The sequence below is a fragment of the Coenobita brevimanus genome, chromosome 24, assembly GCF_032717465.1.
Source record: "Coenobita brevimanus isolate Jiangsu-jjx chromosome 24, ASM3271746v2, whole genome shotgun sequence".
Classification (NCBI taxonomy): Eukaryota; Metazoa; Arthropoda; class Malacostraca; order Decapoda; family Coenobitidae; genus Coenobita; species Coenobita brevimanus.
The window spans coordinates 63,061-124,008 of NC_136977.1; the positions used below are offsets into that span (position 1 = coordinate 63,061).

At 41.8% G+C, this 60,948-nt stretch overlaps 1 protein-coding gene and 1 long non-coding RNA gene across 3 annotated transcripts; one reads left to right on the forward strand and one right to left on the reverse strand.

Annotated features, from left to right (window-relative positions):
* Positions 1–24,602: 24,602 nt before the first annotated feature.
* On the reverse strand, positions 24,603–28,732 carry LOC145393396 (uncharacterized). Of its 2 annotated transcripts, none has more exons than XR_013896187.1 (3): positions 28,709–28,732; positions 26,402–26,494; positions 24,603–25,724 (listed from the first exon to the last, which is right to left on the reverse strand). It is a non-coding gene; the product is annotated as an uncharacterized LOC145393396 (long non-coding RNA). The 2 variants fall into 2 exon arrangements; XR_013896188.1 differs by lacking the exon at positions 28,709–28,732 and adding an exon at positions 28,187–28,236.
* Positions 28,733–28,997: 265 nt separating this feature from the next.
* On the forward strand, positions 28,998–58,225 carry LOC145393397 (zinc finger protein 830). Its single transcript, XM_080267491.1, has 8 exons — positions 28,998–29,221; positions 32,865–32,997; positions 35,886–36,012; positions 37,748–37,873; positions 46,018–46,184; positions 49,954–50,123; positions 52,059–52,232; positions 56,454–58,225. The coding sequence occupies exons 1-7, from the start codon at positions 29,106–29,108 to the stop codon at positions 52,195–52,197; spliced, it is 978 nt and encodes a 325-aa protein (XP_080123617.1). The 5' UTR covers positions 28,998–29,105; the 3' UTR covers positions 52,198–52,232; positions 56,454–58,225.
* The last annotated feature ends 2,723 nt before the right edge of the window (positions 58,226–60,948 follow it).

Here is a 60,948-nt window from a genome sequence, read left to right on the forward strand (position 1 = left end):
AGTGGCAAAAAAGGCAAAATCAGAGCAGGAATTTCCTGTCTAAAAATTTTGGTATAAACCCTCAAAAACCGACAGCCATTAATCATATAAAACAGCAAATTCCTTTACCAAACTTTTACCTTATTTACCTCCACCAACTTATTTAACATTAATAAATAGAATAAATTGTGTAAACAGCATGAGATGAGGAAAACACATTATCTCAGAGTATTTGCTATGGCAACGTTCTTTGGTATCTGGTCTCACAATATAACCACTTATCAACCTAATTTCCAAAAATGCCTTAGTATACTTATATCCCAGTTCTCTCCATTAACTTTTCTAACATTAATAAGTATAATTAATGTAAGTAAATTATTCACAAGTGGTCAAAAATTATCAGAATACAAAAATTACCAAGGCAACCATCTTCTGTGTACCTCTCACAATAAATCGTCACATAATACACCAAGATTATCTTCACACATATCCTACTAATCTCCATTCACTTCTCAAACATTAGTAAGCATATTAATGTGGGGAAAATACCTATAAGTAGAAGCAAAAGAACAAAGACAGAGTAACTAACAGGACAAAATCTGACACGACTTAAAAACAATCAATAACCAATCATCTAAATATCCTACCCAAACTCACCTCTTTCTTACCTCTATTAACTCATCTAACACTAATAAGTGGTTAAACAAGCTGTACCGGTAAGTAAAAGGTGGAATTACAGATGGGGACTTAACAACTTTCTTAGCCTTCACCTCACAATAGCACCAATCATATCCTCAAACAATCCTAATCTCCATTTACTTATATATTACTAGTAAACAGAAAAATGTTCATAAAATAGCTGCAACTAGAAAAAACTTGAAACGGAAACATCAAAATGAAATAAAAAGACCTAAAAGCTGTCAATAATTTATCACAAAACATCAGATTCTTTACCGTACTCACGTCCTCCTTATCCCTATTAATTTATTTAACATTAATAAATAGTGGTAGGTGGTGGTGACCATCATCCACTCACTTGATGTAGTGCTGCCTACTTCTTCCTTAGCCTTTATCATTCTTTTTCTGTGCCTGCCCTCCTCTCTTCCTATTTCTCCAATCTTTCCTGTCACTTCGTATTGCTTTTCTTTCCTTTACAGGTGGCTTTACATTGAGTGACAAGCCAAATGGTTTCCTGTACGCCAAGTAACCATTTACAACCCTGGATGATTAACATATAACCAAATCATACGTGCTCCCTACGTGTTAACAAGTGGGTTGGTGGAGGGTTAGTGCCCCTCCCCCTAAAACAAATAACTCAAAGTCAAATGGCCACCCCTAACGGGATTATGGCGTCTGGCAATAGATAAATAGAAAAATCTGAATAAAGAGGCTGTTAATTAGGTAAAAAATGGAGTTAGATCAGGATATCAAGGCAACTTTCATCACCTCACAATAACACAATTTCATCTTAAAAATTCCCTTGACATTTATATCCTACTTATCTCCGTTTGCTTATCTAACACTAGCAGGCATATTACTGTAAAGAAATTACCAGCAAGAAGTCAATACATATAGAATCAGGGATGGATAATTATCTAAACTTTCTTACATTGTTCTCACAAAAATACTAAGATTTCCTTAACTGAAATCTAAGACAATAGTTCCCAAACTTTAACATCTGCCGGAACCCTTTCTCAATCGCTGTTGCTTCTCGGCGCACACACAATGATGTGAATCAACTGAAAATCACCGCAGAACTTCATCATTCTGACAGTTTTCAGTGTGATGCATGGGCTTGCTTTTGGTCACAAAGATTTTTCAATATCAGAAACGATGCTTGTTTGCTGCAGACGCTTACCAGGTTCTGCATCCAACTTGTGTCTGCTAACTGATTTTTGTGGATATGTAGTGTGAGAAACCAGCTTCACACCTATATGGTGTTGCAAATGGCATCAGATGTTTCACTGCTCGTTTTGTAATATCAGGATACTCGTGCAAGAGCTTTGCCCAAAAGGTGAGCTGTGTCTTTATCAATTGTTGTTCTGAGCGTTTGTTCTGTTGAAATTTCAATCAGCTGCTAATTTTCCTTCATAGACAGGGTATGTCCTATTACAGAACCTGAACCCATAAATGGACAGAGAGTCTGCCTGCCTGGGAAATTATTCCCTCAAAATACGACTTAATTGCTTTAAATGATGAACAATGCATTCTCCTGAACTTCCATCCAACTGCAAGGAATTTTTAGTCAGGAACTGATGAAGAGTTGGAAAACATTCACTTTGTTTTGCCTTTGCACAATCAACCTAAAAGTTTACTTTGAGAAGATTCAATTTTGTCCTGAACCTTCAGTATGTTGACATCTGAGCCTTGCAAAGACAAGTTCTGATCATTTAATTTTTTAAAAACATCTGTAAGATAGCCGTTTCATTAACCTGTCTTCGTCACTGAACCTATTTGACAGAGAAAAGCTGTTTCCTGTGAGAAAGATTCTAATCTCATCTTTCATATCACACACACGTAAAAGAATTTTGCCGCGGGCTAACCAGAGCACCTCCGTGTGCAGTAACTGGGCAGTATAATTGGATCCCACGTCCTTCCAGAGCCGAAAATAATTGCGAATTTACTGGTCTAGCTCTGATGAAATTTACCACCTTGAATATCTCATCGAGCATAACTTTAAGTTCGCATGGCATCTTCTTAGTAGCAAGTGCTCGTCTATGATGGCAACAGCGTCTGCCTTCGACTGATGGAGCAACGTTTCTAATAAGAGCCAAAACACCTTTTACTGGGCCTGTCATTGCTTTTGCACATCAGTGCAAACAGCTGTACGAATAGGCTACTAATATTTGCTAATGAAGTTCCGTCAGGTATGTTGTATAGTTACAATATACCAATGACTTCGAATTTAAAATTCAAACATTCTACAATTTCTACCCGTCACTACAATGTACCTGTCAGTAATCAGATAATTCAGACACGTATTGGATGCGTGCTTTGACACACGGAACCCTTGGTAACCTATCACGGAATCGCGTAACACACTTTGGGAACCACTGATATTCTACAATATTTACATTAACTTATCTAATTATACTATGTACATAAACGTACGTAAATTACCTGTATCCTGTACTGTATATGGGCAGGACGGGAACTGGTGGAGCATCCTTACCGGGAAGAAATATGGGGACAATCTTTCTGAAAAGCAATCAATTTTCAGCATAAAACAATAAAAATTACCTGGCCATTCTAACGACTAATCTCTATTAACTTGCCTATATTTAACAAGTGCAATAATATAGCTCACTTCATTACAAACGGTAATAAGTTTTGAATCAATGTTAGGTACTTGTGACGCCGGCCTCTTGGGTGTCTGTCCACTCTATCACCATTTACCGTGTCAAAACACCAATAACCCATACGATACCTAATTCAAAGTTATCTCTACTACCTTTTCTAAAACCCGTAACAAGAATAAAGTGGGCAAAATATATGTAAGTAGTCAGAATTTTGAATTAGGACAGATACTTACGAAGCCAACATTCTTCGGTGTCGCCTGCCCCATTCCCATAAATAATCTAAAAGGATCACCATCTTCCTACCATACCCACCTCCAAGTGATCACAATTAGCCTATCTAAAATTAGTAAATAAAATAATGCTTGTAAATAAACTGACTAATTAATAAAAAACGAATTAAAGTCGGATACTTCCCATGCCGTCCTCTCTACTTCCAAAATGGCGCTGGGATACAACTTCCTGTCCGATCTGCCCGGTATTCAAAAAACATCTTCAAAAATTTTTGGGATTATCTGGCGTCCATTAGCAATTTACTATTAACCGAAAAAGACTTGCTTGGTCAAATTTTTTCCAGTTTAATATTTCCCTACCTTGGTTGCAGTGAGAAAAAGCTGAAAAAAAAATAAATAAATAAACATTCTTATCCATGCGCACCTGCTGAAACCGTTTAAAATTTTGGAACCTGCTCACCGATTTCAAAAGTTCAAAATTTGTTTTACTCATTTCACCAAAAACTGCCATCTATATATCTTAACCGATGAGTTACTGCAAGAAATCAATAACAAAATATGAAGCTACTCATGAAACGGTGTAGAAATAATGTAAAGCTGCACACTTTCCCTCTGCCAGTGCTATTTAGTTAGGGATAGTGATTAATCCCCGAGCTAGACCTCATCAGATCATATAGCCCTGCTAGGATTACAGGAGAGCGCTACCCCTCCCAGCACAGCAGCCACCGGGCGGGGCGCGAATTCGCAACCTCACGATTACGAGCCCGACACCCTACCACCGAGCCACCGCGCTCCCCGTGCCATTTAGTTACGGGACGAGCAACAAAAATTTGAGCCAAGGAGCTCGTAGTGTTGTATTATGATCAACTGCCGTGTAAAAGATTTCTATGCTAAATAAGCTATTTGCATGAATTCTAAGATACTGCAGGATAATTTAACAGGTTGACGAAAAGACGAAACCATGACTAATAACTGCGATTTAAAAAAAAAAAAAAATCATCTCCCTATGTCTTAAGGGTTTAGTGTTTTTATTCTATCTTGACCTAAAGCTAATATATTTAATGCTGAGTTAACTACAGATAAACAGTTGAATACGAGGCTAGTCACGAAAGTCCTATGGAAAGGATGCATAGCCATATCATCACAATAAAAAACTATTCACGAAGTGCAATAGAAAGGATGCAGAGCCATAACATTAACACTTGAATACTAGGCTAATCACAAGGAAGTTCAATGACAAGGATGCAGCCATTACATGAACAAATACGGGGCTAGTCACGAAGCAGTGCTAGGGAAAGGAAGCAACCGTAACATTAGAATACGAGGCTAGTCACGAAGTAGTGCTCTCGAAACGAAGTAGTCATAGCACTGTCTTTCTGCCACAGTTACATGAAAAAATGGGAGAAATGGAGTTCCCCCGAGCTAAGCCCTGTATTGGACTATATAGCCCCGCTAGGGTTACAGGACCGAGCTACCACTCCCGGCACGGCAGCCCGGGCGAGGCTCGAACTCGCAATCCCCCGATTACGAGTCCAGCGCGCTACCACTGTGCTACCGCGCCCCCCAATTACATGAAATAAGCTGCAAACTGACGAAAATCTGGACCAAGTTCTAGAATGAATGGTGAGAAAAACTAACACCAAGCCTTGAGAGGCTATGTGGCACTAAAGCAGCAAAGAATGGAGGACAATTAAATCAGATGCAAAATACGCAGAGCAGAAACAAAAACAATAATATTAGAAGCAGAAAAAATTGGAGAATCACCAAGGAAATCAGTAATGAACGAGGGGCGGTGTAATAATGAGAGGAAGGGAAGCGCAGAAGACGGTCGCAAAGTATGAACGGGCATTCGAGAAAAGAGTGTCTGATAGTCAAGAGGCAGCTACAGCGTGAACAGGGTGGCGGGGGTAACCACTCATTAAGTGACCATGAGTGAGGCGGGTGTGACCCAAGTGAAGACGGTCAAGGACAGTCTCCCATCGACGATTAGGATGAGTAGAAACAGACCAAGGAAGAACAGAAGGTTTAACAAGATGAAGTTTATTGGTGACCTGCGAGTCTCAGGAAGTTTGCCATAAGTCATGGAAGAGGCGAGTAAGAAGAGCAGGAATGGGCCGAGGAGAAGACGTGAGAGACAGCAGCAGGAAGAGTCCGTGAATCTGCCCGTTCATTTCCGCCACTGTAAACACGACCAGGGACCCAGCCACCCAGCAAAATTGAGTCGACTTCTTAAGCACAGAAAAACGGAAGAGCCACTCTTGAATCTGGGTGACCAAGGGATGAAAAAAAGCTCGTAGAGAAGAAAGTGCACTATGGGAATCGGAAAGGATAACAAAGGAGGAGGAAGAGGAACGAAACAGAGACCAGAGCGAAAAGAATGGCATAAAGTTCCGCCGTGAGAACTCATGCAACAGAAGGAAGGGAACTGAAAAAGAAGACACAGGGAAGACAACAGCAAAACCAACACCGCGAAGAGATTTTGAACCATCGGTAAAGACAGGAGCAACAGAAGAAAAAGACGTGCTCAAGAAAATGAGAGCGGAAAACGACAGGATAGAGAAGAGAGCGAGAACAAGGGAGAAAAGAACTGACCACTGGAGGGGGTAAAAGCCAAGGGGGAAAAGAAACAGGACGAAAGGGAGGAATGGGTGGAAAGGTGAAACAACAGACTGAAGAAGAACAGGGACACGGAAGGAGAAAGAAGATGAGATGCAGTCTGAAAAAAAAAAAAAAAAAAAAAAAAAAAAAAAAAAAAGGCGAAGAGAGGGAGGAGGGCGGAATAACTCATTAGAAGGAAACTGAAGTAGACGCGCATAAAACTTAACTGAACAGGTAAATTATTGGCGCATGCATAGTCAGGTAGCGAGATTTGAGACTCAAAATTCTAGCTGTGACAAAACGCTTCGTAGCTTCAGTTCCTAATCTTATGTTCTCTCGTCTTAATAAACATGGTGTTCAACGGAGTCGCCTTCACGTGCTGGCACAGACATAAAGGGCTGGTTCTACTGCCCAGTAATATACACGTCCCTCAACTCCCTCCTTATCCCCCAAAAGAAGGATGGTGGATGTACAACTGTACAAAAAAAATGTATCGTTACGTTATGCTAAACAATATGACAAAGACGATGGTTTAGGAAAAACAAGCAGGGGGCTAGGAAACTGTTGGTACCCCTGCATATCCAACAATGTTGGTTTTGCATGGGATACAAGAAGCATTTCCTGTGTTTGAGGTAATAAATGCGTCGATATGGATGTATCAACCCTTCGGAAACAGCAGCCATCGTAGTGTTCGTTACGTATCTATCGGACCCCTGAGTAACGATACTTTTTTGTAGTTGTACAAGGACAACTTCAAACTTACATTCCATTGCGTTCACGTTTCAGACCTCATTTACCTGGGGAAACAGCGACCCCTTCCCCTTTGTCAGCCCCCTACTATTATAAACACTGATGGGGGGGGTAAGGGTCAGTGGTGCACTTGTATATTTAACTAAAGGAAAAATTTGGAGCCTTAGTTTTGAGGTATGATCTCCTTGGTTACTAGTCGGTCTGCTCTTATCTGAGTACTGGACCACTCCCACAACTATATTATCAAGTAATGCTGGCATGATATTCGTTGAGACTTAGGAAGTAGGAATGAGTCTCCTTCGTCAGTAGTCAGATCACCCCCCCCCCTTCCCCAGGTCTGACAACACTTGGCCATCAACTGAACTGAAAGGTGTTGGGGATGTCTGGTTAACTGAAACGCAGTATGATTAAAACTATTTATAAATATGGCCCTGTTGAGTGACCAAAGGTGACATTGGCCCCAAGTGAAATGTGTCTGCATGGCAACCTCGAATATCCGGGGAATACCTTCAGATCCCTCAAAGCTGGCCAATTTGTGCCATCGCACAGTTTGACCACCCCATTCTTAAGCTTGGCCACTCCATAATTATGCCTGGCCACCTCATAATTATGCTTGGCCCACTCCATATTTAAGTTTGGTCACATTTGTTTGGCCACCTCGTAATTAAACTTGGCCAACTCATAATTAAGCTTGGCCACCTTATTAAGTTTGGCCATTTCATAATCAAGCCTGGCTACCCCACAGTAAGCTTTGCCATCCCATTGTAAGCTTGATCACCTCATTTACAAATCCTGACTACGCCCCAACCCTGGCTGTGTTTCAAATTCCTACCAGAGACTTTAAAAATCACTTTCATTTGATCAGTTTTTGAATCCTGGTGCGGACAGCTGGCATCACTTGACTCGGGTGTCCATTCAGTCCTTATGGATTGGTAAGTAAAATTAGAACCTGGAGTAACAAGTACGGGAAGTTAACTGCAGTGACCAACCCACACATATCATCCGAGGTAAGAGACAGTTCCCTATAGACCCAGACTACGCACCTTTCACTTACAACCAGACAAAGCACATCACTGGCAACCTTAAGCACTCATCTGCTTGTGGACCAGACAACATAAGCAACATTCACCTTAAACACCTTGGACCACAAGGCATACAAGCACACACCAACACATCAAACTACAGCTATTCACAACATAATACCCAACATCTGGAAACATGGCATTATCATCACTACGTCGGGCACGTAGCACCCGTCAGGTAGCAAACTCTCATCCCTTTTCTGTCCAGCTCTCTAGTGCAAGAGTTGACCGTTACTCCCAGTCCTTCATTTATACAACGGGTCAACTCTGGACTGCCTCCCTCTGTCTGTATTTTCTGCTTCCTGTGGTCTCCAGTCTTTCGGGCGTGGTGTGTCCAGGCATCTCGAAATGATCGGATCTTGAATTTGGCTCTCTCTTGTATTTTGTTCTTCTCTAGGAAGGAACAGTTTTTGCGGGCTCATGGCCTTTAGTTCCTTCTTCCTGGCATAAAAAAAAAAAAAAAAAACTATCCCTAAACCCAACAAAGATCTTGGAAGGAACAGTTTCTGCAGGCTCGTGGCCTTTGGTTCCTACTTCCTAGCATAAATAAATAAAAAAAAAAAACTATCCCTAAACCCAACAAAGACCCAATGTTACCTTCCTCACACCGCTCCATCACACTCCTCTGCACCCAATCTAAAGTCACTGAATGTCTGGTACTACAACTAGTTACACCTCACACCCCCTACCCCCATCACAACATGGCCTTAGGCCACTACCCTCCACAAATACTCTTCTTATAGACCTCACACAGTGAGTTTTTGATGGCATGAGCTCAGCTAGGCCACTACACAGAACACTCCAAAGTCACACTAGACATTAGCAGAGCCTTCGATGCCATCCCCCGCCACAACCTCACAAACAAAATATTCAACACAAACATGCACAATAACACAAAAAGATGGCTGGCAAACTACTTAGCAGGCAGATGTGCACATGTAACATTGCCGGTCAGTCTTTGAACATCAGAAACTTCACAAATGGCGTCCCCCAAGGATCTGTTCTGTCTCCTACACTCTTTAACCTATACATGCACGACATACCCACACCCCACACACCACAGATACACATAGCTTCCTATACAGATGACATTACACACCAAAATGCAAACACAGCTGCACACATCCTCCAACCTTATCTCAACACACTGCACAAATGGTTCACCTCAAACGGTCTCAAACTAGCCCCAACCAAATCTACAGTGACCCTTCTCACAAACTGGACAGCAGAACACAGTCACATTCCACACCTCACCATAAACAACACTCCCCTATCACACACACATACACACACAAAATTCTTGGTGTAAAATACAATATATCAATGTCATTTAAACAACACATCACAAACATTAAAAATAAAATAACACCAAGACTCAATGCTTTGAAGTCACTTGCCCATACAACATTTGGACACAACAAAGAAACCACCACCACAGTATACAAACAATATATACGTTCAGTGATGAATTATGCAAGCCCTGCTTGGGCTCCTAACCTCACTAAATCACACTAAAACACTCTACAGATCATACAGACCAAGGCCCTAAAAATAATCACAGGCTGCACAGCTACTACACCCAAGGACCACCTACATCAAGAAACCAAAGTCCTCAAAGTCAAGGATCACCTAGGCATGAGAGGCACCCAAATTCTCACTGCTGCCTCCACAAACCCACAATATCCACTACAATACATGGCAGCACATCCACACACACCAAGGAACATCAAAACAACACCCAGCACACGATATCATACACAAATACTGTCATCTCTCCCCCCTCGCCCACCTCAGACCAGCTTCCAGAAGCACATCCATACTCAGATCACTCACTGCTCCATTCAGTCACTGAAAGACAACACACAGCTGCATGCACAGCCTCCTGATATCCACCTTTTTTAATCCTATCTCCCTCATGAGGACAGGGTCCACTTGGCCAGGCTGAGATGTGGGCATCATCCAGCCCTCTCAAGTTACCAGAAGAGGCTGGATGACACAGTCGCTGATGCCTGTCCAGAGTGTAACACAGCACCCCATACTATTAAGCACATTATGGAAGACTGCATTGCACACAATCACCTATGCCAACAACACAACATACACTCTTTGAGAGCTCTGTAGGAAAGCCCAGTCTCAGCCATGGCTTTCCTTAGGTAATCGGGGCTGTTTGGCCTGACTGCCTAGGGAACAACTACTACTACTACCCACCACAGACACAGTCTTAAGGAGATGAGCACCGTGGCTAAACGTCTCATGGCATTAGATACCACCTTTACTTTAGTCATTACAAAAGTGCTCAAGAGGGATGCCTTAATGTGGTGGAACTGACATAACTGGGTGGTTCAAATGACCAATTAAACAAACATCCCCTGACTACTGCTATATCCCTCCAAAGGAGAGGTGAATGTTACACTGCAGCAGAGATGAAAATTCAGCATACAGTCCACTGGATTCACACTCAGATGAACCTGGGACTACAACTAACTACAATATCAAGAAAATGTACTCAAGATCTTTTGGATAAACACTCAGTCAATTTGGAAAAAATATTCTCAGCCATTACACAAGTTATTCATTGTTGTTGTGGCCCCAGGCCCATCAGAATGTGAACCCAGTGGCCTGCAGGCTTATGCTGTACTTTTCATATAGTCTACAATCCTTTTAGGGGATGTTGAAGGAGCCATGGGACATTTTTATAACTAGGCAGCTTTTAATACCATCAAAGAGTGTTAAGAAATGGACAACCACACACAGTAGTACTGTATCCACTTACCTACCATTCCATCCTTTATTGTTCCACTAGGAATGTATGAACCCAGGGCTAGACTATTCAGTTCAGATGTTTACCATGAATAACCAGTCGAATTCCCCACGTAGTACATTATGGGGGTATTTGCGGCTATGGGATCGACGTGAGGTTTGGCTTTTATTCTCGTAGCCCTCTACCTTGAGTCCACATGTGCAGCCACAACGGTTCATCGATAAACCTGGGTCAACATTGTGTTCTGCATGAAGAGAGAAACATGAACTTTACACAGGAAAAATTATCCAATATATTACCAATATGACTTAATGTAAGTGCTTGGGATAGATTAAAAGCATCTACTTGCTTGGATGCTAGGGGGTTATCTCAGCCTCTTTAGGCCCACAGTGGGGGCAGAGGGACATTGGTTGCAAGATTGTGACAATGTGAGATAACTTTTACCTGGTCGTAGCATAATGGATTGTTGCCTGGCTCTCAACTGTGAGTCCCGGGTTGATTCCTGGCATATTGGTAATATATTGGAGGATTGTGTTCTCCCTTCCATATCTCATTTCTCACCCCAAAACTGATGTTATCCTTCCTTCACATACTCTTTGGTGTGCTTTATCCTCCTTCACACACATCTGTAAGCTTTGTATTCCTTGACATACTCTATTTTGTGCTTCATGCTCTTTTACTTATCCTTTTGCTGTCTACTTTATTCTGCTGAATCTAAAAGTACCTCATGTAACATCTCTCACTGCCATAAACAGCAGAAAAATATCAATGAACTTTTGCTCATAGCCACACACCATTCATGAAAAGTAGGTCACCACTTATTGCACTAAGAACTTTGAAATGTGGCCAGAGTGTTGTGATAATCCACCCTGTGATGGCAGAGGAAATACTGTATATCCTTGCTATACAGTCTGATATTGCTATATGAATGTTTGTTACGTGACAAAGTACTAGAAAGATAATTCAAAAGATATACCCTTTTTAAAACAAGGTTTAAAAATTGGTCATGATTTCATTAGTACAATATTTTCGATGGCTGCCTCCAGGCATCTCCTGTTTGCCTTTCACTCTATTTTGTGCATGAAAGGCCACTGAAACACCAATGCTATCCCTAATAACAGTGCAAGTATTTCACAAATACTGTAGTGCGTGTGTAGTGAAGTGATACCAGCACTGGACAAACTTCACGTGGACGGCAGGGTTTTTAGGGGGCATTTTCGGTTTTGGAGTCGGTCAATCCCCGCAGCTCCAATGAACCCATATCAACCCCACTAAGTGATAAGTCTTCATATTACGAGACTGGACTGTAATGGACTAACTAGGGGAAAGCCAGGTCCATTAAAGCCAATGATCCATTTAAATCCAAGGGTCCCTCAAGGTGGGTCTTCAAGGGCATGTTGGTAAAATTGCATATTCTAGTACTAAAAATGAAAACTATACCCATTTTACACTAATGGCCCATAATTTCATCCTTTTGCAGCTTATTTCACATCCTTGTCATAGCACTTCTTCAAGACTAGTACAGTTTTACAACAGGCTGTTATTACAACTCAGCAATCGCAATGGGGAGAGGACAACTTCAGGCCAGGTTGGAGTAAAAAGGGAAGGAAACATGTGTTATAACCCAGTTTCACAGACATTGTTCATTTTAGCAGACGTAAGTTTGGTGGACTTCGTGGTGTCTGTTATATCCAGTATCTCCTATGTTGGGGTTCATAATAGTGAGGGTGTACTGTATTATCCTTGGAATTTCTTATACAGTACCCTAAAAAACATAAAATGGCGGGGTAAACAATGCTATGTACTCTGAAGTACCAATGTAATAGGTCCAACCGTGAGGGATTTGCCATCAAACCTCTGTAGCACCATACTTTCTCTCTCTTTCTCTCTCTCTAAGGAACGTACACTGCATCAGGTATATGGTTATAGTGACTTAGTGAGCTAACAAGCACTATACCTTGCCCAATGGTGACCCAGGACTATGCAGGGCAGGGGCATCAACCTTCCCTTAGTGAGAGACATGCTCGTATTCTTTCTATTTCTGCAATTTCTTTTACATACTACACTTTAACCCAGGGAGCAGATTTCTGTTCTTTTTACCACTTTTGCTTTAAGTGCTGAGTTCAATTTACCCAGGATGATCATTCTTACTTTTTTTTTTTTTCCAACGTAATTCTCAAGATGATAATTCTTGCATTTTTCATAACTCTAATGTAACAACCCATGCCAATCTAACGTAACTTAACCTACGCTAATCTAACAACATAACCTATGCTAAACTAATGTAACAACCTATTCTAATCTAACCTAACACATTAACCTTACTAACAAATTAAGTTACTTTATCCTATGAGGGCAAACCTAACCTATCCTAGGTTTTCCTAGATAAGAGACAATGCAAAAATGGTACACAGAACGGAAATAATCCGCAAGGAATGTCTTTTTAAGTTTTCTTGCCATCCCTGAAAGATTTCATTCAGCTTATGGCAGACTTTTTGGACTGGCTGGGTTGGATATAGCCTTAACAAACCCTTTCAATACAAAAGGCCTTTCCTAAGCTGAATACAACTGTCAGGCAGCAGCAAGAGTACACTAAAAAGAACATCAGATGGATTCAAGGCATTACTGTACCAGTCCCTCATTACGTTACATTATTTATACTGTTTTTACATTAACATAATTTGCATCAATAATATACAAAAAGGATATTATTACTGCCAATTAAGAAGTGCTATCAGGTTTCCACTACCACCTAGAGTATGGCACATGCTCCAGCCAGATACACAAACCTTCAACACATCCATCTCACTCACATGCACTCTCCTGGTCAGTTTTGCATTCACCATTCTCGACATGGCCAAACCTTCTCATGATGAATGAAATGGTCAACAGCTAGCAATATTAAAACAACGTCATCAGATTCACAAGTTGAATGAAATAGTCAGCATCTGGCAATATTAAACTCAAACAATGTCATCAGACTGAAGGACTTAAAACTTTAAAGTATAGTGTAAAATGGCTGTGATTGTACTGTTGTACAAAAATAAAGATGAGTGAAGTGAGTGCAAGAATTATCATGGGATAAGTTTACTGAGTGTGGCAGGGAAGGTATATGGAAGAATTATTATAAAGTAAGAGAGATATCAGAAATCCTGGTGAGTGAAGAACAGGGTGGCTTTAGGAGTGGCAGAGGATATGTGGATCAAATATTTGCAGTGAGACAGATAGTGGAGAAGGCATGTGAGAAGGACTATAAGGTGTCTATGGCATATATGAATCTGGAAAAGTTATACGACAAAGTAGAGAAGGATTGTGGCAGGTTTTGCCCATGTAGGTGTAGATGGTAAGCTGCTAGGTGCTGTTATGAGTTTTTGTGAAGGTAGTGAGGCAAGTGTAAGGGTAAACGGGCATCTAAGTGATTGTTTCATGATCAGTTTGGGCATGCGGCAAGACTGTGTGATGTCCTCATGGTTGTTCAATACATATATGGATGGGGTGATGAGAAAAGGAAAAACACAAGTAATGGAGAGGGGGATGGTGTTGGTAATGACTGGTGATGGATGGAATATCTCAAATCTGTTGTATGCTGATGATGCAGTGCTACTTGCAAATACTGGATAACAACTTGGTAGAGTAGTGCAGAGTTTTGCTGATGTCTGTACGCATCGTGCCTTGAGAGTAAATGTACAAAAGAGTAAATTGATGGTTACTGAGAGAGAAGGTGACTCCCAGTATGATGTTACAGCGGATGAAGAGAGACTGGAATTGGTGAGAGAGTTCAAATACCTGGGTACAGTGATAGAAAAGAGAGGAAAATGTGCAAAAGAAGTGGCAAACAGAATGACACAAGGAAGGAAAGTAGCTGATGCAATGAAGGCCTCAATATGAAACAGAGGCTTGAGTGTTGCAGCTGCACGAGGCTTACATGCAGGAGTGCTAGGGCCAACTTTGACATATGGAAGTGAGACTATATTGTGGCATTAAAATCAAAAGTCAAGAAAGACAGCAGAGGAGATGGGATTGCTGAGGAATGTATGTGGGGTACAGAGAGTGGATAGGATACGAAATAATATGATTCGTGAAAGATATGGAGTGAGGAAGTCTGTGGACACCAGAATTGAAAACAGTGTACGGAGATGGTTCAGTCATGTGGAGAGAATGGATAACAACAGAGTGGTGAAAAGGATATATATGAGAGAATTTGAAGGAGGGAGGAGGCGAGGTAGGCCAAGGAGAAGACAGAGGGATATGGTGGATGAATGTGGATGAGGAAGAGAGGTTTGGAAGTCAGTGAGGCTAGGGGACTGACAAGAGATATTGCTAGCCGGATGAATATTGTGAGGAAAAGCGCATTATCAGGGATTTGGCACCCCTTTTTAACGTGACAGTGTCCAGACTGACTCCATTGGATACGTTTATGTGAAGCTACAGAATGGTGGTGAATGTTTTTGGCATATCAGATAAAGCCACGATTCCGGGGGTTTGAATGGTGAACGAAAGGAAGCGTGGCCCATTGGATTAGGCAAATTTGGGCTTTCTGGACATTGCTACTCCTCAACCCCACCCTAAGGTAGGAAAGGAGGTCCAGATGATGATGATGATGATGATGATGATGATGATGATGAATAAATAATCTAACCAGTAATGAGATAACACACACATACATACTGTATATACACACAGACATACAGGTATATACCAGTAATGATATTACACACACATACATATATATACACATAGACATACAGGTATATACAAAAAGACAGGTACAGATACAGTATATGTATACATGGCATTGATTATATTGTTACTTTCAGCTGCAATGTATATATACCTGTGGGTTTTGAGTCAGGCCATCCTATTGCTGCTGTTGCTGTTGAACCCAGTGGACTGCAGGCTAAAACTACCCTTGTCACAGCAACCTACTAATCTTTTTTGGAGGATAGGGAGGGACCTGAGGCACCAGCATAACCAGACTAAGCAGAAGCACCCTGGTTACATTGGTGTTGCCATATAAGGGCATCCCTCCCTCTCCAGCATCTTGTTCATCCTACTCATGTAATTCATTCTGGACACTGCTTGGGATCTTTATTCAGCTCAAGGAATTCATGAACCTGAAAGTAATTTTGTTTTAACAGCTTTGTTAAGAAGTGAGATTAACATCTATAATAGTAATATATTCACCACAATGCAGAGGAGAGAGTGAAGTAGTTTCTTAATCAATCTAATGACACAATGCTTCTTAAGGAATCCCCAGATTGGGACAGGGCATGGTACAAGTGATGTTTTCTATGAACTAAAAGCTAAACACAGTGTTAAAACCAGCTACTTACTTCCAGGCAATAGCTGGGAGTTGTTATTTAAAAAGGAATCTGGAATGTATGATTATATATGTAACAATACAGCATTAGTCTCAGCCCAGACTTTGGCTACTTGGTAAATGTGGTTGAGTTCCCCGCCTGGGACTGTTGAGCAAGGCCAGCTGCCACGTCACTCTCATGGTAGTACCTCCTGGGACAATCCACCCACCTACTACCTTTTTGATGGACTAATGGGTGCTACACTTTGCCCAAGGGTGACCCGGGACTATGCAGGGCAGGGGTGTTCATCTTCCCTGAGCCAGGAACATGATCTGGCCACATACCCCAGCTCCTGGGATTATTAAGGAATCAAAGAAATATGTACAATAACAATTTTATAATGTTTATGTACAGGGAAACATCAAATATTCACTTAAAATAAAACTGCTGGCATCAATTACCTTCTTGGAGTGAAGTATTCATGTAAATAAAAGTTTAGCACCTCAATTGCACTGCCATACTTTTATATTTTATTCTTACAGTTACCAGATGATTGTATTCAGTTTAGGGAAAAATGTCCTGCATTAATGCTCTATTTTCGATTTTATCCTTGCTACCTTCAGACTATTACCGTACATTCATTTATCTATCTATCACCACGCACCTTAATCTCTCAAGTTGTGGCCACAAACAAATCCCTCCACACTACCATCCTCTACCATTTGGTTTCCCTCCCTCCAACTCACGTCCACTCTCTCATATATCTCTTCATCCCTCCATCTCATCCTTGGTCTCTCCCTCCTCCTGTCCCCTTCCAATTAACACACATACACTCTCCTAGTCTGTGTCTCCTTCTCAATCACCTCCACATGACTAAAATCTCCAAGTATTTCTCTTAACACTTTCACTCACATCCACATCAACACTATCCTTTATTTCAGCTCAAAGAAAGAAATCAGGCAGTGAAGGAGGGAATGGAGACAATATTATAACCTGCCCAGTTTGAAATGTCTCATTCAGATATCCAAACGTAGGCTACCCAGTATAGCATATTAAGTTTAGGACATTTCTGCAAGGCCAGCAACTGCAAAGTGTAATGTCTAGAATAGATGTCGTCGTTCCCCTATAAGCGGACGTGGCTGGAGGATGGTGTTCTGGTCAGGTACAAGGAGTACAAGGAAGGAAGGAAGGAATAATGAAGAGTTAGCACTGAACCATAATATAGCTATATGGCACTGCAGGGGCAGTAGGGGCAGAGGGAAAATAAAGGACCGATGAAACAGGGACATACCAAGGAGAGATTGGATAAAGGGGATTAATCCCCGAGCTAGACCTCATCAGATCATATAGCCGTGCTAGGGTCACAGGAGAGTGCTACCCCTCCCAGCACAGCAGCCACCGGGCGGGGTGCGAACTCGTAACCTCACGATTACAAGGCTGACACCCTACCACCGAGCTACCGTGCTCCCCAAGAGAGAGAGAGAGAGATTGGACGGATGAGTAGGAGACAAAAAGGCCCTTTTTAGTTGCCCCTTGCGACAAGCAGGGATCTGGGGAAGTGTTCTTGTCCCCCCCACTCCCCAGGGGGATAAGAGTACAAAGGAAGGTAAACAGCAAAAGACATGTTGGTCTTTTTGTGGCTATTTGATATGGGGAAGGTTACAACTAACAAAACTGTTCTATCAGCTAAAGATAATAACAGCAAACCATGAAGGCTTCCTCCCCATCCATCAAACCCTCCAACCAAGGCTGGCAGGAAATAGTGAGAAGGACCACTATGCAGCATAGAAATGTTGTCATGGAAATTTTAAGGGAAAGAGGGAAAGGAAATCTTATTTGTATGACACTGAAAACAAAGAAAAACTTGCAGACAGTCCACAATACCATCATTGCAGTGCACCTATCCCCACAACACACAATCCATAATACCCTCACTGTAGTGCACTTATCCCCACACAATACACAATCCACAATACCCTCACTGTAGTGCACTTATCCCCACACCACACACAATCCACAATACCCTCACTGTAGTGCACTTATCCCCACACAACACACAATCCACAATACCCTCAATGTAATGCACTTATCCCCATACAACTCGCAATCCACAATATCCTCACTGTAGTCACCTATACCTACTCTGTAGTGCACCTATAAATAAACAACTCATAATCTCAATACCCTCACCATAGTGCACCTGCCCACAGACAATTCACTTTGAGTAACTCTACAAATTCTTTAAGCTATGTATAGTCACCATACTCCCTTTATATGGTGCTGATGAGGGATCTACATGGGGGTGATGCTGTGTATCCTAGGAGAAGCAAAGCAGCAGCAGCATCCACCCAGAAACTAAACATATTTCCCTGCAACTTGCTATAGGAAGGACCCTGGTGAGGCACTGTCTATCACATAGGGATGCCAGTTGCCCACACGGTGTATGTACTACACTGTACCAGTAGCACAGCCCCACAGAAGCAGTTACCTGGGGTTAACAGGTCTTCCTTCAGACCAGTACTGTACACTTCATAACCAAATCAATTAATAATGAAGCAAAGAAAACAAAAAAAATCATCCTCATCCTGACCTCTTCTCCCACCTCAGGATACAGTGACACAGAGTTTACAAAAAAAAAAAAAATGAAAGAAAGAATGAAGAAAGAAAAAGAAAACAGCAGCAGCAGCATGCCAGTAAAATTGGTCACACTTTCCTTCCCTCAGTCTGTAATAATAGTTAATTGTTCTACTGTTCTGAAGAATAATTTTTCCTGTAACTGGTTGGACTATGAATACAAACCTTACCTCAAGCAACAAATCCTTCATTACAAGCCCTACAAAAGGTCTCTGGGAGCTCCTGGTTGAAGAAGCCAGTTTCCTGTAGTCCATTGTGTTCATATCCACATGGGCCTGAGTTAACAACAACAGCAACAAATTCATTATCATTATCATCATCATCACCTCCTAAGGATGGATGGGGTAGGTAGGGTCCAGGGGAAAGAAAAAAAAAAAAAAGTAATCCCCTTAAGACCCAGACGCCCAAGTCACAGACATTTTGGGCTCGGGTCCTTGGACACACACACACGCACACGCACACACACACACACACACACACACACACACACACAAAGATGTGATCATCCCTACTTTAAATTTGCCACGCGGTGATGAACAGCTGTGTTTTGGTGCGTAGTTCCTCCGACTTCCGCTACAGCACCCTTGCATCCTCCCTAGTTCCCGCCTACCTACCATCGTGACTGCACGCTCATTGCCATGGCTGCCCACGTGCTTGTTTTTGTGAATAAACATGGAATAAACTGCAATACCTCGCCACTAGACCACATGGGAATTTATAGGGTTAGGCAGTGTTAAGAAATTAGAATTCACATTGCAAAGGATTAAGTGCACAGTGCAACACTGGCATGCTGCAACTGGTGTGGCGCAAACAAGAACAGAATGTACAGTGTTAAACAGTTATGATTCGCAGTGCAAAGGATTAAATGCAGTACAACAATGGATTACTGTACGTGCTTCAAGTGTACCTTCACCATTCTCAGAGCCATAAGGGAGGCAGGTTAATCTTCGTGACGGCCAAAGACATGTCGTAAGTACCCTGTACACTGCTAAATATTTTCCATTCTCACTTCTAATTTCTCATTCTTTTGTTCATTTTCATTTATTTCATGGTTTTTGTCCCTTACTTGTGTGCACAGGGTCTTAAATAGGTGCTATGCATGTCAGGAACGGAGATATTTAGGTAGCTTTCAAAGTTAGGTTGGGTTGGGGTCTGCAAGTACCTGTCCAGGGGCATTTTTCCCAAGTCACGGACAAAACTAAGTCCTAGACATGCCTTTGGCTCTATTTCGTTGGATCTTGGAGGGATTACTGTACTATGGTAACCTTATGGCAAGTTAAACAAATTTCAAACTTTGCCATATTTATTATAATGATTTTATGGCTTTATAAAAAATACCAGTTTATTTCCTAAATTATATATACTGTATACACAGTGATTTAGTTCAATGTGATGGTGGAGGAGTAGTGCCCCTCCCTGTAAAACAATTAACTCTAAGCCCTAGGCCACCCCGTTTGGGATACATGGCGTCTGGCAATGAATTAATGAAAAAAATGATACCCCACACACTTTAGACACAGATACTCCTCACTTATATGTGTTACTTAGTCTCTTCATGTGGTGGCACCAGTATGACCAGATGATGGGGCTGCCTGATTATATGAAAGTCCCTCAATTGCCCCCACCCCCATCCCATTAACAGAGGATGGTGGACTGTGGAAAAAAGGGCAACTTCAGCCAGCAATCCACCAACTTCACATCTGAGCTAGCAACTCTTACTACACATTCAATCCCTTCAATCGATCCAATGGGGGAGGCGGAGACAGAATCAGAAGACAGGCAGCATGCAGTCCTAATGGACCCAAGTTCAAATCCCACCAGAGGCAGGGAACAGTTTAACCCACGGATTGCGAGCCACAGCTCAGGTTGTGTTGGCCGTGCATCACCACTAACTACTCCAACCCTACGCAAACTTATGCATGATGGTATGCAAAGATGGAGAAAGAGAAAGATTTTTTTTCTCTTCACCAGATGATGCCCTAGATGTATATCTTCAAGTTTATAATAAACCATCCATCCATCCATCACACAATCCTACGTTGCCCCATAAGGAGCGTTAGAACCCGGGACTAGGCAAGTTGGTCCTGACATTTAAGATGAGAGTGACCTGCCTCACTCATCCCTGAGTGGCATTACATAAGCAATAAACCCCAACCACTCCCTGGATATAAACCTTCATCGGCTCAATCCGATTGGAATGCCGTAATTACCCACAAAACCACCAGGCGCCAAAATTTGGTTGTAAGGTTACCACCCAGTGTAGTACATGGTTTCCTGGTGTAGTCTACAGGAAACCACTTGGCTTGTCACTCAGTGCAGAGTCACCCACAGGCAGAAATAAGAGGAAAGAATGAAGGAAAGAAAGACAGAAGAAGGAGTGTAAAGTCATCCGTAAGCAGATGGACAAGAAAAGAATGAAGGAAAGATAAACAAAAACAAAAACAAAATTTTTGTTTTTTCATTTTTTCACTACTCCCCTACATAAAATTGCGCACAGCCCTATGCAAAGATGGAGAGAGAGAGATTATTTTTTCTTTTTCACCAGATGATCCCCTGGATGTTTATCTTCAAGTTTATAATAAACAAAAGCTAAAAAAAAAATTCTTTTCTTCATTTTTTTGCACATCACAGGGTGGGAAAAAAAGGTAATTGCACAATCCACGGGTTAAGGATTTGAATTTCATAAAAAGAAGACTTTACTAATCTACCAGACGACCTGCCCACATGTTATAAAAGTACAGGCAAGTCCTGGTTAATAAGCAATCGCTTAATGAGAATTCACTATTACGAAGTCTTGGAATTTGCACCACCACCTGTTGAACGAGGTAAACCCCCCCAAAATCGCAACTTATGAGAATCGTGACGAGGGTATTTGTATTTCATGTGTATTAACCCTTTACTCCTGCTTAAAACTGTCTGTCACAGGTGTTGGTTGTCGGTGTAAGTTTCTTGGCTGGGTGTTCACTACATCCCTATTTTACGAATAATTTTATATTATTCTGCTTATATTAATGCTGTTTTTATACTTCAGGTGTATTACCCTCTTGTATTAACCCCTAATTCCAGCTTAAAATGATCAGAAAGTCAGTTTTGGTGGTTTGGGGGGAGGTTGCTCGGAGGCCTTGCTCTCTAACCCTATTTTTCCCATAAGTTCTTCACTTTGTTCAACGAGAATTCGGCTAACGGGCAAAATCTGAACTCCCAATTAGCTCGTTAGATCGGGACTCACTTGTACACCCGCTAACACCAATACACCAGTCCTGTATGAGACAGCCCTACCATGTATTCAATATGGATGCTGGGTGTTAGCGCCAAAGTGGTGACACGTGAAGATGGAGGACTACTGGGATTTGGGGATAGGCCCTGAAGCCTTTGCCTAGAGTTGGAGAAGTTAAAAGCCCTGGAGCCTTTGCCCACAGTCGGAGACGTAAAAAAAATAAATAAAAAATAAAAATCTCTCTTTCAAAAATCATACCATACTTCATTCACTTTAGCCAGGCAGAGATTTTCCTCTCTTTCCAGATTAGATGATGGATGGATGATGGACCTCTCAGTGTTCAATGGCAGAATACAATACCATGGCTGTACCTCCTTTCCACAGCACTTGCTCATGACTTGCAACATACAGTATTTTAATGTTAATCTCTTCCAAAGCTCACCATCCACAATGGGAGAAATGGCAACTTTCACCTAAAGTGATCTGAGAATACGTGCTGAAGAGACACCACTGCCAGGCCATACAAATGTCCCAAAACTCCCTCCCTATCCTCTGAAAAGGACATGGTGGTGGAATGCAGACAAAGGGCAACTTCAGCCTGCAGTCCATCGAGTTCACATTCAGACGAGTCCGTGGTCACAACAACATCCAGGGCACTGAGGGGGTTATTCTCATGCTCTCAGGAAGCTCACAAACACCTTTTTCTCACCAGCTCATTTCTAATTCTGCTCCATTGCTATATTCTTGTGTGTTATTCATCAGCTTTACTAACAATAAAAGGATGTAAGAAGTAAACAGAGAATATTAATGGGTAGTTTAGACAATATCGTTAAGGAAGAGGTGCTGAGGAGCCTTTTTGCCTGACAAGAATATAGGCCAAGTAAGGGGTGTCTGCATCATAAGAAAACCAACTTATATACAGTACATTATAATACCTTTTGCAAAATAAACATCATCATGGTAACCCCATTTCCTCAATGAAATGGGATGGTTAACAATAACTACATATAGAAAAGAAAAAAAGAAATCCTCTGTTACTTTTTTCACTTTAACTCCTAAAACGCAGGGCGTCGCGTTTGCGACGCTCGCCGAAAAGGACATAACGGCGGATCGTCGCGTTTGCGATTCGAGTTAATTTTGAATAAACGTGGGCAAGGATGTTCCAGCTGGTATTGTCTATCAGTACCACCACCCTTTAGCTACAATTAGCATACTTTACCTTTGTACTACTGACCTCCGTTGTTGCCAAGTATTGCGTTTTTCCCTCCTTCCCCCCCCCACCATGGACCGGCCAGCCTGGCTGTGATACATGGCAGCGCTCTAACTGCTCAGAACTGTAAATCTGCGCTCTCCTCTCACAAGCAGTTTATGCCAATAGGAAACGCTTGTTTCCCCAGTTGTCACACTAGCTTTTTTTCGCACGGTTTGCCCCTGTTTAGCGTCAGTTTACCGCAGGCTTTCAAAGTGACATTATGGTGAGTTCTAGCTCTTCCGAGTCAGTGCGAGCGGCCGACAGGAACGAGAATAAAGTGACGGGCGTAAGGCAGAATAAAAAGTGCGCTGCGGTGATCTTTTGGGGAGTAATATGATTGAAAATAATGTAGTATACGTGTTTTTAGCTGTGAAAATGGAAATGTTTGTTGAGTGACGGAAAGACCGCTGCCGCACTGCATGTCGGCCGTACGCTTCGTTGATTTTAGCCTTATTTTCAGTGCTTATTGTACAAATACGGATTCCAAACTGCCTGTACATTGTAGTATAAAGTTTACTGTGACAGAATGAGGCTGTGGTAGAGGGGAAACCGGGTTGCTGGAGGTGTGAAAGTGAAGATTTTGTTACCCAACTTTGCAAGTCTCCACAAGTCCTTGGGTAGTCCATGAAGGCTCAACACCTGTCTCTGGAGAAAGCTGAATGTAAGTACTATTGGCCATACCAAGTATAATGTTCTAGGGTTAATCTCTGATTTTTGGCTAATATTTTCCTACAGGTACTCAAACCGCGATTGAACGCCGCCACCCAGGGGGGGTCGTCTGTCCATTGGCCGCGCATTAGGGGTTAATGCTTTACTTTCTGATGCTTTAATCATCTGATTTTACTTCAATATTCTGCAATGTTACTTTCACTTATGTCAGTGGTAATAATTTTTCCCTTCAAATGACCAAGGTTCACTCTGTCTCAAGTTGTGATTGGATGAAATTAGACAAGCCTTGGATATGTAGCTGACATGAGTCACCTTGGTTACTGGTCAAATTTATCCTCCAACCTGACTGCACCTAGTCATCCACTGTGGTAGAGAGAGTTAGGGATCTTTGCCAAAAGAAAATAAACAGACTATACAATCATTAATTTGTATTCTTTCAACAATTGGGGCAAGTTTGATTTAACTTTTATATAACAGCCAATATCACTCAATAAACTTCACTTTCACCTGATAAAGGTCCACAGTTCCTTTCAGTTTAGTTGATGGCCAAATGTAGTCAGACTGGAGGGCTGATTTGACCAGTAGCCAAGAAGATTCAGTCCAACCTAACTCAGTCTGATCTCATTACTAAGGTTCATTGTATTCCATGTAACCATGACATAGTTGATGAGTTGTAGGAGTGACCTAGTTCCATCAGATGAAAAAAAACAACTACTGTATCTATCTATCCACAGCCAGGCGCCTTAATCCCAAAAGGAATGGCCACAAACGAATTGCCTCCTTGTCACCCTGTCCCCTGTCATTTTGCTGCCCTCCTCCCAAATTACACCCCCCTTACTTACTTACTTACACCCAACTTACACTACTGTATAACTCTTTTGATATTAGATGACTGATAAACCTCCATTCACCTCCTGAGGATTGGACATATGGAAGGCTGTCTCTCTGGTACCGATGCTCTAACCTCTCTGCCAACCACCACTACAGTGATTTCTGACTTAACATGTATTCACCTAACCTTTGTTTTTTGTTTTTTCCATAAACCTGTTCATCAACAAAGAACAGTTTTCACTTTAAATGCTACTGTTCACTTTTACGCAGTCAAGATGTGCAGTAAAGGCTGACAAATGATATAACCTACACTAGCACTGATCTCGCAATATAATCATTTCTTTAACTAGTTTATGAAATTTAATGTTCAAAACACTCTGATTATTCTACAACCCAGTCACAGTAAATACTGTAAACCATAGTCATAATTATTTGGAGCCTTGAATATAGTTCTTCATTACAGTATCGCTCTTACTTGCTAGAATACAACCCTAACATAAGACAGTTTTCACCTAACATAGCAGTTGTAAGAAACACAATGTGTTATGTGAGGAATTACTGTACTTCGGCAGACCGAAAAAGACCTGCGACGAGGTTATGAGGGTGTGACCTCAGGGATAAGGTACTTAAAAAGGAGGCTGCAAGAGATCGAGCAGCATGGAGAGCCACCATTAGGTGAACATGGCCGACACATTCAGAAGTCTTTACAAACAATACAATGCACCGAGGCACCTTCACAGGAAAAGTAAAATGTCTGGTGTTGGCAAGAATATAATCAGAAATTACATCATTGTATCAATGGTGTTACTCTATCTACTTTCCACTACATTCCAATCCCATTACAAAAGTCATCTACATTTCATTCACCTTGACTGGGTTGAGTTTTTCATCCATTTGCAGCCAAAATCCCGTAGCTCAGTGGCAGAATAAGACAATAACGAAGCCCTAAATCCCTTCCATGGCACTTCTTTCGGACTGGCTAATCTCTTGTTATAACTCAGCATTCACAAGGGAAGGATGGTAATTTTATGCCACTGAAGGAAGCATAGCCTATGTGGAGTAAGTTTCACCTGATGGATCTTGTCTTGGTTGTACACTTAATTGCAGAAATGTCACCTAAATCTGGAGAGAAAAGAAAAGGAGGGGAGGATGAGCATGAATATTCATTATCATCATCACACTCAATTGCAGTAATGTTACCTAAACCTGAAAAAAGGGGGCTTAGCTCAAACCATCATCATCATCATCATCATCACCATCATCAATGAACTGCAAAAGTGCTACCCAAACTGGGAAAAAAAGAATGTGATTGGCAGGACCAACTGCCTAGCCCCGGGCTCCTACGCTCCTCATGGGGCAATGTAGGATTGGATGATGGATGGATGGATTTACCATTTTATTATTGCAGTGAAGGTATAACACAGCACAGTACTGCAATGGCAGTGAAAAAAGTTTGAAAACTGTTGGTATGATTTGGACTAATGTCTGATAAATCAGAAAAAGTCCAGGATAGCAGGGGGAAATCCAGATATCGCCTTTATCAGAATTTTGCTTTTTCGGAATGGTTTGGGCCCCAATTAGTCCATTACAGTGAGGTCTTACTGTAATTTCATGTTATGGTCTATATAGTACTTCTAGTGATTTTATGAAACTGGTTGGTATGGTACCTAACCTTTCATCATCCTAACCATATGTAATCTAACTCCTGTGATTAAAGGTGTACTGATATATTACAATAGTTATCCAAATCTAATCATAATAAGAAATGGAACAAATAAAGTGAAAATCTACCCTCTTACCTTCTTGAGAACCAACTCCTGGCTAATCTCCTGCTCAAAACACCTGGTACTGTCTGGCTCTCTCTCTACATGGCCCTGCTGTGCCACACTCCTCTGAGGAAATATAATGATGCTAAATAATCCTCACATACATGAGTGCCTTGTCATATATGACCATACCCCCATCACAACCAAACCCAAACTCAACAAAATCTGAGTCACTCCTAATCACTGTTATACAGTATATTTCTGGATTTACAGAAAGGGTGAGAAGTGCCAAGCTGAGGGTAGGGTTGCAAGACACAGACCAAAAAAAGACCTAGGATGAGGTCATACAGTGTGACCTCAGGGATAAGGCTGCTAGAGATCCAGCAGTGTGGAGAACCACCATGAGGTGAACAAGGCCGACGCATACAAGCACACTGGAGCATTTATAAGTGATACGAATACCACCAGCACATTTCAGCAACAAATACTGTTTTCACTGTTAGGTTAGGTCCCGTTGGGCTTGGTTTGTAAAATTGATGATGGTCTATATTAACTTCAAAATACCTCACTTTTCAATTTTTAAAACCACTGTGGTCAATTTTCTGCAGCTAGTTCACATCACTTGATTTCAAAACAAAAACTATTTATTCTGGTTAATTTGTGGGTGATTTGACTGAGTTTGGGCTTCACTTTTTCAGAAATCACTCATTTTTGGGATTAGGCCTACCCAAGGCAAAATACAGTATACCTATTTTTAGGTAGTTCAGGAGGCGGCCAGATCGCTCACGGCCATGTTTACCAACAGTCTCTCCGACTAGCCACACTGTTTTCCAACCATCGCTCCGACTGGACACATCAGTGTATCCCGTGTCAAAGCAATGGGAAACTTAATGATTTAACCAAACGTAACCTAATCCAACACGACCTCATTTGCATTTGACAGCCAGCTTTCAAATGTTAAACAGGTGCATTAGGAACATTAAATATACAGTAGTTGGCTATTTACAAAAATCGGCGGAGATCCAAGGCAATTAAATATAGGATTTTCAGTTAAATATACATATCTCAAAACAAGTTTATAGTGATACTGATTCAAAATAATGTGGTCTACAATGTGGTTGTGTCAGATTTACTGGATCAAGAGAAGTGAACTACCAAAAACTGACCCCCATTGCTTTATGAAATTTTATTCTATGAAGGACAAAAAAATTTAATGATTCTTACCCTTAACTTCACCTATTTTTAAGAAATCTATGACAACCTGAGAAAAAGTAACACAGAAAAATAAACTGAGTGTGATATAAAATTCATGTAGGTGACAAAACCATAACCTGTGTCTATTGCACCCCTTTTACTCTAACTCCGCCTACAACTGCCATCTCTCCACCCTGATTACCGAGTTTTAGCTAAAGATTAATTATCTATCTATTACCAGACGCCATGATCCCATAAGGGGTGGCCATTTAACTCTGAGTTATTTGTTTATGGGGAGGGGCACTAACCCTCCACCAACCCACTTGTTGACACATTGGGTGCACGTATGGTTTGGTTATATAGTATGGTTACCACCCAGCGTTGTAAATGGTTTCTTAGCTTGCAGGAAACCATAACACTAGAATATAATGCTAGCCATGAAGAAGTGCTACAGAAAGGATGTAGAGCTGTATTCTGCCTATGAGCTAGAGTACGTGAAACATGCAGCGAAAGAACGAAAATTTGGGCCAAATTGGGGTAAATGTAAATGAGGTATAGTAAAAATCCTTCACAACATACATTTACAGCAAAACTATTGCGTAAACAAATAGCCTCAGCACTAACCAAATATCCTGTCAACCACCCTCTGAGGTGTTACGGCCGTTATCGATTCCACGCATGGTTACAGGGAAAGGGCTACGTGTATCTCGTACAGTACATACAGCGGTAAATTTTTAGAAGTACCCAACGTTTTCTTTAATTATTATTTTTATGGTTTCCAATGCAAAATACCATGTTTTAATTAGTTTTGACCTTCATTTTTTGGGGAAAATCCCCCTTTTGTAATTTTGAGTAAGATTTCCTCAAGTGGGTTTATCCCCCCAAATCAAGATAAAAATTAATTGAAAACACACTAATCTGCATTAAACTAACCTAACCTAACCTAACCTAGGGACTGACATAGACCGAGCGCAAACGCCTGCACCAGCCAATATGGCACGACATTCATCCGCTATTGAGAGATAGCCTAACCTAAGCCACTACATGACGACCCTTACAAAATTAGCTCATACTAGGCTTAAAAGGTAAGTCTTGGTTAGAATGGTTCAGGGACATAATATAACGAAAATCGGTAACGTTAGTTACTTCTAAAGTTATATCCACTCAGCCGTACTGTTTAGAAAACAAAACGTAAACAAATGAACGGGTCGATCCGGCTCCGAACCCATCCGTTCCCAAGTTATTCCTATTGCATTAGAATAAGCTAGGTTAGGTTTCATTAATTAGATTATATTAGATTAAATAAGCTTAAGCCTAACTAGGTTAGGTCATGTTTGGTTAGAGTAGGTTAGTTTAGACGAAATGACTTGGGACGGTTTGAAATTGGTGCCGGGTCAGTCTGAAAACAAACTAGTGGCCGTCGTGTGGAGTGAGGAATCATTAATGCTAGAGGGAAAAAAAAAAAAAAATGGCTTCCTAATCAAAACGCATTAGCCTTTCACGTTATTTTAAGCCTGAAAGAACTGGTGGTTGTGTAGAGTTGATGGACAAAACAAGTATGAGTGTGAAACGTGAAAGACCTGATGACATTAAGAAGCTGATGCAGGAACAGCTGAGGAACAAAGTGGGCACTAGACAAGTTGATTCTCCCCATGCAAAGTATCCTTTACGGTAATAATTTTTTTTTTAGTTACCCAAAGGCCCCAGGGTAAATGAGTGCTTTATTTTAAGCAGCAGAAAGACCTTACCAATTCATTTCATACTGCTCCAATTTGTTTTCTGTATTTTTATATATTCAGGGTGGTAAATGACCTTTTCCTGCCGGAAAATTTCCCCTCTTTTATTATTATGTTCCTTAAGCCAAACCTATGGTTGTTTGTTTCTTGTGTAATGGAAGAATTTTAACCAGTACGTACTCAGAGGTGGATTTCCTTTCCCATTTCCCAACTGAAGGTTAGGGTAGGTTTGGTCAAATTATTAGGTACAGTTAAACTTTTTTTTTTTCCTTTATGCAAGGAAGAAGGAACCAAAGGCCAGGAGCCTGCAAACCATTCCAAGAAAAACAAAAACAAAAGGGAGCCAAACTCAAGATACATTCATTTCAAGATACCCAGACATGCTGCATTTGAAAGACTGGAGATCGTAGAAAGTAGGAAATACTGACAGAGGGAGACAGTTCCAGAGTTGACCTGTTGCATAAATGAAGGACTTAGAGTAACAGTTAATTCTTGCATTAGAGAGTTGGACAGAAAAGGAATGAGAGTTTGTTGCTAGGTTAGATTAAGTTAGGTTAGGTTTAGTTAAACTCTAAGTTAGGAGAGTTCCTTCTGCCATTACACTGATGAATCAAGAGAGTTGTCACAGCAGAACATACTGTAGCTGAAAACAAAGTCCACTCCCATATCCTCTGTATTTTTTTTTATTTTTTTTAAGCTAGGAAGAAGGAACCAAAAGCCACAAGCCCACAATAACTATTCCTTCCAAGAGAAAAACAAAATACAAGAGAGAGCCAAATTCAAGATCCGATCATTTCGAGATGCCTGGACACACTGCGTTTGAAAGACTAGCGATCATAGGAAGCAGGAAATACAGACAGAGGGAGACAGTTCCAGAGTTGACCTGTTGCATAAATGAAGGACTGGGAGTAATGGTTAACTCTTGCATTAGAGAGCTAGACAGAAAAGAGATGAGAGTTTGCTGTTAGATGGATGCTACCGCCCATCTTAGAGGTGAAGGAATGCAAGCAGACAGTTCAGAAGAGCAGTGACCATTGAAGTAGCGACAGAAAAGAGATAAAGATGCAACAGTGCGGCGAAGAGACAGAGGTTGAAAGGAGCCAGTAAGAGGAGGAGAGTTAATGAGACAAAAAGCCTTTGACTCCACCCTATTGAGAAGTGCTGTATCTGGGGAACCTCCCCACACATGCGAGTAGTACGGTACTCCATGCGGGGCGGATAAAATCCGTGAATAGAGTCAACAATTATGCAGGGGTAAAGAAGGAATGGAGTCGGCTTAGCACATCTAATCTCTTGGAAGCAGATTTTACAAGAGATGTAATATGATCTTTCCAAGATAAGTCCCGAGTGAATGAAATCCCAAGCATGTTCAAGGATGATGCAGGATTCAGCTGAATATTTTTAAATATTAGTGGGTACACCTGTGGAAGATTTTGTCAGGTTGATAGGTGTAAGAACTGAGTCTTTGATGCATTAAAAACAAGATTATTTTTACCCCAGTCAGAGATATGAGCCAAGTCAGACATTAGGTGTGCCATAGCCTCATCCCTTGTTTGCTGAAGTAACTGCTGAGATGGGTGTTGCGGGAACCGAATGGAAAGGTGAAGGGTGGCGTCATCAGTGTATGAGTGGATAGGGTTTTAGATGTACAGCTTAGAAGGTCATTGATGAATAAAAGGAAGAGAGTTGGTGATAGGACAGAGCCCTGAAGAACACCATTGTTGATAGATCAAGGAGAAGAACGATGGCTGTCTACAACAGCAGCTATAGAATGACTAGAAAGGAAGCTATAGATGAAGGCACAGATAGAAAGGTAAAAACCATAAGAGGACAGTTTGGAAATTAAAGATTTATGCCAGACTCGATCGGAAGCCTTTGAGATGTCAAGTGCAATGCCAAAGCTTTCACCAAAGTCCCGAAATGAGGATGACCAGGAGTCAGAAAGGTAGGTCAGATGATCGCCAGTGGAGCGTCCCTGACGGAACCCGTACTGACAATCAGAAAGAAGGTTTTGATAGGAAAGATGCTTTAAAATTTTTCTATTAAGAATTGACTCGAAAACTTTTGAGACACAGGATGTTAAAGCAATTTGACGATAGTTAGAAGGTTGGGAATGGTCACCCTTCTTTGGGACTGGCTGAATGAGAGCAAAATTCCAGCAAGAAGGAAAGGTACAAGTTGATAGACAAAGGCGAAAGAGTTTGCTTAGGCAGGGTGTAAGCACAGAAGTACAGAGTTCTTGAGAACAACAGGAGGGACTCCATCAGGCCCATATGCCTTGTTAGTATTGAGGTCTGTGATGGCAGAAAATACTTCAGCTGAAGAAATTTTATTGTCAGCCATGAGGAAGTCAGAGGGGGGAAATGATGGAGGGACAGCACCGGAATCATCTAAGGTGGAATTAGAGGAGAAAGTCTGAGCGAAGAGATGTGCTTTATCAGTAGGAGAAATAGCTACAGATCCATCAGAGTAGAAAAAGGAAAGGGAAGGATGATGAGGTAAAGTTGTTAGAAAGGTTTTTAGCAAAGAGCCAGAAAGAGCGGGAAGAATTCAAGTTAGAGAGTTGAGAGCATTTAGTACAGATTAAATTATTTTTAGTAGAGTGAGGAACAGAGTTAGCATGATTCCTGGCAGAAACGTAAAGATGACGTGATTCAGGGGTGTGTTGGTTCCGATACCTTTTATAGGCCCTCTCCTTGTTGGGGACAGCATTAGAACAAGCGTGATTAAACCAAGGCTTTCTTGCGTTAGACAAAGGATATGAGAAAGGAATGTATACTTCAGTGCCAGAGAGAATAACTTCCATAATGTGCAAGGCACACTCAGATGGCTCCCGGCCTTGGAAGCAATAATCATTCCAGGGAAAATCAAAGAAGTTCTGCCTGAGGGCCTCCTAATCCGAAGCTCCAAAGCTCCACAGACGACGTTTCTTTGGAGGGTCCACTGGCCGTACCTGAGTGATAGGACAGGTTAAGGTGATAAGGTTGTGGTCAGAGGAGCCCAGTGGAGAGAAAAGATTAACAGTGTAAGCAGAAGGATTAGTTGTAAGGAAGAGGTTGGAGCTGTCTCCAAGGTGGTCAGGGATACGGGCAGGGTACTGTGCAAGCTGCTGTAGGTCATTAAGGATAGAAAAGATGTAGGCTTGTTCACCAGGTGGATCAGTAAAAGGAGAGGAGAGCCAAAGGTGGTAGTGAACATTGAAATCTCCTAAAATGGAGATTTCAGAGAAAGGAGAAATGGATCGAATGTGTTCTATCATAGAGGTAAGATAGTCGAAGAATTTTTGATAGTCAGTAGAATTAGGGGATAAGTAGACAGCACAGATATATTTAGTCAGAGAATGACAGGAAAGCCGATGCCAGAGTGTAGAGAATCCAGAGGAATTGAGTTTAGGAACACAACAGTAGTCATGTTATGTCTGTGGGGGTCTGTTTAGTTGGGTTTTCATTATTTATGGATTTTTGCCATTTGTGGGTGTCTGTTCCTTAACATCCATCAAATTGAGGGATGACTGCGACTTTAGACTATGCTTTTGTGTTTGATAATCTCTTTAACTGGAGTGACAGATACAATAGCCGTGGGCAGCTGGTGTGTGTGGTGTGTGGGGTGATGGTGAAGAGTGCTATCATCTGGCAGGCTCATGTCAACAAGCGTTCACACCAAGAGAACCTCACCAAACTCAAGCAGAAACAGGAACAGGTAGGAGTGGTTCTTCTTGTTGTTGCTTAAGGTTCATCTTATATTGCAATCTTAGTGAACTCTGGGATGAAGTTGCCATTTCTCCTTCAGTCCACCACCCTCGTTTCAGGAGATAGGGAAGACTTGAGGGACTTCAGTATAACCAGACAGCTCCATTCCCCAGTTATATCCATGCTGTCATTTCAAGGCATCCCTCCTCAGCACCACAATAGGAGGTAGCTAAGAGTGACATCTGGCAGGCACACAAATACACCAGGAGGCCCTCTCGAGACTTAAGCAAAGCAACAGGTAAATGTGCTTAGAGCCATTATCATTGGCCAGTAATACATGTGTGGCAGTATCTGCTCCTCAAATAATGAGTTTTTGAATTACACACTTATGGAGCCGCCAACTTTTTTAAAAATTATTTATTCATCATCATCAGCAGATTTACTTGGAGAGGCTGGTGCAGCAATGGTATTTTAGTTTGTGTGTGTGCTAGCCTGTCATTTCTGCATACTGGTTCATTCATTCATTCATCATTTAATCCAGTGTTGCCCCATTAGAAGCATAGGTGCCCAGGGCTAGGCAAGTTGGTCCTGACATTTAAGATGAGAGTGACCAGCCTCGCACATCCCTGAGTGACATTATGTGAGCAATAAACCCCAACAACCCCTTGGGTATAAACCTGCACTGGCTCAGTCTGATTGGAGTGCCTAAATTACCCACTAAACCACCCTGTGCCCTAATTTGGTTAAATGGTTACCACCCAGCATAGTAAATGGTTCGCTGGTAAACAGGAAACCATTTGGCCTGTCACTCAGTGTAGAGTCACCCATAGACAGAAGGAAGAGGAAAGAATGAAGGAAAGACAGAAGAGGATGGAAAGAAGAGATGAAAGGGCAGTCACCCAAGAGCAACACTACATCGAGTGAGTGGACGGTAAGGTACAACACCAATATTCTGGCTCCCTTGGTTCCAGAGCCTTGTTGGATAAACCATTTTGCCGGACTAACATGCCATGTGTGTCACATAAATGAACAGGGTCCATTGGAGGTCAAGTAGGCTCTGGCACCAGCTAGTCAGGATGGTACTCTCAAGGGGAATGGGAATGCCATTGATAGGGAGAGCTGGAGCTCCTGTTTCACTAACTACCATAATGTCTGACCATCCCCTTTTGCTGACCGTATCAGAGTGACACTAACATGGAAAGTAGACCACCATACTCTCCCAAACACCTCCTCCGACTACCTCATGCACTACCCTACATTCGCTTTACATATCATACAATATACCCCACTGCGTCACAGGGGTTGATGGCAGCAATGGCATGCGGCCTGAAAACTTTGCCCCTGCTATCCGGCTATCTGGTGGCAGACCTATTGAGGGGAGGCGTGACGAAGGATCCGCCAGCATAGATTTTGGGGTCGGGTTGGGATGGGGCTCGAACCTGTGCTAGAAGGTACAGGGTATTGCAGTTTCCAGGCTGCCACTTCCGCCCAGTAGAGAGGGACCTGAACGTGGGAGTAGCTCCCCTGGAGGCTACCCTATCAGTGGGGGTATAATGGCGGGGCAGTTACAGTGCCAATGTGCACTTGGAGGGTGTCCTTGTAGCTCCCCTGGCAGGGTGCCCCGAAGCAACTGCCACAGCCACTGGTCATGGCTGGTTGGCTAGGGGTCCCAGATCCCATGCCTGGACTTGGGACTGTGTGTATTTACTTAATTTACCTAATTGTAATATACAGGAAATGAGCTACGCTTGTGGGGTCCCGTCTCTGTTTCTCAGTAAGTCAAATTTAGCTTTAAAATCATTTAACTTTTTAGACTGGACGATCTCTTTGTCCAGGCTATTCCACAGGTCTGTACATCTATAAGGAAAACTATATTTCTTGATATCCTTCAAGCAGCTTGGTTTCTTCAGTTTCATTCCGTGTCCTGTTGTTACTCTCTTATCCCATAAAAATAGATCTTCTTTGTAAATTTTATCTAATCCCACCATTGTCCTAAACACTGCAATCATGTCTCCTCTCTTTCTCCTTTCTTTTATGGAAGGCAAATGCAGCTTTTCCAGCCTCTCTCTGTATGACAGATCTGCCAGATTGGGGACCATTTTGGTTGCTGTTCTTTGTGTTCTCTTAATCTTGTTTATATCTTTTTTTTTGTGTGGGGACCACACTACTGCTGCATATTCTAACCTGGGGCGAATAATGCCCACTGTCAATTTTTTTATCATCTCCTCTTCCATATAATGAAAGGCTACTCTTATATTAGTCAGGAGTTTATACGTCTCTCTGACTGCGGAGACTGTTTGTCCCAATGGTGGTGACATCTACCGGAATACTAGGCTTTTCAGAAGCACCCCATTGTAACTGTGTACAAGGAAAAGGGTGATGCCCTGGAAAGAGGCATAAATCCTTTGGGAGTGAGATTGTTCTGAACTGCTGGAACCACTTGTGACATTGCAAATGGCTCAAACAGTCCTCCCCATAAGCCTGTTGTAACATCTGAAAAATCTCTGTAAAAGTTTTTCCCAATTTGACACTGAATTTCATGCAAACATGCTGCTATTCAGGATCCTTCATTTTTCAGCTTGCAAGAAATTGCAAAGTGCATTAAGCACATGTTCACTCAAGTGCGTATACCTCGATGAGTAAGTGACTTGGCATGATGAAGCCAGCATTAGACTAATGCTCGTAGTCACCACTACACAACACTCCTGTTGCGAGCGCACTATGCAGGCTCATTGGCATACTGTTTTAAAAGCTCAGTACCTTTTTGGTCAGACCTCATAGTAATAGTAGTAGTAGTATGAGTTGTGGGGGAGGGGGGTGTCTAGGTCCCCTTTGTAAATCTGTCTCAGCATTTCTTCATTAAACCATCTGACTGAAGCAATTGAATGTTTCATGCAGTTGAACTCCCAGTACCTTAGCCGATCCAGCAGACAGCAGTCAGCAGTGAGAGAGCACAAAAGAGCAGCCTCACCCTCATGTGAACACAGTGCCAAGAGGACAGCCTTAGACATTCCCAAGCATAAAGGTAATTATGTGTCCTGATATCACTGTGCTGTTATTATTGTTGTGACCCCAGACTCTTCTAAATGTTAACCCGGTGAACTTCAAGCTAATGTTGCTCTTCTCCTGCAGTCTACCATCCACCTCCCAGGGGATAGGGATGGAATTGAGGGATATTTATATAACCAGACATTTGAGACAACTGATTATAGTGATTTCACCACTTGAAAGCATCCCTCCGCAGCACCAACCTATACAGTAATTATTCATTTAATAAGCTTCACATAAAACACTTTTCACTCTGAAGCCGTTAATCAGCAGCGGAACGCCTCACGTAAAATGACATTGTGCACTATTGAGCTGTAAGGATGTCTAGTTGATAGGCAGGGTTGATTAGATGCACACTATCACAGTTTTCAGTATATCTGTACCTATATATTCATAACTTGCTTATGGCCTTTTAACATTAATACATACTGGTACAACCAGTCACATCATAAAATCCATTGTTATAATTGAGATGTTTCATGGAAAAGGCCAACCAGCCAAAAAATGGCAAAATGAATGTGCAGGTTCCGTGTTCCCCTGGCATAGGTTCCATGTTTTTACACCCAAAGAAACTAGTATTGGCCCATTTACCACAGTCGAGAGTCCATAGTCTGGACTTCCAGCAGTTGACCGTATTGCATTCAGTTGGCCCAGTGAATAGTGCTCCTGTAGGGGAGGAAGATGTGCCTGGACAAGTGCCTTCCAGCCAGTGAGGCACTTCATGGACTGTGAGTATGACATCTGATTCCTAATGCTTGTCAGCTTTGTTTAATTTACAGATATAACAACTATAAAAATACCCCCCAAAATGACACTAGGAGATGGGATTTCAATTTTTATTGAGGTTAGGGTTTTTTGGGGGGAGGGAGACCACAAGTAATATACATCACTACCTGTAGTTATGTCATTTCATAACCTTCAGAATGGAGTGGTTTTGTATTTGCAGTGTACAAAAATAGGATCTGCCACCCACACAGCCCTCCATTTATTGCATTCTAAATAGTGTTTTTTTTTTTTTTTTTTTTTTTTTTTTTTAATAGGAAAGAGGGGGGGATCCATAAACTGGATTACAGGTGTCCGTCATTCATAAAAAATCTGAAGCTGTTGGACTTGAACTGCAGTAGGTTGAAGTCTGGGGGGAGACTAATCTGAGGAAGCGTATTCCAAAGAGAAGCAGTCCAGGGAATAAAAGAATTCTGACAAGCAGAACTTCTACATTATGGCAGCGTGACAATCAAGTCAAGTGTGTTCATAATACGAGGCCATGGGGAACTAGGATTGCAAATGAAGAGCTGAGAGGAAGGGTGGGACTTGAATGTTGAAAGGACGGAGGATGACAATTGGCTGCGGAGGGAGAGAAGTGTGAATGTAGGGTTGCAAGAGGCAGACCAAAAATGTCCTGGAACAAGGTCATAGAGTGTGACCTCAGGGATAAGAGACTGAATAGGGAGGCTGCCAGAGATCGAGGAGCATGGGCAGCTGCCATTAGGTGACCAAGGCCAATGCATGCAAGCATGTTGGAGACTTTATAAACAAACCGAAACAAAACAAAGAGTTGGTTTGACTAGTAACCAAGCAAAGTCATTGCTGCCCATAACTAAGGCTCATCCAGTTTCATGCAACCATGACATAATATTCTAATTTTGGAAGCTGCCCAGTTCCATCACATGGAAACAAACATGCTGTGGTTGTCTGATGTTATTTTCTTACAGGTATTCTCAAGAAAGTCACTACATACTCCTTGTCAGATGATGATAGTGATGATGAGGATCCTCCACATCTTGGATCAATTACACACATCAAAGCAGAAAATGGGACCTCAGGACCCTCCACAAATGGTATGTTGGTGATAATAGTCATGAAACTGACTCTAGTTGACAGGTAATGTAGCAGTATTAGTTGTAGCCCCAGGTTTATCTGATATTTGAACCCCATGGACTACAGCCTGAAGTTGCCTCCATTCTGCAGTCCATCATCTCATTTTGGGGGACAGGGAGAGTGTTGAAGAGCATTTGTATGGCTGGGCATTGGAACAACATGGTTGTGTCAGTGGCACCACATGCAGGCTTCCCTCTCCAGTATTAATGGGTAATGTGAAGCACATAGCTATAGATAATCATACCCATGAAGTGAAGTCTCGATAATGCAGTGTTGAGACTGAATGAGAATGTGGCTTATTGAATTAGTCATGAAGTTTAGTTCTCCCCCTGTCAGGTTTTGCCTTCCTCTTTTAACCCATTCTCTCCTCATCCATGGGTGCAAATAGAGGTTGGGAGGATGATTATGATGATGATGATGACAAGAAAGGATACAGCATGGAATGAAGGTTTCAAGCACACTGAGGGCAGTGATAAGGAACTGAGTAGGGAGCTTGTAAGTGAAAGTCATTGCATGACAGTATTATGATCCTCACTCTAACATGGAAATGAAGCTTGAACTCTGCTAAAAGAACACAAGTCAAGAGTAAGAGCAATGGAAATGAGTTATTTGAGAGGAGCATATGAAGTTATGCGGAGAGACAGAGCAATAAATGGGGAAGATATGAAACATTGTGGTGCTGAGGTAGATGTGCTGGAAGGTGATGGGATAAGTACCATTTGATTTGGCCTTGTGGAGAGAATGGTGAATAAGAGATTGATGAGGAGAGTGTCAGTTAGTGAGGTGGACAGGAAACAGGTAGATGGAGACCAAAGGTGAGGTAGAGGGATGTGTTGTTGTTGATCAGCCCTTGTCTATCTGGCAGAGCAGACCCATAAACCACAGGCAAACAATCTCCCTTGCAAGGCTGTCCTGTGCAGTGAACCAATGTTCCCTTATGGTTGACAGTGTCTCACTGTCTTGAAGCTTGGGGAAAAATGTAGAGGTTTGGTTCCTGGATGGACATCGCACTTGTCTCTCCACCAGTTTAGCAGGGGCACTATAGCAAGCTCCATATAACCCCGTTATCTGGTTATATGGTTACCGCACAGCACTTAATTCACTCTATGAGTTACAGGCAACCATTAGGCTTGTCACTTAATGTAGAGCCACCAGAAGTGGAAATAAGATTAATAAAGAGAAGGGAAGGGAGATGGGAAGAGAGGGGTGGAGACACAGAGATAGACTGATAAAGATTAAGAAGAAATAGGCAGTACTACATCAAGTGAGTGGATGACGATATACCACCACCTACCACCAGAGGGATGTGCCGGATAGGTATATGAATGAGGGTGGTGTGAAATGGAGAAAGGGCAGCTTGATGGTAGCTGACTGGGTGATGTGGAGGTACTTTATTCACGGTTACCCACTATCTTGGTCAGGTCATAGGAATTTTTCATTGCAGGTGTACCTCCTAGTACCTCATCCTTACCACTTTATTCCTTTATCAGCTACATCACTGTTGTCTTGTAGGTTATTAGTGCAGTCTATGTTGATATTAATTTGACATAAGTATCTTAAAAGGGATTTTTTTTTTCTTTCTTTTTTTTAAGCAAGGAAGAAGGAACCAATTGCCAGGAGCCTGCATATTGGTACCTCAAAAAAAAACACACACACACACAAACAAACAAGACAAGAGAGCCAGAATCAAGAACCATTCATTTTGAGATGCCTGGACACACTGCATTTGAAAGACTGGAGATCATAGACAGTAGAAAAATACAATCAGAGGGAGACAGTTCCAGAGTTAACCTGTCGAATACATTAAGGACTGGGAGTAATGGTTAACTCTTGCATTACATAGTCGCACAGATAAGGGATGAGAGTTTGTTGCTAGACAGGCGCTACACACCCGCTGTAGTAGAGGAGGGATGCAAGCAGACATTTCAGACGAGCAGTGACCATTGAAGTAGCGATAGAAAAGTGACAAAGATGCAACAGTATGGCAAAGATACAGAGGTTGAAGGGAGCTAATAAGAGGAGGAGAGTTGATGAGATGAAAAGTTTTTGACTCCACCTCGTTGAGAAGAGCTGTATATGGGGAGCCTCCCCACACATGAGAGTTGTGCTCCACACGAGGGTGAATAAATTCCGTCTATAAAGTCAACAACTATGCAAGGGTAGAGAAGGCACGGAGTCGGCATAGCACACCTAATATGTTGGAAGCAGATTTTACGAGAGAGTAGTTCTTTCCAAGATAAATCCCAAGAGAATGAAACCCCAGGTATGTTTAAAGATGATGCTGGATTAAGCTGGATATTGTTGAGAATTAGAGGGTACTCCTGTGAAAGATTTTGTCGGGTTGATAGATGTAAGAAATGAGTTTTTGATGCATTAAAAACTAGATTACTTTCACCTCAATCAGAGATATGAGCCAAGTCAGACATTAGGTGTGCCATAGCCTCATCCTTTGTTTGTTGAAGTAACTGCTGAGATGGATGTTGTGGGAAGCCAATGGAAAGGTCAAGGGTGGAGTCATCAGCATATGAGGTGAAGGGTGGAGTCATCAGCATATGAGTGGATAGGGTTAGATGTACAGCTTAGAAGGTCATTGATGAACAAAAGAGAGTTGGTGATAGGACAGAGCCTTGAGGAACACCACTGTTGCAAGCTCAGGGAGAAGAACGGTGGCTGTCTACAGCAGCAGCTATAGAACAACCAGAAAGGAAGCTAGAGATAAAGGCACAGATAGAAGGATAGAAACTGTAAGAGGGCAGTTTGGAAATTAGAGATTTATGCCAGACTCGATTGAAAGCCTTGAGATGTCAAGTTCAATGGCAAAGCTTTCGCCAAAGTCCCGAAAGGAGGATGACCAGGAGTCTGAAAGGTAGGTGAGATCACCAGTGGAGCATCCTTGGTGGAACCCATACTGATGATCGGAAAGCAGGTTGTGACAGGAAAGATGCTTTAAACATTTTTTGTTAAGAACAGACTCAAAAACTTTTGAAATACTTTACAGGATGTTAAAGCTGCAGAGCAATAGTTAGAGGGTTGGGAATGGCCACCTGTCTTTGGGACAGGCTGAATGAGAGCAGACTTCCAGATTCACTTTTCATTGACAAATTCGAGAAAGAAACACCAATGGTGGGTGACAGAGCGTTTTGTCTGCGCCCACCCTTTGCGGGATTAGGGCGTCGGGCTATAGATAGATAGATAGACATTCCTTCCCTCTCCCTAAGGACATCCCACTTCATCTGTCCCTTGTTTCTCTCTGTCCTTGTGCCATGGTACGTAATCCCTTTCCCCTGGACCTCACCTTCCTTACCCCACCTGCCCCTCCCTACAACCCCTAACCAATACCTCACAACCCCCCCCCCTCTTCACACCCTTACTGCTTTTTGCTATATATACAGGAAATGTGGTGTATATTCAGCAATTGTATTCTGAGGAAGCCATGAGGTGAAATGTCAATACACAGCAAACTTCTAACAAGAAAGAAAGGTACATGTTGACAGAAAAAGGAAAAAGAGTTTACCTAGGCAGGATGTAAGCACAGTTCTTGAGGACAACAGGAGGGACCCCATCAGGCCCATTTGCCTTCTTAGTATTGAGGCCAGTGATGACAGAGAATACATCAGTTGAAGAAATTTTAATGTCAGCCATGAGGGAGTCAGAGGGGGGAAGTGATGGAGGGACAGCACCAGAATCATCAAAGATGGAATTGGAGGAGAAAGTCTGAGCAAAGAGTTCTGCTTTATCAGTAGAAGAAATAGCTATAGAGCCATCAGGATGGAGAAGAGGAGGGAAGGATGATGAGTTGAAGTTATTAAAAAGTCTTTTGGCAAGGTGCCAGAAGGAGTGGGAAGAATTCGAGTTGGAGAGTTCAGAGCATTTAGTCTATCTATCTATCTATCTATTGCCAGACACCTCAATCCCGTTCAGGGTGGCCACAAGCAAATCGCCTCCATGTCGCTCTGTCCCCTGCCATTTCACTGCCCCGCTCCCAGCTCACACCCCCCTCTCTCATATACCTCTCCACCCCATCCCTCCATCTCATCTTCGGCCTCCCCCTCCCTCTTCCCCCCTCCACCTCACTCACATACACTCTCTTCGTCAGTCTTTCACTCTTCATCCTCTCCACATGGCCAAACCACCTCAGTGTATTCCTCCTAACGCGTCCTATCATCCGCACCACAATGCTCCTTTATATCCTCATTTGTCAGCCTGTCTCTCCATGTGACTCCACAGGCTCCTCTTAACCCCTACACCGCGGGCTTGTTTACCAATAACTTGCGTGTGCCGCGGGGTTATTTGGGCTCCGACAGACTCTCAAAAAATATTTGCCAAAAATCAGTTATTAGTCCTGGAATAATAAAATTACATATGCTTATGGCACATACCTTCAGCTTTCTCCTGGAATGATTGTTGAGCCTTCGTCGGTTACCGTAGGACTTGTGGAGACCTCTGAAGTAGGGTAACGAAGTCTCCACTTTACACTTCCCGACAACCCGTAATATGATTACCACAGCCAGATACAAACACTATAAACACTATTCTACAATTTTCAAGTAGTTTGGGATCCATACTCAAAAAAAAAAACACTGTGAAAGCAATGGAAATTACGAGCGCGTCTGATCGTCGCACTGGCACTAGTTCGCTCATGGTAGCCTGTCATTTATTATTCATAAAACCCCTCACACTTTATATTTCTATTACTATATAACACTTATATATATCTACAGTCTTTATCCATAAGTTTCCTTCAGTAGTATTAGTTTATTGTCACTGTAGGGATTCAATTTCTTTCAGTAAAATACGTAGCATTCACTTTCTCGTCCTGTATACTGGCATTGAGAGTGAATGTCACTTTCATCTTCACTCTCATAACTCATAGCATTCAGACATGCTAGAGTGAAACTTTCACTTTCATTACTCCTAGGGTATATACTCGTAATCTTATAATACTACTCATTTACATTTCTATTTACGTTCTCTATTTTATTTACGTTATTTACATTTCTATTTTATTTACACTGTGTTGTGCACTGTCACTTGAAATAACTTATAAAACTATTTTCCATTGCTCACGTATATTTACATTCATTACTTTCACTTGCTGTTTACACATTATTTACACATTATTTACAATTCCACTTGCACTGTTTTACTCAATAGAAAGATCATAGTCACTCTTTTATCAATTGTCAGCCCTTTACCTCTTTCCACACGAGGTTTAGTAGGGGTAAAGGTCACAGAGCCATTTGCATGGGGGTGAAAAAAAGGCCTTGAAGTCAGCAAGATGAAACGTACGTCCTCTCACTTCGGAAGATGAGACTACACTGATAACGCAGGGGCAGCCTAGAGGCCTGCTTTAGGGGTTATTCAGAGTTACCAATATTACTTCTTGAAACAGCTAAGTCTAGCACTGATATGATTGGCAGGAAATCTAGACAATACATTATAAATCTGGTAGTTCCAGGTGAATGTAAATATTCTCCTTCCCTCCTTACATGTATATTTATTACGAAAATAGATTAGAGGCCTACTTAGGAGATATATAATCAGAGCTACCAATGTTAAATCTTGAAACAGCTTTGTGTAGCACTGATATGATTGGCAGGAAATCTAGACAATACATTATAAATTAGGTAGTTCCAGGTGAATGTAAATATCATTTAGGCTTCTCCCTTCTCTCCTTACATGTATATTTATTACGAAAATAGATTATACGGCATATTTCAAGGGGAAAAAAACAGCGAAAATTAGCGAACGAGTGCACGTGAGGTGTTGTCAGGTGATAATTAGCCAATTCCAGGTGTATGGCACTCTCACTTACCTGATTTCTTACTTGTATATATTATTTGGTATAAGAATACGACATAGGGCTTATTTCAATGGATGAAATCAGTGAAAAATTCCAGGGAAGATTTACTTAGCGTAGCATGGCCGGGCAGGCGAGAGCATAGGGTAATGGAGGGGGGGTGGGGAGGGGAGTCAAGAACGGGGAGAAATGGCTAAATTGTCAACAATGGATGGGAGTACAGATGAGATTAGGAGTGCTGACTAGTGTTGGACATTGTCAGTACTGATAGATGATACAAGCCCCCACTGGAAAGCCCGGGTGAATTCAAAATAACACAGAATCACAAAAGCGACGCCCCGCGGTATGATCCCTTGCTCCCAAGCGTCACGAAAGTGACGCCCCGCGGTTAAGGGGTTAAAGAACTCATTTCCACTGCTCTCACTCTTGACTTGTGTCCTTCCAGCAACGTCCAACCTTCACTTCCATACGTTAGAGTTGGTATCACAATACTATCATGTAGTAACTTTTTCACTTCCATGCTCACTTCCCTGCTTTCAAGGAACCAGCAACCTTTCTTCCCTGCTGTACCCATTCAAGCACTTCACCCTCCAAACCTCCATCCTTACTCATCACACTACCCAAGTACTTAAACGTACTCACATTTTCCAATTCCTCACCATCCAACCTTGCTGTACATTCACTCTTCACCTCTCTCAAAGACCATCACTTTACTCTTCCCTACATTCACCTTTAGATTCCGTTTCTTACACACTCTCCCAAACTCATCCACCAAGCCTTGCAGCTCTCCTTCGTCTTCACCCAACAACACAGTATCATCTGCAAACAACTGTACAGGGAGTTTCCAAACACTACCCTCTCTCACCAGGGCCACTCCAACATTCACTACCCTACCTTGCACCTCTTTTATTACCCCATTCATGTACGGATTGAACAAACAGAGCGAGGGCAGAAGTATAAAAGAGATGAGATTCAAGAGTGGGTTGGCTCTGGTACCTTTTGTAGGCCTTTTCCTTGTGGACAGCATTAGAACAAGCGTGATTAAACCAAGGTTTTTTTTGCATTAGGCAAAGGATATCGGAAAGGAATGTATGCTTCCATGCCCGAGAGAATAACCTCTGTAGTGCGCAATGCACACTCAGATGGCTCTCGGCTATGGAAGCAATAATCCTTCTAGGGAAAATCAAAGGGGTACTGCCTGAGGGCCTCCCAATCCACGGCTCCAGAGTGCCACAACCAACGTTTCTTTAGAGGATCCACAGGCTGCACTGGAGTGATAGGACAGGTTAAGGTGATAAGGTTATGATCGGAGGGGCCCAGTGGAAGGAAAAAATTAACAGCATAAGCAGAAGGAATAGTTGTAAGGAAGAGGTCAAGTATGTTGGAACTCCAAAGCAGTCAGGGATATGGGTAGGGTGCTGAACAAGTTGCTCTTGGTCATTAAGGATAGAAAAGATGAAGGCTTGTTCACCTGGTGGATCATTGAAAGGAGAGGAGAGCCAGAGGTGGTGGTGAACATTGAAATCTCCTAGAATGGAGACTTCAGAGAAAGGAGAAAATGGATAGAATATGTTCCATCTAATTGAAGAATTTTTCATTGTCAGTAGAATTGGTGGATAAGTAAGCAGCACAGATGTATTTAGTCAGAGAATGACAGAATCGCTGAAGCCAGAGAGTAGATTCAAGTTCAGGAACACAAGAGCAAGATATATTGTTGCATACTTATGCACAACAGCCACCTTTGGCTTTGAAATTAGTGTAGAGAAAGTAGGAGGATACTGGGAAGGTTTTGCTATCAGTTGCCTCAGACAGCTGAGTCTCAGTTAGGAAGAGAAGGTGAGGTTTAGAGGAGGAGAGGTGTTGCCCAACAGAGAGAAAGTTAGAGGAAAGACCATGAATGTTATAGAAATGAAGAAGAAGTGAGTCTGACTGGTTCCAGGCATCTCGCTGGGTCGTCACCCAGAGAGGAGCAGATGCCGTCTGCAATATATATCATCAGGGAAAAGATATTATGAAAATCATCGTAGCCATGTGGAATATGACCCCTCAGACCCCCCAAGGACCACTGTTTTATGATTTCATTCACACACTCACTAAGTCAGTCATTCACCCATGCACACACTCACCCAGTTACCAACTCACTCATTCACCCACACACACTTGCTCACACATTCATTCACTTGCTCAGTCATAAACTAACTCACTCACTCACTAAACTAACTCATTCACTCACCAGATAACTCACAAATTCACTCAGTAATAACTTGCTCACTCACTTACTAATGTAGAACCTAATCACCCCAGGTCTGCCAGAGGATTTCTTTGATGCGGATATTTCCGTCTCTGGTGGGCAGAAGGAGGAGGAGTCTGTGTACCAGGAGAACCCCAGCCGACTCCAAGACCCTCCCAAGACGAACACATCTGAGGTCCTGCCTGAGGGATTCTTTGATGATCCTGTGGCTGATGCGAAGGTCGGTGGTTGTTGTTGGTTTTGATAGTAGTGCTGTGGTCCTAGGCTTACCTGAATGAGAACCTGGTGGATTGTAGGCATGAGTTGCCCTTCTGCAGACCATCATTTTATGTATGCGACACGCCGCACACATAAAATTAGCATTATCTCACAGTCTACCTCTAACACCACTAGATCTCTTGTGCACCCATTTATCACAAACACAGAACAAGATGAAATTACTTCCCAAGCCCTTTTGGCAAGCTGTATATGGGCACTCTCCCTCTTCTTTGACTGCACCACCTCCAACCCTAGATATCATGACTTTTGTTTTATCTGCATTTATCTTTAAGTCTGTGTGCCCCATACCATCTCTCCACTTCCTGAATCTTTCCACCGCCTCCCATTCATTCTCTGCAGTCAACACCAAATCATCAGCATGCAACATCTCCCACGGGAGTCCGTTTCTGAAGTCACATGAAAGGGCTTCATGTGCCATGATAAACAACATGGGACTCAAAACTGATCCCTGATGCACACCAACATTCACGGAAAACTCATAGGTCAAATCTCCATTCACTCTTAAGTGGGTGCAAGCATCGACATACATGGCCATAACTGCCCTAACCAGCCACTCCTCCAAGCCAAGCTTTCTCATTGCCCACTTCACCACCTCTCTAGGGACTTTGTCAAAGGCCTTTTCCAAATCAACAGAAACAAAATACAGATATCTTTTTTTCCCAATATATTTTTCCTGAAGCTGTCAGACAATGAATATGGCATCAGTGGTCCCCCTACCTGCATAAACCCAAACTGCATCTCATCAGTATTCACTCTTTCTCTAATCATACATTCTAGAACTCTCTCCATTACCTTCATTATCTGATCTAAAAGCTTTATACCTCTATAATTTCCTCTTTCCAGGGCATCATCCTTCCCTTTGTACATATTTACAATTACACTCTTCAGCTAATCATCTGGGACAACACACTCAAATATAATCATATTTATCACGTCAGTGACTAACCTCACCCCTATGTCTCCTGAGGCCTCCAGCATTTCGGCAGTCAACCCAGACACACCTACTGCCTTCCCCACCTGCATCCTGCCAATTGCCTCACTCACAGTAGCAGTGTCAGTCAAAGGCCAAGGGCCAAACACTAGATCTGCTTGCTCCAAACCTTCCCTGTCCCAGTCACACTCCTCATTCAACAGCTGGCTATAATACTCTCTCCATGGATCTTTAATATCCCCACTGTTCACCACTAACCTTTCTTCATCATTCTTCACACACTGCTCACCTATAATATCCCGATTATCCCTCTTCATCTGATTTGCCACCTTAAATATCCTATTTTTCCTTTCCCCATGATTTAGGTTATCAAGTAAAAGTTTCTGTGACTCAGACGTCGCCCTGTATACCTCTCTTCTAGCCCTACGCTTGGCAGCCAAGTATTCCTCCTTGTTACCACCCTTCTTCCATTCCCAGAAAAGCCTTCATTTCTCCTTAACTGCAGCTTCTACACCTTCATCCCACCACCAAATTGCTTTATTATTATTATTATTACTGTTATTATTTTTATTTTGTGGTAGATGGGGGCGCTCACCATCCACTCACTCAATGTAGTGCTGCTCTCGAGTGTCTGCCCTTTCCTCTCCACCATCCTTCTTTCCTTCCATCCTCTTCTGTCTTTCTTTCCTTCATCCTTTCCATGTCATTCTGCCCGTGGGTGACTTTACACTTCCTCTTCTGTCTTTCTTTCCTTCATTCTTTCCTCTTCTGCCTGTGGGTGACCATACTGAGTGACAAGCCAGATGGTTTCCTATACACCTGGAAACCATTTACTACACTGGGTGGTAACTATCCATCCATCATCCAATCCTACATTGCCCCATGAGGAGCGTAGGAGCCCGAGACTAGGCAGTTGGTCCCGACAGTTAACATGAAAGTGACCAGCCTCACTCATCCCTGAATGGCATTACATGAGCAGTAAACCCCAACCATCCCTTGGATATAAACCTGCACAGGCACAATCCAATTGGAGTGCAATAATTATTCACTAAACTACCAGGTGCCATAATTTGGTTATATGCTTACCACCCAGTGTAGTACTGTAAATGGTTTCCTGGTGTACAGGAAACCATTGGCTTGTCACTTAGTGTGGAGTCACCTGTAGACAGAAGGAAGAGGAAAGCATGAAGGAAAGAAAGACAGAAGGAAGGAAGGGAAGGAAAAAAGGGCAGTCAACCGAGAGCAGCACTACATCGAGTGAGTGGATGGTAAGCATCCCCCCCCTACCACTAGAATGAGCTGTTTACAACTTATATTGCATAAAGTTCTTTCTTAATGTTGTACTGACTATTGGCCATGTACAGCTATGAGTAGTTACTGGAGAATATTTCATACATTCATCCGCTGTTCCAAAATGTAAGACCAAAAGTTGTAAAGATCATTTTTTGGTGGAATATACACTATTGACTTACATAAACCCACAGAGCCACCACATTTGCACACTACCAGTATGCAGTATATTTTATCACACTCTTAATGAACAGTTTTCATCCTTCTTTCCCACACCCACATATTATTCTGAATGTTTAATGGTTTTCAGTAAGGCTCTTCTTCATTAAGCAGCAAAGCAGTCAGGGAAACAACACTTTCACAGAGAATCAGGCAAAACAGTGAATAAAATAATCACTAAATGGCATTTTATTGTTTCATTGATCTATATCCGATGTCCCGATATTAACTAAAAAATCTGTGTTGGTTCAGTATCGGAAAAAGAAAAATGCAAGTACTGTACTGTATTGGCGATATATTGGTTCAACTAATCGTATTGGTTACAGCACTATGCTCTACTAGTCAGTTTCTCATATTCCATCCTCTTCATGTGATCATACCATCTCAGGGTGCTTCTCCCAGTGTTTTGTAGCACATTACTGGTACTTGGGTTATGAAACCTTGGTCAGTCCTCCAATGTCTTTGATGGTAGGTGGGGACCCCCATCATCCACTGACTCAAAGTACAGTAGTGCTACCAGAGGGTAGGTCAACAACAAGTAACCAGCTAAAGAATTTCCTGGAACACCGGAAATCATTTACTGTGCTGGCCAGTAATGGAAGAGGATATCCACAGGCTCAAACGTACAGAAATGACAATGATTAGGTGGATGTGCAGTGCATCCCTGAGTGTGAGGCCTGGGGGGGATAGGTTTACGATTGATGAATTGAGAGGAAGGATGGGACTAGAGTGTATTGGTGTTGCGATGAGGAGAGGTAGATTGAAATGGTTTGGGTATGTGGAGAGGATGGGGGATGATAATTGGGTGCAGAAAGTGAGAAGTGCTAACGTTAAGGGTAGGGTTGTGAGATGTAGACCGAAAAAGGCCTGGGACAGAGTTATTGAGTGTGACCTCAGGGATAAGGGACTGAATTGGGAAGCTGCCAGAGATCGAGCAGCATGGAGAGCTGCCATTAGGTGACCAAGGTTGATGCATGCAAGCATGTTAGAGCTTTTACAAAATGAACACAAATGAAAATGTTATAACCCCATATTCTGTATGGGCGAAAGCAAAAATAAGTAGGTGGCTTGGGTTAGAAGTCCCCCACTCTATTTTTTTTACTGGGAAATCTTCAGAGAGCCTCAGAGTAGGTTACCCTCTCCTTCTACCAGGTTTTTTTTCCTTACCCTTTAGACCCTACCTCACCCCATCCTTAGGTGGGAAAAAGAGGTCTGGATGGTGATGATGATGATGATCATGATCATGATCATGTTAATTCCTCGGTTTCAGGCACGTAATGTTGAATACAAGGACAAGGATGCAGAGGAGTGGATGTCATTCATGCGGGAGGTGTCGGCAGCGGAACAAGAGAGTCGCATCATTATTGAGGAGGACAAGGAAGAAGCAGCATTTACCACACAGATGGAACAAGCCAATGAACAGATGGCATTTCTGGGGAGGTAAAGTAGTGTAGGATTCTGGGGGCTACAGTGTTCAGTGAATGTGTGTGTGTTAGTACAATGTCTGAAACATATGACCTATATTATGTCTCTAAGGGCCAAAAAATGTCCAGGTATGAGGGGATACCGCCCATAGGTAATTATTCCCATAAGATTATGTATTCCTAGTACGCGAATTCCCAGTGCGCGAGCGCGTGCACTGCCCAATCTCTTGCGTACTGTGCGAGCCCACTGTACCTCTTTAGCAAAACATTAACAGTGGCTCCACAGTCAATCTGCATCCTTATTCGAGTACCATTTATGATCATATTACAATATATACTCTTACTTGGCTGAGACAATGAGCAAATTCTTTCCACAGTATGCACCCTCTCTGCATCGTCCAAGTCATTTTCACTGTCACTTTTCTCACATACATGATTAATCTTTGCTCTGCACAATCCCTGCAAAATGATTCTTTACAGTGCATTTATTACAGCTTTTTCCCCAAGCAGGACACATCTCTTTGACCATATTATGAATTTTACAACAAAATTTACATTTAACATTAGATTTTGAACCACCTTTAGCTCCACCTGGATTGAAATAACTTCCACCATGCTTAGATGAAGGTCTAGAAATCTAAACTTACTCTGGTTCACCTCTGTGCTCATCTTTTCAACCATCAGCATCTTTTCTGACTCCATCTCTTTCATGTGAGCATTTGCCATTTCCATAGCATTAAATATGCTAATTGCTGAAGTTAAATCCCAATTTTCCCTGGGATATTAGTTTTTCCCTAATTTTCTCATCTCTCACTCCCATAATAAGCCTCTCCATAAGCAGTTTGTCATACATACTGGTACACTCACAAAACCCACAGGTATTCGCCATGTTCCTAAGTACAGCTATATACTGTTCTATATCTTCATCTGGTCCATGGTCACGCTTATTAAACGTAAATCTATGAAAAAATTCATTTTGTTCACCAACAATTATTTGCTCAAACTTTTTAATCACATCAGCAAGTACTCCTCTGTTTTCAGTTGGCCCAAACTTCATGCTGTTGATAATCTTGAGAGCATCCAGCCCGATACAATTCTCAAACAGGGACACCTTAAATTTCTCTGGTCTAAGCTCCATACCAGACAGCACCAAGTAGTTCACAAATACTTGATGCCATAGTTTCCAATCATCAGCCACATGGGAAGACTGCATGTCTAAACTCCTGGACGGTGCAAGATGATGGGGCGCAGTCTGTACCCCTTCCACCGCAACCGAAGAGAACCTGTCACCATCTCTGGGGAAGCCAGTACCAGCCCCAGATGCAGTACTAGTGGTAGAGCCACCAGCACTTCCCGTCTCCATAATATGGTAACAGCAGCAGCACAGGACACACAGAAGAACCACCTCACCACCAACGTTGAAGGGCTTCCATCACTGCCACCATGTTAAATTATTCCGTTGTTAAGATATTCTTCAGGATTGTAAGGCATAGTGATAGACCTTGTAAGTTGGTATGTCTGTTGGGCTATGGTACAGCAGCAACTGAGCTCGTGCCTACCAGCACGAAACAAGTAAACATTGAACACCAATACTTGGTTTCAAACCATCAGATTTCAAACCATATCAGGGAAGCTTCATATTCTAACAGTTGTCACATAGGGAACACGTATGGGTTGGTTATATAGTTACCACCCAGCATTGTAAATGGCTTCTTGGCTTACAGGATACTATTAGGCTTGTCTCTCAATGTAAATCTACCTGAAAAGAAAAGAAGAGTAATAAAAAACGACAGGAAAGATGGGAGAAATAGGAAGAGAGGAGGGCAGACACAATAAAATAATGATAAAGGTAAAGGAAGAAGTAGGCAGCAATGCATCAAGTGATTGGATGATGGTTGACCCCACCTACCATCCAGAATTATTATTACTGTAGCATTATGTCCTTCAACAGGGTAGTGGAATTGGACCGAGAGAAGAAGAACCAGTTAAGGGAGCGTGGTGTGAATCGGGGTGACTCAGGGGAAAGCCAGGATTCCAGCGATGAAGAGTTTGCACCCATTATATGGAGAACCAAGAACTCACTCATTTAGCTCACCTACTCTGTGGCCTTCACTGCTTGTGTCAGGTTTGTTTTCATATGATAGAACTGGGTCACTTCCACAGCTTGAATAATATGTTGTGGTTGTGTGATATTGATGAGCAGTAGTTTTGAGGTAAGAATGAGTGTCCATGGTCACTAGCAAAGTTTACCCTCCAGTCTGGCTACACTTGGCTGTGAACTGAGGAAAAAAGAGGTTCCAGATCTTTGTTGAATGAAAACAGGTTGATTAGCATTGTACATTTGTAATTAAATAGATTCCAGATGTGAGTTTGCATGCATTATATGGTGAGCCAAGAACTCAGTCATTTAGCTTATGTATCTTGCTTTCGCTGCTTATAACCAGCTACATTTCATTACTTCAGTTCAGGACCCATCACACCCTTTTATTTTAACTTCATATAACATCATCCCCATGCACAAAGAAATAAGAAACAAACAACTGCCCAACACTACACAGAATGTCTCAGCAACATCACCCTTCCTTCGACCAACCCTGCAGTTCACAAACACACAAACATATAGGCACTAGAGCCATCCAAAACATCCAGCCAAAGAGATCCTGCAAGAACAAGAATCACCACCAGGCATACACCACTCAGAAACCTCCATACTCAGAGACGTGAGTACACCTAGCCAGATCCCAATGTGGCCACCACCCTTCCCTGCTACAGTACCAACGCAAATTACAACTTGCCAACAATCCACTTTGCCCACACTGCAACAGTCCCCACACGACATTTCACTTACCCACCACGTGCATCACATTGTCACAACACAGTTCCTCAACATAACTTCAGCAAAAGAACTCTGGGTCTAAAGAACTGGTTGAAGTCACTGATTTCTTGCAGTTCACTGGGTTCACAGTGAGTTGAGCCTGGGGTTGCTACAACCTCAGTGGGAACCTGTTGGTCTAGCAGATCGAGCTACTTCAACTAGATGGGACCCATAATGGGCTTAAATCTGAGAAGTGGTTAGGCATAGTGACACCTGTTATCATTGCTTTAAATGTTGAGAATGAGTAGTGTAGTCTTGGGCCAGTGCTACTGATGGGGCAAAAGTGGGTTAGACGATGGATGAATTATTGTAACCTCCATGTTATTTATTCTCCTTGGAATAAGCTTTTTCAAACTGAAAGAGTTAGATGTAGCCTTCAGTAACACGCTGAATGCTGGAGGTCTGTCCTAAGATGAATAAAATTGTCTGGTGGTCGCAAGAATTAAGTATAAAATACTTCATTGGAGTGAATGGGTTAAGCAGATCAAGATGTACCTCTCACACTGAGCAGGACAACTCTGTACTAAATGTCTCCAAAACTTAATAATATTATCTACAGTGATACCCTGTACTAGCCAACTTGTCCATAGATTCACACCTTCTAAAAACTGAATCTAATTGACGAAAGTGCTTTTCACCCCACTGATATAGTGGTGATGTGTGGCACACAGTATGTTAATTTTTATTCAAAAATTTCTGACTGACCTTCCTTGAATCTTAGATTTTAGCTGAGGGGATGACACTCTGTGGACAGTTTAGCTGGCTTAGAAGTATGTATGGTAGTCTTGTAGCAAAACTAAAATGAAAAAGGTACAGCATTACCATATTTCCCACCATGTAATGTACACTGACATATAATGTGCACCGATGATATAGCAAGGGATATATAGGAAAAAAAGTTCACTGCTATCTTAACTTCATTATCAGGCAATCAGCTGAGTTCTGTTTACAATTTACCAGTGCTTGGTAGGTGCACAAACACTTGCGCAAAGCGAAATTGCGCACCATTGTGCTTCGGTGAATATCGTTTGTGCATTGCGCACTGCACGAGACCAAGTGCAATATTGTGCTTTCGCACATGAAAAGGCAAGTGCGCAAATGCAAATTTAGTTGCGCTTGCACAATTAAATTTGTGCTTGCACACCTGCCTTGCACACCTGTCCTGTGGATTGCACACTGCGCAATCCAAGGGACACGTGGTCTTGGGAGCTTCCTGTATGTCTAGACAAGGGATGGGAGAGGCTCGGGCGGGTCGCGAGGGTTCTGGGGGAGATGGGAGGGACAGAGGGTAGTAGTATTTCTTAAAATGCTTCAATGGAGATAATGTATTTTAATATTTTTTATATTATTATTATTAGTAAATAATAAAAAAATAAAAATACATAATTTATTAAGAGTAGCATATGCAATTCCTTACAAAAATCATTAAAACATATTATTTATAAATAAAATCCACAGCGTAATAATTTATTAGGCTGTGGATATTTGATTTAAATAATATGTTTTAATGATTTTTGTAAGGAATTACACATGCTATTGTATATCTATATTAAATTATTAAATAAAACAGCTTGCAAAAATGCAGATAAAAATAAAACTGGCAACATCACATATCCATGTCCCTCCGCTTCGCATCCCGTTCACTCCTCTGTTTGAACTTCCACGAGTGAAAAAGTTACTACATGACAGTATACCAGCTCTAATGTATGGAAGTGAAGCTTTGACCTTGTTGGAGGGACAGAAGTCAAGAGTGAGAGCTGTGGAAATATATGAGTTATTTGAGAGGAGCCTGTGGAGTTACACGGAGAGACAGACTGACAAATGAGGAAGTGAAGGATCGTTGTGGTGTGGATGTGGATGTGATAGGGAGTGTTAGGAGAAACACATTGAGGTGGTTTGGTCATATGGAGAGGATGGAGAGAGAGAGAGAGACTAATAAGAAGAGTGTATGTGAGTGAGGTGGACGGGGGAAGAGGGAGTGGGAGGCCAAGGATGAGGTGGAGGGATGGAGTGGAAAAGTATATGAGAGAGGGGGGTGTGAGCTGGGAGCAGGGCAGTGAAATGGTGGGGGACAGGGTGACATGGAGGCGATTTGTTGCTTGTTTGTGGCCAGTGGTCACCCCTTACAGGATTAAAGCGTCTGGCAATAGACAGATAGATAGAATAATATATAAAAGTAAGTATGCTAATTTATTTAAATATCTCAATATTTTACAGCAATTCCCAAAAATATATGCAAATGGTTTGCGTTACATTGCGCAAGCTAAATATTAGATTGCACACTTGCACAAATTACAAATAATAGAAAATAGTAATAATAAATAAAAGTAAGTTTGCTATTTTACTTAAATATCTCAATATTTTACAGTAATTCCCACAAATATACGTAAATGGTTTGCGCATTGCTACATTCCGCAAGCTGAATATTTGTCAGATTGCGCATTTGCGCATGGTAGTGAACTGTGGATTGCGCTTGTGCAAGGTCCTTCTTCGTTTGCGCTGCCCACCACTGCAATTTACCAATGCATTTGGCTTGGTTCAGTCACTGTATGTGTCATGTGTGTGCATATCTAACCCACAGAATGCTTAGTTTGCTGTGTATTTATGATATATTTATGATAATGCTCACTCATCTAGGTCTGCATTATTGAAATCTTAATCAGCAATTAGTAAGGCCATCAAGTGATTTGCTTTTGACTGTTGGTGGCCTTGGCTCTCATGCCTTATCATTATTTTCACCATTTTGATGAACAGTGGTTTCAGAATACCAGTCACCTCAGCCTGTAGGCCCATCTCAAACCACGACCTTCTTGGTATAATGTGCTGGGTGATTTTTGACGCAAAATTTTTTGGAGGAAAGTGTGCATTATTTGGCAGGAAATAGAGTACTGTACAGTAAACCCTCTTTAATTCGCCCCCGAATAATTTGGAAATCAGTTCATTCGGATCTTTTTTGACCACCAGACAAATAATTTTAATTTGGATATAATTCAAATTAAGCAAGACAGGTCTGAAAAGGGTTCCAGTGATAAGTGGACGTGAACAGTTTTTGCAGTGATAAGTGTAGTAATAAATGTAATTTGTAAGGACTGCACAGTACGTTCGGTATAGTTAAGTGTACTGTACTCTACTACTGTGTTGCATGACTTCATTATCAAAGTTTGACACTATTTTATTTACTGTATTGTGCACTCTTTGAGTATAAAGTAATAATATACTGTACTGTTCAATGTTTTTTGTGAATAAGCCATGTTTTAGCGAGCGTGGGTGTGACTTGGGGATAGGGGCAAGAATGAGTTTCAATAATACGGATTTTTGGATAATTCGACATAAGGTTCCCCCCAATTAATCGGAATTATAGAGGGTTTACTGTATATTGATGTTGGTAAGAATATATACATATATACATAAATATATACATAGATCTAGGAATAACCATTTCAGTGACTAATTGTAATTTTCATCCGTCAGATATGTACTGGTAATGGAGGGTTTACTGTGTACTGCATCAGGCATCTGGCTGTGCATATATATAAGGATGTATTACATGTATATAGTATGGTATATAAATATGTGTTACAATATATATGAAAAAAATAATTATACTCTTTTTTTTTTTCTCTAACTTGGACAAAAATTGTAAATTCTCCATCATGAATACTGAGCTGCAACAGTAGTTTAACACTAAAATATGATGTTTGTTAGGAAGAAATGCTATGGAAAGAATGGGGAGCCATAGCATTGTCTTCTTCTGCCTCAGAGTTGCATGAAATAAGCTGCAAAAGGATGAAAATCAGGGCCAAGTTAATGTAAAAGAACTACACTATTATATGTACTCGACAAGTTCATGTAAGATCTGTCACACGGATGCTTGTATTCTTGTTGACATGGGAGGCTTTATAGCACTTCTTCCTTAGTGATTTATGTTTGCATATTACACTTTGGTAAACTTTTAAATGCTATTTATCTCCTAATATTGACATAGCTTGCATCAGGAAGATACTAGAGAAATTAATCACTTAGGAAAAGGTGCCATGAAATCCCAAGTGAATAAGAATATGACTAAAGAGGGGTAGATTACAGGGGGCTGCAGACCCTCCCCTCTTTTTATTGGTGTGGATATGTGGTAATCCCACTGCCCTGCATTGGCATTGCAAGCATGCAGCTTCATACATTCTGTAGGACACGAGGGAGAAAGGTATTTTTTTCATTCCCTTTCTTTTATGATTCATGTCACGTAAGAAATCAGAGGTCTTGTCTCCCACCATGTATGAGTAAGGGAGGTTGATGATGATTTCAAATGTTATGCAGAAACTGTAGGTCTCGGGGATCATGACATAATTTTAATATACTGTACTCACATTATATGTTCACATTAATTTGACATACATTTTCCCTCTCTCCAGCTTCAATATCTAGCTTTGACAAGAGATTAGCACGATAATTTGGCGTTTGTCATGAAGAGTGCTTTTGAAAGTACATAGCCTAGGAGTGTTGTATCGTCTTATACATCACAAAGCTGTGAGAAATATGTTGCAAGAATTATGAAAATCCCTGCCAAATGCAGATGAACAAAGTAGTTTCAGTGTATATTGAGTCATTGTAATCCACCAGTTTTTATAATCATGCACTCATTCACATTAAGTACATGTATATGAATCTTATATTTTCCATGCACTGTATTTGAAAATATTAGCTATATTATTATGTCTTCTTTCAACCTTTTTTTGTTAGCATGTCCACTGTCTCTAGCTGCTTATTAATATCACTGGTTTTCAGGAGGGATTCTGCAAAATACTATGTAGCAGCTTCAAAGACAATGTGATGCTGAAAAAGAAAGCCTTCATGTGATGGCAGTGTGATGCTGAAGAGGGAAGCCTTCATGTGATGGCACTCACCAGTTCCCAGTTAAATAAACCCCTCAGCACCCTTCCTATCCCTGAAAGGGGGATGGTGGACTGCAGAATGAGGGCAACTACAGCCTTCAGTCCATGAGATTCAGATTCAGATGAGCTTAGGGCCACATTAGCAACAACAAAAACAACAACAATAGAGACAGTGCAAATACAATAACTCATACAGTGTTTCCTCGCCACATTAGAGCTTTTAGCTTCCAGTTCTTTACATTGAGACACTTCTTAAGCCAGTCATTCTTCCTTTGCATCCCTTCAGAGTATGACAGATCAGGTTATATTTCATGTACTTGTTATTTGTGTACTTTGAAAATGTTCAAACAAATAAAAGCAGAGATAGTATTCTGAATATTTTATTTCAGTCACAATTATCAGGTAGTGTAACCTAATTATTGAAATAATTATACTCAGACATGAACCAGAGGGTGATACTGATTGACTTTCAGCAATGTTATGATCAGCTTTACATCCTCAATAGTTGGAGCAACCAGTACTGATATGTCCAGATCTTGCACATGTATGAGACATCTGATGGTAGAGCTCTTGGGTTGTAAAGGGCTGTGGCTTACACACTACAGTTAGAGTTCCATAGGAGATCTTTTTTTTTTTTTTTTCCCCATGCAAAAACACTATCAGGAGCATAAGTTGGTCTCCTACCTTTGAGCATTCGGACACTACCTTCAGGCACCTACATTTGGAAGGGGGCAATATGGAATTAGCAATTATAACGTACAGTATGGTTACAATCATCCCTGAGAGGTACCACTGCCAGAAACCTGGTAACTGGCCTTGCACAACACTCCCAAGTGGAACACTCAACCACATTTCCACAAAGTCCAGGCTGACAATTGCACATGAATATCTCTTCAAGACAGTTAACTTCAGTTTACTCCCTGGGGATAGGGGAAATGAATGTTATTCATACTTTGTGCAATACTATTTATGAATTGACAGTCATGTTGATATTTTTGGCTATTCAGCCACAAATGTTCAGTTGTTAAGACTGTCTATGGCCAAATTCCTTAATGCTGGAAGGGGTGACCACAAACAAATTGCCTCTTTGCCACCCTGTTCTCTCCCATCTTGTTGCCCTCCACCCACCATACCTCCATCTCATCCTTGGTCTCCTTTTCTCCCCTCACTGCTTCACTCATGCACTCACCTATTCGCCCTTTTATGCTCGATTTTCTCTACATGGATGTATTCCCTATCTATCTATCTATCTATAGCCCGACGCCCTAATCCCACAAAGGGTGGCCGCAGACAAAACGCCTCCAAGTCACTCTGTCACCCACCATTTGCCTACCCTCCCCCCAACTCACCCCCCCTCCCTCATATACCTCTCAACTCCATTCCTCCACCTCATCCTCGGTCTACCTCTCCCTCTCCCTCCCTCCACCTCACCTACATACACCCTCTTAGTCAGTCTTTCATTCTCCATTCCCTTCACATGTCCAAACCACCTCAGTGTATTTCTCCTAATCTTCTCAACCACATCCACATCCACCCCACAGCGTTCCTTCACTTCTTCATTCGTCAACCTGTCCCTCCACGTCACTCCACATGCTCCTCTCAAGTAACTCATTTCCGCGCAAAATCAGGGATCTGGCAAAACAGTTTTAAAGTTAGGGAACTGCAAGGCTTGGTGAATGAGTTTGAGAGAGTGTGTAAGAAACAGAATCTAAAGATGAATGTAGGGAAGAGTAAAGTTATGATCTTCGGGAGAAATGAAGTAACTGAATGCACAATGAGGTTGGATGGTGAAAGAAAATTTGAGTACATTTAACTACTTGGATAGTACCAGAATGAATAAGATGGAAGTTTGGAGGATGAAGTGCTTGAAAGGGAACAACTGGGAAGAAAGGTTGTTGGTTCTTTGAAAGCAGTGAGAAGAAACAGGGAAGTGAGCACGGAAGTATAAACATTGCTACATGATGGCATTGTGACACAAACTCAAACATACGAAGGCGAAACTTCGTCCTTGTTGGAAAGATACAAGTTAAGAGTGAGAGCAGTGGAAATGAGTTACTGTATTTGAGAGGAGCATGTGGAGTCACATGGAGAGACAGATTGACAAATGAGGAAGTAAAGGAGCACTGTCACATGGATGTGATAGAGAGTTTTAGGAGAAATACATTGAGATGGTTTCTCCACGTGGAGAGGATGGAGAGTGAGACTGACGAGGAGAGTGTATTTGAACAAGGTGGAAGGGGAGGCCAAGGATAAGATGGAGGGATGGAGTGGGGTGGTATTTGAGAAGGGGGTGTGAGCTGGGGGAAGGGCAGAGAAATGGCAGAGGACAGGGCAACACGGAGGCAATTTGTTTGTGGCCACCCCTTATGGGATTAAGGCATCTGGACATGTAGGACCTGTAACAGTTCCTACAGCAAGAGATAGATAGAAACCTTATCAGGCAATCTTTTTTCTTTGTAATTTACCAAAGAAAAAAACAATGCTAAAAAGACTACTTAGGAGGAAGAAAGCAAGGAATAAAGCAGAATTAGCACCAAGCCATAATATAACTACTGTACTGTACAGTATAGGCTATGGTACTGTAAGATTAGTGGGAATGAAAGATTAGAAGAAACATGGAAATACAGTATCAAGATGACAGGTAGGACAGGAGACCAAAATACTAGAGAAAGGATAGAGAATGGAGACAAAACGGTCCTTCTTAGCCGCTTCTTACAATAAGCAGGGATACTAGGGAAGTATTTCTTCCCTCCTTTCCCCTGGTGGCACTGTGTTTTTACTGTAAGGTATTGAAAATATTGAGTTTCCACAGAATTGACAGGGCCTCCAGAATTGAATGAGTTTATTACTTATAACCATGTAAAAAGAATAAAGAATGAGAGCCTGACTAGGAGAGTGTATGTGAGAGAGGTGGAGAGGAGAGGGGGGAAACAGAATGATAGGCAGGTATATGAGAGTTGTAAGAGTTGAAGGAAGAGCAGCCTGATCCGAGGATAGGGTGACACTGAGGCAATATTGTCTGTGGCCACTCATTCTGGGAATAATGCGTCTGGCTACTGTTTATTTACTGAGAAGACATC

Excerpts from the sequence above, each read along its gene's own strand:
- LOC145393397 (XM_080267491.1), top strand. The coding sequence starts at position 29,106 with ATGGACAAAACAAGTATGAGTGTGAAACGTGAAAGACCTGATGACATT. Across the intron at positions 36,013-37,747 it reads AGACATTCCCAAGCATAAAG|GTATTCTCAAGAAAGTCACT; the intron begins GTAATTATGTGT and ends ATTTTCTTACAG. Across the intron at positions 46,185-49,953 it reads ATCCTGTGGCTGATGCGAAG|GCACGTAATGTTGAATACAA; the intron begins GTCGGTGGTTGT and ends CCTCGGTTTCAG.